Here is a 72,089-nt window from a genome sequence, read left to right as displayed (position 1 = left end):
TATGATGCCTTCACACTTGAACAATTATAAATCATGATGGTTCTTACTGAGTATATGTCATGTGAGCTTGCATGAGTTTGGGATATATACTCGAGGTAAGTTCACCCTTTTAATCATAAGAATCTTTCTTAATGATCATCGATGATTAAATTTCAACAAAGATGTTAATAATGAGTTTCTTTGATTCATATAGTTTCCTTTTTGTTCTTACTGGATGCAATACACTCTAAGTTTATTCTCAAACCCATTATGGTGTATTACTTGGTACTCTTCCAAGCTAATACTTCACCATTCAATAAAAGACACAAATTCCAACTGCTAACATAATTGTCTTTGTTAGTGTGAAACCTATCATGAATGCATCTTTTACAATGATTTACAAAGAACCATAAATAGAAAATCGAATGTTAAGTTGTACATCGTTATAAAAAAGAGTTTTTCATCATATAATATGTAGTGAATTTCATGCCCTATTACACTTTATTAATATGATTTTCAAATTCTGATTAATGATGTTTGTAATATTGTTTTAATTTAAACATTAAAACAATATATATATCATCATATTGATAAAACTAATAAAACAAAATATCAAATTTCACAAGACTTATAAATAGACTGTTATTATCTCAGATTTATCCCCAACTAAAGAAAATATGTAGTTACATAATATGTTTGCTTTGACATGATATGTCACATACATAATTGATGTTATGATGTGGGTATAATTGTAGATATTGCTTTAGTTAAGGTGGATCCTGATCAGTAAGTATTACGTTTGGTAGTTTCCTATGTGCCTCTACAAAAGACTTAAGCATCCATATATAAGATTCAATCTTTTCATCCGACAATAGTGTTGCATCGACAGTCATAGTTTTTTGTTGATTGTTTATTGTAGAAAATTGAACAAATATCATCTTGTATCTGTGTTAAATATATATGTTTTTAAAACTATTAACTGATGGATCACTTTATATAAATTAGTACAAGAAAATTAAAGTTTACTTGTTGGTCCAGTATGTTGCAACAATTGATATCCCATCATAGAACTTGGAGTAGTATTCTTTGGTTGTTTCATTTGCCTAAAATATACCACCCAACAATTTCCCCTTCAGTTTGTATTTACAATAGAAGTTAGGATATGTGTGATTTTTATGCAATATGTGATCAACAATACATTGTGCATCAATAGGACCTACTATACTTGTGTAATCTCTCTAGAAATTCTTATAATCCACACTTTTCGGACTGATATTACCATATCCTCTGACCATAGCTACCTTCGATTTGTGAGCTTTTGTTTATCTATTATTGAGTGTTGCAGCTTTCACGATGAATAGCTTATCAAAGATATGTCATCTTCGATGTTGTAGCATAAAGAAAATTTCATCATTCTTATTTAGTTTGTGGTTGTGCAATTCAACATATTTATAGATTGAGTAAGTGTTTGTTTCTATATCTCTGTGGATACCAGTCGTTGTCATACACCATGTTCTCGAATAATGATGTCTTGTTTTTTTTCATATACAAATGGTCTTTTGCTTTCTTGATTCTTATTTGTTTGCGGCTATCTATTGAAGCGAATATGTTTTTTTTCTCATACTCTTATCTTCATATAATGTGGTGGATTAAAATTTAATGTTGAACCCTTTTTTTTGCGTAGTTTCTTTACATATTGACATCATCATCAATAGATTTAAATGTAGATCCAACTTTTGGTTTTATTTATTCGGATACAATCGGCTGTTCTAAGTCTCCATCATACATATATCTCTCAGATGTGATTTTTCAGTAAAAAATACTTCCACAGTTACAAATTATCAAGGCAAAATTTTATATTATCATATTCATATTCAGGATGTTAAACATATTGTTGCTGCAATCTTTCAGAATCGCTTAGTTTGTTTTTTTTTATATTTTTAAAAAATAATAATTTAGTGTAAATTACACCAATCGTCGCTTGTGCATGTGCTAAAATGAACGTTTAGTTTCTATTTTCAAAAACTAAGTCAGACCGTCCCTCATTTGTTTAAAGTGTGCACCCTTCATCACTCGTTAGTTAAAATGTGGATGTTGCATTATTTATTGGACTTAAAATAATTATATTAACTTCCCTATATTATTGTTAATTTAATTATAATTTATTTTGTATTTAAAAAAAAGAAAATAGAAAAAAAATCTAACTCCATCACATACACCCTTATATTATTTCTCATTTTCATTATTCAGTTCACAAAAAATCACTAACACCACCACTACCTTTCCATCACCGCCAGAGCACTAACCACTACCATCATCAGAGAACCACTCGCTACCATCGTCGGAGCACCACTCACCACCATCTCCGGATCACCACTCACCTCCATTGCCTCTCCTTCTGTCTCTCTCATCCTCTTTCTTCTTCGATCAGATATATGTTCTTCTCAGATCTGATACTCCCCTATCTCAGATCTAAGATCTCTGTCGAGTATGGTTTCAAACTGTCGAGTAGGGTTTCGAGGAGAATTTCAAACGACGATGATTTGACGAAAATGACGAAGTTGAGGGTTCCAAACGAGTACAGTCGCAAGGTCATTTCGATCTGTTCTCTTTCTCCGGTTAAACCATCATCGATTACGGAATCTGGTGCTCATCTTCTTCACCTGTGTGCCGCCATTGAGCTTCATCGGCTAGGGTTTTAAGAACGACGAAGAAGCCATCGATATATGTTCATATCTGAGTATTGAAACATTGAAACATCTTCATGCCAGGTGATGATGGCAAGGCAGACGAACAATTTCTGGTGGTCTTCCCAGTTCTGAGAATAGATCTGGTAAAACCCTTATCACCGGAAAATGGATATGGGAAAGATCTTTCGCAATAATAGTGTCGTAGACATACATTTCCATCTCTATTTCTTTCTTCTATCTTTGTTTTTTTTTTTGTATTTGAAGATCGATCGGTTCTTTTCTGATGACAAAGATGGTGGTAGATTGTTTTTTCTGGCAGAAGTGGTGGTAATTTATTCCAGCGGTAGAGCTAGTGGTTAAGAGGTTATTGGTGGTATTGGTTAATGACAATGGTGAATGAACTATATATTTAATTAAATAATTTCTTTTAATATATAAATATTACTACTTAATAAATAAATCTAAAAATAAATAAATAAGGGCAAAATGGTATTTTAAGTCCGCAGGGACTAAGCATGCAAGAAAAAACAAATCAAGGAACGATCCAAACTAATTTTTGAAAATAAAGACTAAACATGTATTTTTAATATACATGATGGACGATTGGTGTAATTTACCGAATAATTTACATACTCAAGACATATATTTGTTTTTGATACATTTTGTTATCTCTTGGTTTTTTTCTAGGGAACAAGATATTATAAAAAAGGGGAGAGTGGAAAACAAAATACATCAACTAACTAAGAGAAGAAAGAAAAAATAAACTATAAACTAAATCTATGAAATAGAGATGTTATATTAATTAAAAACGAGTTATATTAATTTAGATTTATCTGTAGATAAAAACAAAATATTTTATTGAGTAAATGATAGATTATTTTGATTGATTTAAATTTTAAATAAATTTACCGATATGATATTATCTACGTTTTAAAGTCACGAGAAAAAGAAGAATTGGATGTAATCGGGAAATGACGCGTGGCAATGACAGGAAATTAATTAGGAGCACGGATTGGGGGCAGAGCATTGATATCACCGACATCGGTCGTACATAGTTTCATCAGCACCGACAAAAGACTTCTTAGATCTTGCCAATCATCGCGATCCACGAGTCATACTCTTATTTGAAAACACAAAAGGGTGTACATGGGACCCATTTCCAACGGCAACACTTCCAACGAGTTTTTAACAGGAGTTTGTACCAAAGGATGGTATTTTCTAAACGAATTTATCGATAGATAGTACTTTAAAATATAATTACCACAAAATGTAGTAGATTGTTTTTTTTTGTTTTTTTCGGTAGTTCCTATCTTTTGAACTTAGATATCCACGTCACCTTTATGACTCTAGTTTCTTCTCCCCATCGTAACCATTCCCGTCAAATCAATGAAAGGGTAAATTTTGAACACAATTTTCATGTATCCAATTTACAGAACTTAAAATATGGGTATGATGCCTATTAATAACGAAAGAAGTAAATTTCAGGTTTCCATAGCTAGGTTTCGAGTCCTCTTACAAACCTCATCTCGTAATTAACTTCTCCATGGACTTATGATTGCCACTCGGTAAATTTAACAAGCTTGAAGGTTCAGCTTGTTTGCTTAGGAATTTGGCCATTTGGGGTGAAGCCCTTGACATAATTAAATATCATATAAACTTGAGTACATATATTGATTTGGTTATATAAATAATGTAGTATTGTTTGAGGAACTGTTTTCAAGAATGGCCGGTCTTCATATATAGTGTGAATTTTGATGGAAATTTCTTAAATGGTACTTTCCTTCCATGTCCCTGTGCGATCCATGTTCTCGTTGATATACATTACTTACTTGAATTTAACATCAAACAAGTTGATTGGTTTACTATCAATTAACCTTCACCTGATGATTGATGTAAAGCATAGCATCGAACAAGCTTAGGGTTTCTTTGGGTTTTTTTCTTTAAAAAAAAACACATGACCATATTATGTTGTACACATAACTAAGACAGAGGAGATGAACACATCAAACAACAAAATCCATTCATGACCTCTAAGCATAGACGAAGAACACAGAAGAAGACAAGACAATTCAAACACCAAACTCTTCTATTATGACGACGACTATGGAAGACAGATTGCGAGGGAGGCAGTAGGTGGAGACTCGCCGACAGACGGCGAGAAGAGGGTATGACCAACGTCCTACGGGGGGAACGGCAAACATGGGGAAATTGTTATGAGCCACCGATGCAAAAAGCAACAGGGACGACTCTGAATGCTCCTGGTGCGCTTAGCTACTATTCTAATAACTGAAACTAGAGTTAACGCATGAAGGAACTTCGGCCCGGCCGATCACCACAACATGGAGCCCTTTGTTGGATAGTTAACTCTAATGGCAATCAAAACGGAGGGGATGAACGAGCAGGTGGTTCGATTGGCAGCTACCCTTGAAACTAGGGGTGACAAATCGGGTCATCGTGTCGTCTTTTTGTCTGACATGACACGACACGATAATGTTTTATGTAACACGAACACGACAGGACACGATGTCGTGTTTTTTAAAATAACACGAAAACGAACCAATTAAAAAACGACAAACACGACACGACACGACAAAGATAAATTAAAATAAAAATTAGTTTATTTAATTAATACTTAATCATATATAACACGACAAACACAAAAAACATAACAAATAAATGCTTAGTCGTGTCAATTTCGTGTCGAATTTTAAACACGAACACGACACGACAAGACATCGTGTTTTTTACACTTGACACAAACACGACACGAACACGAATTCGAATCTCAGTTTCGTCCCAATTTCGTTTCGTGTCGTGTATTTTTGTCGTGTCGTGTCATCAATTGCTACCCCTACTTGAAACTTGATGAGAGAGAAGAAGATATATCGGAGAAGGCATGAGGATGAAGGAAGGGAGGTAGAAGAAGGAAGGAAGGCGGCGGGCGGCGATAACAATGATGACGGGATGAAGGTGTGGGTGAGGGAAGACGAGAGGGTAATAGGACCATTTGTTTAATTAATTTAATTTTAAATATGAAATACAATTATTTAGTAAATAAATTACATACTATAAATACTTACAACTACAATTATTTGGTTAAAAACTCTTTTGTTTTGTTTTTAAAAACGTATAATAATTTAAAAAGATAATATATTTTTTTGACTTGTACACATTTGTTCAATAAATTTTTTTCGTCCATATTTATCCCTTTAACTTGTTTAAATTCTATATATTCAGTCTTATTACCGGCTACTTCATGTAAGTCGGGAAAATTGTCTTAATAGGGTAATATATTTTTTACTTTGTACACATTTAGTCTATATATTTTTTTGTTGCGAAATAAGTCATTGTTGTTTTTATACACAATCAATACTTATGACTAGTTTCTTTAGGTTTTGTTCACGACATTCTACGTAGGACAAACATTAATGAAGTGTTCGATATTGTTAATGTTTATGGCCAACGCGGCCTTGTCTACTTAGTTGCTAAGGTTTTGTGGTTTGGCTTAAGTCTTGTGTTCTGAACATCATAACTTCTTCATACGATCGCATATTTTAACAATTTTTATATCTACACGTTTGTATTTGAGTCTACTACAACTTTCGTTTAGATTACTAATGCTAAAAAGTAATATATTTTTACATACGGTTTTTATATCCACATGTTATTCATGATTTGTTTGATTGCTAATAGAAAAACGTTCATATATACATTCATAAAAACGCGTGGATATAAAGATCGTAAGTAAAATATATTACTTTTTAAGGGGAGTAATCTAAATGAAAGTTGTAGTAGACTCAAATACGAACACATAGATATAAAGTGTTGGATTAGGTGTCTAAGCCAATAACTAAATTAGTATAATCTTGAATTATTAGAAAAATCATTTTGGGTTGCCCTCAAACCTAGTAATTGACTAGAATGTTTTTTGGAGAGAGAGACTGATTTATTAATTTATGATTTATAAGTTAGAAATCAAAATAATTAATTTATTAATATATTATGAGAGTAATATACTAATTAGAAATAATATTGTTTAATTAAGAATTAATCAGAAATTAATTGAAATTAATTTTTGGATTAATTGGATTAATTAAAAGAAGAATGACTAAATATGACAATATTCAAAAGGTTAACATTGACCAATTCTAGAACTTCCTAAGAGGGGGACAGTTCTAGAGGTTTTTTAGGGCTTTAAGGAAGCTTAAAATGCCGTAGGGGGGAGTAAATATGGTTAGGGTTATCTAAAAGGAAACCTGCATTTATAAACCCCTAAGGGTTTGGAATTTCGGATTTCACTTCTCTAAGAGCCTTAGATTCGAAATTCTTCTTTCTCACTCTCTCTCCTCTAAAGCTTATATTTGCTAGGGTTTGGGTGTGAGCCATTAGAGATACGAGACCTTTGGTGCTTGCTTTCTGAAGACCAATCAAGAAGGAATACTTGTTTATTTGCTATAATAAACAAAAAGTATGAAATTTTTGTGAACCATTTTTTAATTTCGAAAATAGCAATATACTAATAGGGTTCTTGATATTCAATTGTTTGTTGCAAATCATAGTGAGAACATAGATCCATTAGTTTGCATGTGAACTTAAGGTTTAAGTTTTTCCGCTAAAATAAGATTTTTGTAACCTATAAAACCCATCAGTGGTATCAGAGTCATTGATTTCAATGATCTTGAGTTGAATAAGATGATAAACCCTTTTGGGTATTTTCGATATTTTGCAAGGGTTTTAGAAACCCTAACCTCCTTAGCTATTTTCGATTTTTTAGGGAACCCTTTTAGGTTTATCTAGTTTCCTTAATTGTTATTTTAAGACCCTTAAAATAGATTAATTAAAACTTGATAAACCAAACTCTATTTTCGAAAATTACAGGGCTTTGGATTAGGATTAAATTTATTTTATTTGATTGATAGTTTAATAGTAAATAATTATTTAATCCTTATATGATTTAAATTAATTTAATTAATAGTTAATTAAAGTGTAGGGTATTTTATGTTGCATCATGGGCTTAGTTTTGTATATCCGGATTGGGCCTGTCCATCCGTGATTATTAAGTAGGGTTAAGCTATAAATAGTGCATGCATGTATGCCTTAGATACAGTCGTGATTATAATTATTATTGCTTTGTAACCCTAAACACCTCTACAGTCGAAGTTCTTAATCGAGCTCTTCTGAGGTGTTAAAGTTTAATCATTCGACATCAGTTAAACCATTCTTGTGTTCTTCATTACGCCATTTATTGTTTTTCTGCGTAGAATCTATCGATCCTACTAGAACTTCATTCTAACAATTGGTATCAGAGCACGAGACTGTGTGATCAATACACATTCCTTCTGTGTTAAGAATTCTTTAGGGTTTCCGCTTTTATCGAATATAAAGAAGCCGTCTTCTTCCTGTCGACGGTAACTCTTGTGTTTGATAAAACCCTAATCTCAAGTTTACAGGTCTGATTCTAGCAGTTCTAAGGAAAGGCTCGCCATGTCTCACGAAGATTCTCAAACTAATCCCATCAACATCTCCAACAGCATTGGATCCACTACAAGGGTTCCCATTCTTTACACTCAAGACTATGAAGTGTGGGCGCATCACTTTGAAGATTACATAGTTGGATCTGAAGATAATAGTTATCTCATCTGGGAAGCTATCACGCTTGGGCCGTTTGTTCACTCTGGAACGAACAGGACAGTGAAGACTCAGAAAAGAATATAATCAGCTCTGGCAGACGTAGATAAGATGCCACAGGATGAAAAGGACAAGGTGCTATGTAATGTGAAAGCCATGAGAATGATCAGATTCGCACTGCAATCTGTCACTTTTCGGTTAGTTGGGTCGTGCACGACGGCTAAAGAAATATGGGATAGGTTGAAAGAACTCTACTCAACTGATGAGGATCTAGAACACTCAATTCAAACCTTGTTGCTCTCAGAATTTGGAGTTTTCGAACAGAAACTTGATGAGAAACTGATACAAACCTTCGATCGCTTCAATCATCTTCTTAGCAAGATGATCAAGCATGGTATTGAAAGAAAATTGATCGAGCAAAAGGTAACCTTCATGAATGGTTTAAGACCAGAATGGATGGCAGTAGTTTCAACAGTGAAAGCTCACGAACAATTTAAATCATACTCGCTAGCGAAACTGGTGGGTATACTTAAATCCCATGAGAGTGTGGTAACCAAGGAGGCGAAGTTAGTTTCGGGTGTGGGATCGTTGGCCCTTGTCTCAAAAGGCAAAAGTGTTGCAGAAGAAGAGGAGGAGTCAGATATGTCTGAGTGTGACCTTACAGGAGAAGAGTATGCAATGATGGTCACCAACCCAAAGAAGTTTGCACGAAAGAAGTTCCCTGTCAATAAGAACAGAAACTGGCAAGGAAGTTACAGTTCTGAGAAGGTGAAAGAAGAAACGAAGAATACCTCTCAAAAGGATGACGACAAGAAGGAAAGCAAGCTTACAGTAGACTCTGGGTTCGACTGCAATTACTGTCATGGCAAGAACCACTTTGCCAAAGATTGCATGTTGAGAAAAATGGCTGAGAAAAGGGATGGTGAAGATGATGAGGCGTATTACATGCGAAAGTTGGAAGAAATCAAGAAAAAGAAGGCAAATAACAGTTTAATGAATGCCTTGATTGTGCAGGAAAATATGGATGAAGATGAGTTCGGTGGCGTTGAAGTCTGGTCAACCGATTCTGAGGATGAAGAAGTGAGAAAACCCAAACATGGAAGAGCTTATGTGGCGAGAGATACTGGTTCGGCTGGAAAATGTTTGATGGTTACAGCTGGAAGACTAACCGAAGGTGAGTTTAAGGAGCCGAACCTGACTGAGGACAAGTGCTTTGCAGCCAAGCCCGTGAGTGAGAAGATCAACGACTGTGATCGGCTGATCAAAAAGGTACAATCCATCCTTGAATCACTTAAAGTTCCAGTAACAAATTATGAAGAAGAATTAAATGAATTAAAATTTAAATTTTCTAACTTAAGTGGTAGTATCATGCAAACTCGCTTGGCGAACTCTAACCTAACTGACCAACTCAGCAGGGTGTCTTCGAAGAGTGAGGAGAGAAGGATGTGGATTGAGCTGAAGGAGACGGAGTTAAATAGGGCTAGGGATGAGATTATTTATTTGCAACGAGACAATTTAAAGTTTTTGAAAAAACGGAATGTTTTTTGCTTAATTGCTAAACGCTTATATACAGATATTGCTCAGTTGCACTTAAATTGTGAAATAGGGAAAAAGATTCATAAGATGATCTTACCCTTCCTTGAATTTAAGGAGGATGAGGTCATCGCTGAATGTGAATCCATAATGTCCTCAGAAGAGACATCCATCGCTTATAAAATCGGACTAGACAAGATAGAGACCTTCATTGACTCTAAGGAACATAAGTGTATGCTCAAAAATCTTTTGGATGAAAATGATAGGTTGAAAATTAAGTCCGAGACCATTCAATCATTTGACTCGTCTAACGCCAAATTAATTTCAGAACATAAAATGAATATAGAAAACATGTCTGAATTTGATGAGGAAAGTGAGATGAGCGAAATTTCGGTAGAAGATGTGGTTGATTGCTCTGAATTTATGAAGAGCGAAACCGAGAATGAGAAACCCCTCATATCTGAAAACTCGGTTGAATACGCTCGCCTGTCAAAGGACAAGCCATATAAACACAAAGAGAAAGCAATGGTTTATCAGAAAGTTCAAACTGTGCCAAATCAGGTATATGCTGTTACAGGGGTCACTGAAAAACAAACATCAGAATTAAAAATCTTGGTCGACACAGACAATGCTGACGGGTGCGACGATTATTTCTGGTCAGCCACTATTGATAATGCAGATGAAACCATTGGCTTGTCGGAGCGAACCTCGTGGAGGGTAAGAGGAAGATACGTTGCTGAACCCATCAACAAACCCTTGAGTTTTGATAAACCAAGCACGAGTGGAACAAAAGAGATACCAGAAGAACCAAAGAAAGCACATTCGAGTTTTGATAAACCAATTGTTCCTTCCAAGACAACCGAAACTCAAAAGGAGAAGCCAAAATCAAGCTTCAATATTCATAAATCTCAAAAGCAGTTAGCTGAACAGAAACGCCAATGAAATCAGAGATACATGAAGAATCTGAATGAGCGAAAACGATTTTGGCAGTCTCAAAACCCTAATTACATTCCTTCCAAGAAAGAGTCAAACGTCAAGAAAAATGACGAGCCAAACAGAAAGGAAAGTTTTAGTCCAAACTCCTATTATTCCAAAGCTCAGAACCGAACATCTAGTTTCGGTTCCAACACCAAAGCTCAGAACCGAACCTCTAGTCTCGGTTCCCACGCCAGAACTCAGAACCGAACGTCAAGTTTCGGTCACAACGTCAAGGCTAACAACCGAAAGTCAAGTTTCGGTCCTTCCTACTACCAAAGAAAACGAATTCAATGAAGGACATCAAAGGAAAGGGAAAGCTTGATTCAGATTCTGATATCAATAACAAGAAAAAGTCAGCTAACCCTAGGATTCAAAAGAATATTCCAAAACCATCTAACAACACACCTTCTAATACACCACAATTTAAACAAGATAAAAACAAAATCAAGGTGTATACCATCAAAAGAAAAGACCAAACCACTCTAATAAAAAGAACTTATTTGGTTGATATTTCTGCTGCTATTCCTTTTTCCGTAAAAGACTCACCAAGGCCCAAGAGACTTTGGGTTCCTAAATCTGCTTGAATTTGCAGGTAATAAGTGACGAGCAGTTCGATGATGAATGGTACATAGACAGTGGCTGCTCGCGTCACATGACAGGAAGGAGGGAAGAGCTGACGGAGTTTCGGTCCCTTAAGGATGGTGGATGTGTGAAATATGGAAACAACTCTTATGGCACAATCAAAGGATATGGAATGATAACCAACGGAGACTTCTCGATTCGAAAAGTGGCTTATGTGGAAGGATTGCAGCACAACCTCATCAGTGTATCTCAATTGGTTGTGGGAACTGGTTTAAAGGTTTCATTCGATGATGAGGGATCTGAAATAATTGAGAAGCAATCCAAAAGAGTTCTGTTAAAGTCTGAACGCAAGGGAGATATGTATCCTTTAAATCTCAACCCAATTCGAGGAAAACCAACAATATGCCTCCTGTCAAAGGCGAACACTGATGAAAGCTGGTTATGGCATCGACGCCTATTGTACCTGAACTTCAAAGACATTAATAAGTTGGTGCTTGGTGATCATGTTCGAGGCCTTCCTCTTCTTAAGTTTGATAAGGAACACCTATGTGCAGCGTGCGAGATGGTCAAACAAAGCAGAAAGAGCCATCCTACACGTATCAATACAAAGATTGTTGAAGCTCTTGAACTTCTGCATATTGACTTATGTGGACCTTCGGCTATCGAAAGCTTCGGTGGTAGTAAGTTCATTCTTGTCATAGTAGATGATTTTTCACGCTTCACCTGGGTTTTCTTTCTTAAACAGAAATCAGACGCGACTCCCAAGTTGAAGACGTTTATCAAGCAAGTGGAAGTGCAGCTGCGAAAGCTGGTGAGGAATATTAGAAGCGACAATGGGCTTGAATTCAAGAATAAAGACTTTGAGGATTTTCTGGCTGAAAAGGGGATAACTCACAACTTCTCGGCCCCCTATAAACCACAACAGAATGGAATTGTTGAAAGACGAAACCGTTCTTTATGTGAGGCAGCCCGAACCATGCTAAGCTTCGCTTCTCTTCCGCTATACTTCTGCGCCGATGCAGTTGCAACTGCGTGCTATACTCAGAACCGATCCTTACTTAACAAACGATTCTCCATCACTCCGTATGAGATTCTGAACAATCGAAAGCCCAACGTTAAGTTTTTCCACGTGTTCGGTTCAAGGTGCTTCATTTTCAATTCCAAAGAGAACCGAAACAAGTTTGACGTCAAAGCCGATGAGGGAATTTTTCTTGGCTATTCACTCACTTCAAAGGCATACAGAGTTTTGAACAAACACTCCAAACGTATTGAAGAAACATACTATGTAACCTTTGATGACAACTACATGAAGAAAGTTCAAAGAAGCGAAAGTGCCTTGGGGGAAATATTTCCTGAATCAGGACAAGTCTCGGTTCCAATTTCCAACATGTTTGAAGAGTACATAAGGCTATTTGATGAACCAGAGAAGGCTGCACACTCAGAGGCGAAAGCAGCAGATAACAAAATCGACAATCTAAAGAAGATCATTGATGAAGCTACAAAAGAAATGGAAAAAGAAACTCCTAAACCGACCGGTGGTCAACCCTCAACTAACCCTCCAAACAACGGCTCAACGTTCAAGGGGGAGGGTTCATCTGCACCAAAGACAACCGATCTGTCTTTCGAAGGGGAGAATCCAACTCCAACCCCAACCCATAAAAGTCCAGTCGATGGGAGAATCCAACTCCATCCCCAACCAATGATAGTCCAATCGAGGGGGAGAATCCAACTCCAACAGAGGAGGAAAACTCTGAACCTGACAAAGGATACGCTTCGCCATTTGAGGGGGAGAATGAGAATACAAATGACGAAGGTGATCAATCAGAACTTGAAGAAGAGGTAAATGCAGAGTTGGATCCAGCCTATGACCCTAATTACGCTCCTCTAACGAAATGGACTAAGGATCATCCCAAAGCACAAATAATTGGTGAATCATCTGAGCAAGTTCTCATACATTCTCAATTGAAAGCGAAACAAACTGCATTATTCTCTAATGTTGAATTCTATATGTTTAATTCGTTTGTCTCCAAAGTCGAACCGAAGACAGTTAATGTTGCACTTGATCACGCTGATTGGGTACAAGCTATGCAAGATGAACTCCATGAGTTTGAACGTAATCGAGTTTGGAGGCTGATTCCCACTCCAAAGGATGCTTCAGTGGTCGGCTTAAAATGAGTCTTCAGGAATAATTTGGACAAAGAGGGCAACGTCATACGCAATAAGGCTCGATTGGTGGTGAAGGGATATTGCCAAGAAGAAGGGATAGACTATGAGGAGACCTTCGTTCCTGTAGCAAGGTGGGAATCAGTTAGGATCTTTTTGGCATATGCTGCTCATAAAAACTTCGAAGTTTTCCAAATGGATGTGAAATATGCCTTCTTGAATGGAGAACTAGAAGAAACGATGTATGTTGAGCAACCACCTGGGTTCGTGAACGAGAGATACCCTGATCATTGCTATGTGTTTGATAAAGCTGTGTATGGTCTGAAGCAAGCACCGAGGGCCTGGTATGAAACTTTAACTCGCTTTCTTAAAATGTCGAAATTCAAGCAAGGTTCGGTTGACCCAACCTTCTTCCGAAAGAAAGAAGGCGAACATCTAATGATAGTTTAGATTTATGTCGATGACATCATCTTCGGCTCCACGAATCCTAGCTTAAAGGCTGAATTCAGGAAGTTGATGGAGACTAAATTTGAAATGAGCACAATGGGTCCGATTAATTTTTTCCTTGGTTTGAATATAAGACAGGGTACATAAGGCATTTTTATAAACCAGGAGGCCTACACGAAGAACTTGCTGGCAAATTCGGTATGACGGGAGATTCGAAAGTGAAGGTTCCTATGGCGTTTGGCACAAAGTTAACACCGTCTCTGGAAAAACCTGTCGTTGACGTAACACTCTATCGTCAAATGATAGGGTCACTTATGTATCTAACAGCTAGTAGACCAGACATTATGTTTTCTGTTTGTTATTGTGCCAGGTTTCAAGCAAATCCAAGAGAACCTCACATGGTGGCAGTAAAAAATATTTTCCGTTATCTGAAGCGAACCTCTTCTCTCAGTCTTTGGTACCCTGCTAGATCCGGATTCTTTGTTCAAGCCTTTTCTGACGCCGATCTTGGAGGATGTGGTCTGGACCGAAAGAGCACAACTGGTGGATGCCAATTCCTTGACGGTAAACTTGTTAGCTGGCAATCCAAGAAGCAAACATGTGTGTCTCTTTCAACAGCCGAAGCTGAGTACATAGCTGCAGCATCCTGTACCTCACAAGTGATATGGATACAAAGCCAACTAAGAGACTACGGACTAAGTATGAAGAAAATACCTCTCTATTGTGACTCAGAAAGTGCGATAAGAATATGTCACAATCCAGTGCAACACTCTAAGACAAAGCATATTGCACTGAGATACCATTTCATCAAGGACCATGTAGAAGATGGGAACGTGGAAGTACATTTCGTTCGGTCCTCTGATCAACTGGCTGACATCTTCACTAAAGCCGTACCAGAAGCAAGCTTCAATAAAATTTTACAAGGTTTGGGAATGATGGAAGCAGAGTCGGTACCGAACCCTCAAACCTCTCTCTAAAAATTAGACAAGCGAAATAGAGCGAACGCTAGGTCTATTTCGGTTCCAGATTTTTCGGGAACCGAAATGAACCGAACGCTCGGTCTATTTCGGCTCCATAATTTTCGGGAACCGAAATGAACCGAACGCTCGGTCTATTTCGGCTCCGGAATTTTAGGGAACCGAAATGAACCGAACGCTCGGCTTATTTCGCTTCATTCTTTTAAGGTTTGGTTTCGGCTGTATATTTTGTAAACTTATTTTTAAGTCTATTTCTTACTCTATTTTCTCTTTCATTTTTATTTCAAGAGTGTTAAGTGTTAATTTCTTTTTGTTTATTTTCTTTTTTTTCCGTTTTTATTATTTTTCAGAAAATTCAAAAATCCAAAAATATTTTTTTTTCTTTTTCTATTTTTATTATTTTTCAGAAAATTTAAAAATCCAAAAATATTTTTCCAAAAGATTCTATCTTTTATTTTTTTTATTTTATTATTTTTTTTTCTTTTTCGTTTTGTTTGTTTTGTTTGTGTGGTTTGCTTGTTTGCTTATTATCTTTACTAGGTACCAAGTACATGATTGCTACATAAATTGGAGGTAGGGCAGGTATGATTATTTTGATATGAACTAGTTAAGTGTCCCTAGAAGCATGCTGTTGCATGTAGACCGAAGCCTCTAAGACTAGGAGCAAGGCCTTAATGATTCGATCTATACCTATCGTTTCTTCCCAATCAGGCTGATAAATCCACTCAAGTTAAGAGCTACCTTACTCTTCTCAAATGAGTTAAGAGTTTTCTGCTTTGTCACGTTTATACAGCAGAGGTACTTTCGGTTTCTTAACCACCTTCTTTACATTCTCCATCAACTTTCGTTTCAACACGGTAACCCTTTAGACTCTCAGATATTACCACTGAGGTTTATGGTTGCATAAAATCTGTGTTTATGATCTTAGATGCGTACACCACGTGCTAAGTGAGACCCAAAATCCACTACCAACAATGAATTGACGGTGAATATTAATATTCAAGATCTTACTTGTTACCTAATGAAATCTCATTTTATTTTTGAGTGGTCTTTTATGAAATTGTCTAACACCAAGGCATTTCTTCCCAGAAAGATCCAGTTTGTTTTTGTTTTTGAGATTTTTATAACATCTTTAGTCACAACAAATTATATCCAACCTACTTGTTTGTCACACCCCGCTAAAGCGGAAACGCAAGGTATGACAGCGACAAAGGTTTCATTGCAAAAGATAAAGATACATCACCATAGCAATATTTAAAAGTTTACAACCCATAGCTTAAACAAAACAAAGTACAAGTTTTCCAAAATGACATTGTTCAAAATATAACTTCATAAAATAACTTCCACACGATGCAGCATGCTCTATGATGATGAATCTCTATATCCACTTACTAATTATTTCCTGAAAAAGCATGTAAAACGAGTGTCAACTATGAAAATAGTTGGTGAGTTCACAGGTTTATAAAATCAAGATTTGGTATAAGACTTTTCATAAATACAAGTACATTGCTTTAATGAGAACAAAGTTCATTGCTATAATGAGAAACAAAGTTGATTGCTAAAATTGATAAACGAGTTTATTGCCATAATAGATAACAAGTTTATTGCTATAATGTGTAACGAGTTTGTATGTGTATGAGCAAACAATGAGTCTCAACCAAACCTATGACTGAAGCCCTATCAAGATCTATGCTTATCGTTCCATAGATGAATATGGTATCATGCACTCCAGCAATAGGGCGAGTGAGGAGTTGTCAATTCCTAATAGCGCTATCCATAATGACCATTGGCTCAAAGAGTTAATGGTTAGAGATAAGGGAAGGGCCTTAGTACGATAAGTTCTCATGTTCCGTGATGCATAGACATACATAGAGAGACATAGCAATAAAATAGCAATCATGTTTGATACAAATCAATTTAAATACAACATTCAAATAATAGTTTTTCGGGACATGCTTTTCCACCCCAAAACATAAAAACTGAAAATAGGGGAGTGCGTGAATACTCACAACGTTTCGAGTAGGTACAAGGGGTACTTCGGAATGCACCAACGTCTTACTACCGGGATCCTACGACATCAAACACACACTAGTGAGTTTCCATGTCGAAATCTAATGCTAATATACTAAATTCTACATATAGTGAAATGCCAATTTATGTTTTAGTATTTGATTTTATATTAATTGGTTACACTTTTTCTGAAATAATGAAATTCTACAAATCGTGCGATTAATTACAACATTGGAATATAAATTTTCCAAATTTTTAAGTCCTTATTACAACATAAATTCACGGAAATAGCATTCAAAGGATAAAAATTCTCAAACTTTTTATTTAACTGTTATTACACAATACTAAGCTGGGAAAATTATAAAAATGGATTTCCAAGCTGTTTAATTATATTTTATGATTTTTGAGCATTTATTCCAATAAAAATTGAAATAAATAGAAAACAGTTTCCAAAATTATCCAAACTTTTTATTTAACTGTTATTATACATAAATAGGCTGGGAAAAATATAAAAGATATTTTTCAGTGGGTATTTCTATTTTTCCTTGTTTTATTCCTTTAAATAATCTTTAATTGAAGAAATAATATTAAACAGTTAAAATAAATTACCAAAAATTTTTGTAACATCATTTACAGTATAAATAACCTGAGAAAAATATCAAAAGTGGTCTTCATATTATATAATCCGGTTTTGGGTATTTATGTGTATTTAAGTGTAATTAACTTTAGAAATTAAGAGAAAAATAGTTTACAGTGGAGAAAAATCCTTAAAGTGTTTATGTAACCTCCTACTGTAAAACATGATGTTCTGGTAAATATTCATGAATTTTGGATAATCAGAACTATTTTTCCTTTTTTTAAACCTTTATAATTACCAAAAATTGGGAAAAATAGCAAGGCATGATGAAAAATGTTGAAATTATTTTTCTGAGTCATCCATCACAGGTAAGGTATGCGAAAATTGTTAGATAAAATTTTCACACTCTCCAAAGTGGTTTTGTGATTTATTATATCCTAACAAAAAGAAAATTGGAAATCATACCAAACAGCAACAAAAATTGATGAAATTTAGTGAGGGGTCATTATCCATCATAAGGGTCATTCATGAATTTGTTCCGGATTTATTGACCTCTGGAAGTATTTTATGTGATTTATGCCCCTGGTTTCTAGCAATAATTTTAATAAATCAAAGAAATAATAAAAGCTTTTGGTATTTTACAGATTATCACATGCATGTGAGGGCTTTCAAAAGGAAAAATGTTCGAAATTTATTCAGAAGGGAAATAGGGGTATTGAACCCAAACAAGATAAGAAATGTTGCATGCAATGGTGCATGAGATGTAAATGTGGCTGAAGTTCATGAATTTGTGAAGCACATTCTGTGGGGTTTTAAGCCACGAAATTTCAGCCATCATTAACTGGATATGTTAAGTTTCTAAAGTATTTTTCCCCAGATTTATGGTTGGGTTTAAGGCCATTGATCATGCAAGGCAAAAATGGTGATCATTGAAAAAGAGCTGTTTGCGCAACCATTTTGTAAAAATTGCCAAAACTCGGATATTTAATATTTTACAGTAAGACCAGTTGGGTTTGAAAGTTAACTCATGGAGCTATCCAATGCAAAAAGAATATCGTGATTTGGTTAAGGAATGACCGAGATATGGTCGTTCAAAGCTGAATAAAGTAATCTGGCAGATTGCATGTTTGCTTTGAGTGCATCCTTAGGACATTTTGACAAGAACATCATGCATGCCTTTGATAAGGTCCGATTTCTAGCACATGCATGGAGTGAATGAGCATCCAAGATGTACTAGAAATGGTTTAAATGCTTTTGACCATGCAAGAACACAAAAGAAATGAAGAAGAAGATGTAATACTTGTTTTTGAAGTCACATGAACATATGTGCATCATTTTCACTCCTTGCATGGGTTTGATCCCGGATTTTCACCATTTCAAACACATGCATTGTGTTATGGTGAGAATCTACAAACCACAAGGGAAAAATAAAGATTTCTAGCCATGGAAAGGCATAGAATCCGAAAAGAAGAGAAAACTAAGAAGAAAAGGAAGTAGAATCATGAAACTATAGAAGAAGATGTTGTTGTTTACCTTGGTTTTGATCTTGAGGGAAGTAAGAACACTTCAAGGTCTTCTAAATCTCGAAATTTGGCAGAGGAATGGGAGGATTTTCGTGAGTTAGAGAGAGAGGAAGAGAGTTTGTGTGTTAGGAGGGTGGAGTGTGAGAGAGTGAAGAGAGAAGAGGTAGAGTGAAGGTTTAAGTCTAATGATTGAGTTTTGGGAAGAGAGAGTGCATGGGGAGGGGAGAATGGCTGGCTCTATCATGCATAGGCCTCCTCTCTCCTAATTTCAAATTTTATAAAATTCCCTCCAATAATTTTATAAAAACCCTAATTTTTATAAAAATATTTATTAAGCAATTCTTGATTTATTTGTAAAAATCTTGTTTTTAACTAATAAATTATGATTATTGCATGATAATTTATATTTCTATTTCATTGGTATAATCCATAATTTGATTAATAAAATTTGATATTTGGAAGTTTATAGCCAAATTTTATAAAGTTTTTAAGCTTTATGATTTATAAATTTGGATTTTTAGCTCTCTTAGGGTTTTTGGAATATTGTTTGATATTCATCATCATAATGAAGTATAATTAGAATATTTTAATTTATTTTTAGGGTTTTATACCCTTTTTCAATTATAACAAAGCTTGAAAGTTTCATTCAAATTATAGCATTGGCATTTCCTATTGTAGTTAAGCAGCTTACTAGAATCGTAAGTGTCAAGTATATTAGTCCTAGGTCTTAGATGGATCCTAGTTTATGTAGGATTTTGACCTAATTTTATACTACTAGGCCATGGCATGATGTGCATGAATGGTTATTATAAAGATGCATGAGTCCAAGAATGACCTGAATTGACAGTTGTCACATTGTTCAACAGACCACATCGGTCTCACAAGTACTTCATCCAACGTTCGGTCTTATGTTAAGAATCGATGTTTGGTTGAAGATAAGCCACCCTTTAGACTATTATTTAAAAGAAGCCTTTCGGTGTTTCTTTACAAGAACTCGATCGTATTTTCTCGGGGAACCATACAAGCACTTCAAGTCTCTCTTGACTTTGAAGGAAGAGATTCTTGCCCGAAATCATCTGCTTTATGTCTTATTAAAGACATCACTCACATCCTATACACATTTTGCTTTATTTCTTTATTTTTGGAGCACTCTTACACGAAAATACTTTGTGATTTTCCAAAATTCTGGTTAATATTCCTTATGGCTCGTTTGAAGTTTCTTTTAGGCGCGAATATGGTTCTAATAACATCTGGAGCGAAAATGAATTTGAAAAGACGATATGTGGATAAGATTTTGTGCGCATGAATTTGAACGGTTCCTAAACCCACGCTTGATGACGTCTATCTGGGGTAACCAACCTGTCACATCGCGCTTTTTCAGGCGACGTTTCAGTGATCGTATCATCATTACGAAGATACTTTCTCTCTCCTGGCAACGGTATATAAAGGGTTTCTCGAACAAATTGCACCTTCTTACCTTCTTCAAACTCTCTCAAATACACAAGGCGATAAGCAACTGTTCATCTTCTTCCTTACATCAACAATGGCACACTCATCATCTGTTCAAGATCAAACTGCTTCATCGTCATTGCTTGTGATCAAACCCAATCAGAACATGATCATTCAACTAAACCCCTTTCTGTATGACTCGTATATGCTCCAAGTTGTCGAATGTCTCAAATACTCTCCTCTGGTTATCGCACTCACGCAGGTGGAATCTGTTCCAATGTCCCTATTATCCCAAGTCTATTCTATTGCAACCTATGACAAGAACAAGGAGAGAATCTATTTTCAAATCTTCTCTCACAAGGCATCAATTTCAAAAGGGCGATTCTGTTCCCTGTTAAAGCTTGCTGTCGATGCCTCTGTTATCTCTCCCGATTTTGTCACCACCACTCAACTGTTTACGATGCTTTATAAGATGGGGTACACTGATGTTCTTACCACAGTGACGAAGGTTAAGAAATCGTGTTTGCCGCCACAATGGAATGTGTTACATACTCTTCTCAACAAGGGTTTAGCGGAGAGGGTTGCTGGGTCAGATGGTACCAGTAAGGGTTTTCTTACCATTCTCTATGGTCTCTACAATGGCATTAACCTCGATTATGGGTCGATTATTTGGTCGCAATTGGTGCAAAGTCTCAACACTTCGATGAGACATTATGAGATTTCTTGTGGTCGTTTCTGGACCATCGTCACCCGAAGGGCCATTGACACTTTGCAGATTCCAGTCATGAAAGATGCCTTGGTCTCTTCTGTGTCTACTTTTCATACGAAGAATATCATCTTCTCTGATGCCACCAAGTTCTCCCACAATGGTTCAATACCTGAAACGATGTACAGGTGTGTGTCAACCGAAAGTAAGGTGATGGCTGACTACCGAAAGCTTCCTCCCAAAGGACAAAGAGAACTGACTCCTGAACATCAAGCTGCTTTAGATGCTGTGGAGAAGCCAGCCAACCGAGGAAAAAGGGCCAATACCAAGAAAGTGGCAACCGAAGGTCCTTCGTCTAAGCCTGTCAAGTCTAAAAAGCGAAAGGCTGAAAAGGCGGATTCTTCGGCTCCAAAGAAAGTTAAGAAGATGGCTAGGAAATCAAAAAGTCCTTCTCCTTTAAGCTCCGACCATGATGAGGACCGATCGGCAGATGAGGAAGAAGAAGTTCAGCATCATGGTTCACCGAGAGGTAATAATATACCACCTCGTTCTCCAACTCCTACTGAACAACTTCATGACAAAATTCCAACACCTCATCCATCTCCACCGAAAACCACTGTTCCAGTTTCGGTTGCTGCTATTCCACCACCTCCTACATCTCAAACCACTACTTCTGTACCACCACCACCAGTTAGTACCGTACCAATTTCTACCACTCCTTTACCACCTCCTATCTTTTCCCAAGCAACTACCACCACTACAACCGAACCTTCAGTAAACGTCAACGTATCTAATACGGGGGCTAATACTGAAACCGAACCTCCTATTACATCCAAACCTCTGTCACCCTGACCCTCAACCGATTCTGGTGATACTCTCGGTGGTTCCAATCTTGAGTTTGACTCAAACTACTACAGTCCTTATCGGATTCCCACTGATGAAGAGGAAGATGCTCCCGTCACTAGACAACAAGTGCAGAGTCTTGATGAAAAGCTTGATCAATTGCTCGCCTCTCCAAAGACGTATAACGATGTAGTGCTCAAGGCTTTTTTGGACACCGCTTTTGAGCAGTATACAGGGGCCATTGACAAATCAACAAAGGCGGTTGAAGCTTCCACTTCTTCTTGCCAGAAGGCTACAATTGAAGTTGCAGAACTTATTCATAGTTCCCGGATTTTTCTCGAATCCCTCAAAGGTCATGCTGATTCAAATGCAGCTAAAGTGAACGCTTCAGTTGAACTTTATCAAAGTCACTGAAAGAGGAGCAAGCCAAATTTGAGAATGTTCGTTCTTCAATTCAAGCTGAGAACACTTCTCTTCTTAGCTCGGTGAATTCTCGGCTTGAAACACTCCATGCTGATTTAGCAAAGGAGAGTGCCTTAAGGGAGGATCTTGCACATCAAACCTCTACTATTGAAGTTCAGAAAGTTCAATTGGCTCAAGCTGAAAGGGAGATTTCATTATTGAAGACTGAGCGAGCTGTATTCCGGAGTTGTGCTGGTGATGTAAAGAATATGCTAAACAATGTTCTTAGTGCTCATGATCCGATTCTTACACTAACCATCCGGAATCATCTGACTTCCAAGCTTCTTCCTGCCCTTGCACTTTTACATGAAATGAAGGGTGTTTCGGAGAGATTCGTACCTCCAAAACAAGGGGGAAAAGGTGTTCAGACAACTTAACCGAAAGTCACTGTCAAAACAGAACCGAAGGGTAATGAAGCTTCGGGTTCTGGTAATCAAGATAAGAAGAAGGGACTTGCTGATGATAGTGATGAAGAAGAAACAATTGCCGAAGCCCTAAAAAGAAAGAAAAGGGATAAGGAATTGGATGAAACCCTTCGTGTTGCAAAGGAAGCAGAAGAGAGGGAGCGAAAGAACAAGGAAGAGCAAGATGCCTTAAATTGCAAAAAGGCCTTGTTTCCTCTCTGGACTAGAGAAACGTTCATCAAAGAAGCGATAGAGTTTCCAAGCGTGTACTGGCTGGAACCTGTAGCTTCGTTTGATTGTGAGAATTCGAGGGACTCAGAGTTTGATATGCCTATAACACGAAAGGCATTTACTTTTCACTGCTTTGATTCGACTGTTCAAGTTCCCTCACCTTACCCTCAGGTTGATCGTGAACTCATCGATTTTTATCTCAAGTTCGGTTAGCCTCAGTACCTGACATGGAGTGCACAAAAGATTATAATTGTGAAGGTGCTGAAACCTTCGCCTCCAGGGAAGTTTGTCAATGTTAACTTCAAAATAACCCGAGGTTCAGACAACTCGGTTTCTGTTATATCCCTGGCAGATCTTCCAAACTTGAATCCTCATGATTGGATCTTGTTGTTTAACATATTGCTCACTAATGCGAAAGAATATGAGCCGATCCTAGATCATCTGAAGAGGATGTTGGCTTCCTATATCCATGAAGTAGCTGCAATGGATCAGGAGATTGCTAAAGTCTTGAAGAAGAAACCCACTGTAAAGCCAACTGCAAAACCTGGAGATGTGAACAAGATGAAGATGGGCCAAATTGATTCTACACATCTCACAGTGATGTTCACAAGAGGCGAAGCCACAGATTTCTTTTCGCTCTTGTTGATAAGCATCTGTTCTCAACGGACTGCTTGGAGCACATAATTAATATCATCCATCGATGCAAGCAGAACACTGAGGCAGACAAGAAGAACTTCACGGACATGCTTCGGTGGTATATAACTTTTCGTCATACTCTACTGGCCATCATACCGAAGGTGTTCAAGACTGTCAAGAAGTCTTCTGTAGCTCAACCGAACTGAGCTTTCGGCTCCATTGACGCAAAGGGGGAGATTGTTGGGTATTTTATGTTGTGTCATGGGCTTAGTTTTGTATATCCGGATTGGGTCTGTCTATCCGTGATTATTAAGTAGGGTTAAGCTGTAAATAGTGCATGCATGTATGCCTTAGATACAGTCGTGATTATAATTATTATTGCTTTGTAACCCTAAACACCTCTACAATCGAAGTTCTTAATCGAGCTCTTCTGAGGTGTTAAAGTTTAATCATTAGACATCAGTTAAACCATTCTTGTGTTCTTCATTACGTCATTTATTGTTTTTCTGCGTAGAATCTATCGATCCTACTAGAACTTTGTTCTAACATAAAAGATAAAGATTAAATCAAAATTGGTTTATTTTTAAATTAAATTATTTTTTTATTAATTTCGAAAATTTAAATTTAAACCTAATACTTTGAAAAAGTTTTAAAATACATCTTATACTATATATATATATATATATATATATATATATATATATATATATATATATATAAATTAAAAGATTAATATATTATATATAATACAAGTCAGTCAAATCGCTAGTACGACTCATTCACGAAGCCATACTATAAGGGGAGTTTAAGGAAGCGGCCTATAAAATTATCGTAATTGGGTATCTACTCTTACCCACGGTTTTCTTGTATGGTGGAGGGTCGTTAGCTGAACGGATTTGATATTACATAATCTCATTATTATCTATATATTAAACTTGTGCACCAAGATGAATAGTGAACTGGGCATTTGTTTGGCAGAAATGGTCCCCTCATTATTTTCCGTTTTGTTTTTGTACCCGGGCATTTTATGGAAATATGTTCATTCTTTTATACACGTGTTGATCATCGTGTGGATTTATCGCTTCGGGATCCTTCCCACCGTCTCTTTATCAAATATCTTCACTCAACCTTATTTAGAAGTTTAATTCGCTCATCTCTTCGTCTGGGTTTAAAGCTTCATCTCGATTATTCTTCTCCTGTCGATCCTTTCTCAGTCTGGGACCGACATGGAGCGATTGTTGTCACAGTGGTCACCGACACCGACGTTGGCGGAAACCAGCTCATCACGCCGAAGAACGAGGAAGCCCCCCACCCACCATCATCCTCTCCCATCTCCACCGTCGCCCACGTATGGTAGGGTTCACCATCTGACCATCATCTCCGTAAGCATTTACTTGGATTATTCTCTCTGGAGAGGCATTCAGGGCATCGGCGCTCAAGTGATTGTTGTTCTTGCCACACAAGTAAGTTTAATCTATCGGGTTTCCCTTATTGATTCTCTAAGTTTGCATCAATTTTCGATTAGGGTTTCTTTACCACTCTTCCTAACGGTGTTTGTGTTGCCACCGACTCTAATCTAACCTCCCCGACGGCTATCGTTGGGGTGTGTGTCGATGCACGGTGACGGTTTAAGGTCAAAAAAGATGTTTTATTTTCTTTCGTTCACCATATGTTTGATGAAATGCCTCGGAGCTTTTGAGAACAACTGCAAGCGACTGGCCCTCTCACGCATATGATAAGTTGTCTTTTGTCGTTTACGATTTCCCCTTTGATGTTCCGAACAAACAAAGTTTATCCTTCACCGCCGCATCCCCCAATAACGAATCCCAGCAAGAACCAGTCAAGCATGACTTTTCTTCTCAAATTTGACTTTTTTTTTCTCTTACTCCTTCACCGGTCTAATATCAACCCTAACTATTCTTCTGTTTTTAGTTTTGGAATTAAACAGGAGGTACAAAAATCAGGATCATGTTAATTCACAACATATTCTACTCCATGCTATGCTCGGATCATAAACTTGATTCACATCGGTTCTAAGATATCTTAGATGATGCAATTTCATCTGGTAATGTTTATAGTTCTTTACTTATTTAATTTTTATGGTGCAAAAAGAGACACCTCATTTCAGTTTTTTATAACAAGAGTTGATGTTGATTTGTAGGAGACCTAAAGCTGACCAAAATCATGATGATGTTGATCCAGCAAAGAAAGAACATCTGAAATGGACCATGATAGGTAATTATCTACATCCAACACGATGATTCTTAAAATATTTATATAGAAACACTACTAGGAATATGATTATCCCTTTTAATGGATAAATTTGGAAATGATCATAAAGTAGCCCATCTGATATTTAGCTATATCTGTGTTATATGTAGTTAATCAACACTTGGACTTATGGAATAGTTTGTTTAAAATTTTGGATTATTACTTGGTGATTTGAAGTTTAAATGCTTTTAATCTATGAAATTAAGCTCCATAACTTCAATAAACTTTAAAGTTGGTTTTATCTGTTCATATTCGTTTAGAAACTGTTGTACTGGTGTCTTGATACTTCCTTCATTTGGTTCTAGGAATGCTGATAATTGTTTCTATCGATGTGTTATTAATGAGAATCTAATCTGAAAGTAATGAAAATCGATGCATGATTCATCTGTGTTCTTGAGCGAAACAATAAAATCTTTCATCACTTGCAGTCAACAAAGTTAACGAAATTAAAGCATCTCTTGGATGGAGAGTGGTGTATGCATGGGTTGGAGATGATCCATGTGGAGATGGTGATTTACCAGCTTCGTCTGGTGTCACATGCTCCACAGTATAATCATTTCAGGGGGGTATATGCAGTTGTAATTGTGGTACCCTTTCCTATTACAATAACCAATTTACTGGATCTTACAAGGTTGTACAAATCTCTATCTTAATAACTTACTACTCTTCTTTTTGTTTGTTTATTGTTCAATAATGCAAATTTACTTTGTTTGGATATGTATTTTTATCTTACTTAGTTTTTCTTTTCAGGGATCTTCACAACAATAAGTTGACTGGTCGAATCCCACCACAAATCGGGCGTTTAAAGTGAGATCCTAATTGATTTTTTATATCTTCAGAATGTTGAATTAATTTAACGTTGAATTATTTATAGATGATGTGATCATGAAGATAGTCCAGTTTTTTGTCAGTTTACAGGTACACAGATTGAAGGGCACACATTCCCGCTTTACATGCACCCAGTGCAATGGGAAATTTGTGGTTCGCTATGTATTTTCATTTTGCTCTTTTTATTGTTACCATGGAAAACTGTATTGCAAGAACATCTTCTATTATTTATTAAAAAAAAATTGATGTATGTATAGACTAGATGAGTAGCTACTTTGAATTGGAGGGAAAACTTTATTGCAAGCCCCATTTTGTCCAAAATTTTAAGGAGATTGGAGGCATATCCAAAGTACCATGTAAGCTTCTTTCCTTTTGAAAATCAAATCAAATGAAATGCATATACATACTATTTTTGTAGTTAGAAATTTTTGATTCTAACATTTTTGGACCACACTGCCCCTGCATACTGTTTCTATAGTTAAAAAAATTTATTTTAAGCTTTTTTGACCACACTGCCCCTGCATACCGTTTTTAAACTTAAAAAAAATGATTTTAACAGTTTTGGACCAAACTGCCCCTGCATACTATTTTTATAGTTAAAAAAATTGATTTTAACAGTTTTGGACCAAAATGCCCCTGCATAATGTTTTTATACCTAAAAAATTTTGAATTTAACAATTTTAGATGAAACTGCGCTTGCATACCGTTTTTATAGTTAAATCCTACCAAATTGAGTCTACAGAAGATCTAAATTGTAAATTTTATATGGATTATATAAAATTTAGAATTTTAACTTGGGCCCTTTTAACTATGGTCTGTATGTGATTTTGAAGATGGGTTGACTGATTCGATTATTAACTCATCTAGTTAATAATTATAATGATATAAAGTGAAAAGTATTCTAATCCATAAAATTATGTTTTATATGTAATTAGTGGAGCATGTGTGGTTAACTGACACACTAATAGTAACTATAGAGAATAATAATGGGCATCTCGAAAATTATCATTGTTAATGGAGCACGTGTGGTTAATCGGCACATTAATTGTAGATGATGAATGACATCGAGAGTGCCAAGCGTATTGTATATATAACGGCGGGTTCCTGGTATGTATTTAAATTATAATTATTCATTTTTATAGAGCAACTTGACGATTTGGAAGCCTCAAACTCGTCGAGTAGGGATCAGATGAGACACATGTTTTAAGTAACCTACTCGACGAGTTGAGAGCCCTCAACTCGACGAGTAGGCTGGCAGAGGTGAAACCCTAATTTCGGGGTTTTGCACCCTATTTAAGCATCTTAATCCCCTCATGCTAGCTTCATTTCCAGCCTCTAAGTCCCAAACCCTAGATCTCAAAACCCTAATGCATTGTGTGAGCTTGTGAGTCATTTTTGAGAGAAATCTTGCGTGTGTGAAACTTGTGGAAGAAGGAGAAGCTTGAGGACTCAAGAAAGAGGTTACAGATCCAACAACTACACTTCATTCTCAGCATTTTCTGTTAAGCAAGTCTCAAACTTGCTTGATGATTACTTAGATCTCTTTCCTATCACTTTTATTGGGTTTTTGGTCCAACTAGCATGATCCTTGGAAAATGGACGTCCCAAGTGAGTATACTTTCAGATTTAGAGCCTTGAAGGGCTTTCATGGTATAAAGGTGCAAAGTTTATGGCCATTGAAGCCGCATGCAAGCTTTAGGATATCATTTTGGCCTTTTAAGCTCCGAAAGGCCATGCATGGAGAGAAAGTTGGAGGCTTTACGTGTTCATGTAGCGTCTAGGGTCCAGATCTCAGTTTGTATGACTTAGCTTGAAGTATTAAGGGCTTTTGGGATCAAGATCTAGGTCTTATGGAGTTAGGGTTTTTAGCTAAATCACTTAAGGAAGGGTATTAACAGGTAAAGTTGGAAACTTTACCCTTAAAATGACATTTTCAGTATATATGTGAAGTATGGAGCTTAGATCTGAAGAATAGGGGCTTAATCCATTAAGAAAGGCTTAACAGACTGAAGAAATCGACGAGTTCATAGAGGAACTCGACGAGTTGGGACGATTTGTCCCGATCTTGTAAAGGGCTGAATTCGACGAGTCTGAGGAAGGATTCTACGTGTTGAATCATTTTATCACGATTCTGAGAAGCATTGAAACTCGACGAGTTAGAAGATGACTCGACGAGTTGAGTCAACTCATGGTTGACTTTGACTTTGACTTTGACTGAACGTTGACTTTGACCTTGACATTGACTTTGACCAAGGTTGACCCGTGAAGGGGTTTCGAGTATGGAATGGTATCTAAGAAGTTGTTATGTATAGGGTGTGAGTAGAGCCGGGTGCGGAGCAGAGACATTTCAGCTATTCACACGACATTGAGGTGAGTTTCCTCCTATAGGAACGAGTCTAAGACACCAATGCCGGTTCGTTTATGTATGTTAGTATTTTCCGGGATAAGGTCCGATGTCGGGCAGTACCCGATGTAGGTTTATATGTTTCCGGACTACGGTCCGATTTCGGGGAAAGCCCGAGGAATAATTGTATGCTTGATGTCTTTGTGATTCTTGCATGTGCTTGTTTTTGTATGTTTCTAGACTTCGGTCCGATGCCGGGGAATGTTCGAGGAACGTTTATATGTTTTCGGATTTTGGTCCGATGTCGGGCGAGGCCCGATGAATGTTTATATGTTTATGTTATGGGATTATTTATGTGTATTTTTTTATATGTATAAATGTATACCGAGCTTTTCTCGATGTCGGGCGGGGCCCAATGCCGGACTTCGGTCCGATGCCGGGCGGGGCCCGATGTAGCGGGAGTGGCCCATGTTATGTTATTATGTGATTATGTGATTATGTGTATGGTATGTGGTAGTTTAAGGAGACAAACTAAGCTTCATGCTTACAGTTTTCAGTTTTGGTTTCAGTTACTTCCGGTAGCAATGGGAAGAGCTCGGGATGACTACAGTGCACACACCATTTTGTTTAGCTTGGGATGTTTTACTCTAATATATTGACATGTGTATTGATTTGATACTCTGATTTGATATGATGACTTATGATTACTATGGTTTATTTAATAATTAAAAATGAAATTTTTGGTCATGATTTTTGGGATGTTTCAAGTTGGTATCAGAGCCTTGGTTTGAGGGATTCGGGCACACTCCTTGGTGTGTCTGAACTCAAATTGATGACTTGGTATAATTTTTTTTTAAAGAAAAATCATTTTTACAAAAAAAAAAAGATTTTGAAAAGTGAAAAAGGTGTGGCGCATGCAATCAGCCGAGCTCAAGTAAGTTCTCTCAAATTACCCATACAAGTTTTTTATGTTATGATATGATTATGAGAACTGCATGCTAGATTAGGGCTAAGGATCTAGGAATGATGCCTTGTATGCCTGTTATATGTGTATGAGAACTACATGTTAGATTAGGGTTGAGGATCTAGGAAGGACGCCTTGTATTCCTATTGTATGAGCTTATTGAACTGTATGCTAGTACTGATTAGTCAGTAATATGACAGCTTGATTAGAATATTCTTGGTTTGGTTTACTCAATGCTCGAATGTTGCTTGCTTTGTGCTTTTAGGAGTTCTAGTTATCTGTAACTAACTAGTAAACGAATACATTAAGTTACATACTACGAGGACTAAATAATTTCAGAAGGTTAGGTCTAGCTCTATTTCACAGCTCTTGTCTGAGTCCAACCGTTATAGGGTAGGACCACTCATTCGATGAATTATCTAGTCTTAGTGATATGTAATGGTATTCGCAAGCTAGTTAAGGAGAGATAACATGGACTTCTTACGCTGCTGATGGTGGAGAGTGTGTCGGAGATTACCCTAGGGCAAGCCTAGGATGAGATTAGCGCTAAAAGCAGTAGTAGTAGAAGGGACTTGGTGGAGTCAAGGCAATTCTTAAGGAAAGTATGGATAGATTTGGAAGGTAGTATGGCCCGTACTACTGAAAGCAGAGGATCCGTACTCGGGTCAAGGAGGGCTGAGATGAATCCAGGGAACTTGTAGTGTGTGCGATCCCTCGAGTTATGATGAGTATTCTGATGTTTGTTATGGTGTATTTCCAGTATGGTGACGCTATGCACTAGACCAGTTGGCAGTTCAGGTGCCGGTGAGGGATCAGGCCCGGCCTCTGGAGCCGGGCAGCTCGATGAGCAGATGAGAGAGTTCATTCATCTGAGGTCACGCGCAGTATTCTGGACCAGACTCCTATGATCGTCGGTACGGTCAAGGAGGGCATCTTGGATATTCTAGACAAGAGGTTGGGTGCATTCCGCACCGAGATGGCGGCCATGCTAGGGACATGCACGATGACATTCAGGGAGTTTCGATCTTGTGGAGTTCCAGGCTATCATGGGGCTCGGGACCCAAATCCTAGCAGCAGGTGGTTGGCTGATGTCACCAACGCCTTCCGTACGAGCCGATGTCCCAAGGGGGACAAGGTCCGACTTGCTTCCTGTATTCTGAAGGACAGAGCACATGACTGGTGGGAGGAGGTCGGACATGCCATTGGAGATGATGCAAATCTAGATGTTATGACTTGGAGTGACTTCTCGACTAGGTTCAGGGCCGAGTTTGCACCTGTGATTGAGGTGCAACAGCTTGCTAGGGAGTTCCAGGATCTCCAGCAGACTACTGAGACGGTGACCGAGATCACCGCCATGTTCAGGGAGAGGGCCCTTCTTGTTCCGCAGTACATGGCAGACGAGGAGATGAAAAAGGCCCGATATCATGAGATGTTGCGGAGTGATATCTGACAGTTTGTGAGTTGATCCAGCTGCAAGACGCTGGAGGATATGATTGCGAGGGCTCGGGAAAGGGAGCTGGATTTGGAGATGGAGAAGAAGAGGAAACCAAAGGGGGTTCAGTCAGGGAATGTGGGCACGAAGCCTAAGGTATCAGATCACCGATCGAGGACCCAGCAAAGCACCAACCGCTGTGGCAAGTTGCACGAGGGAACGTGCAGGGCGGGTAGTTCGGGCTGCTTCAAGTGCGGCTGAACTGGTCATGTGAGCAGTGATTGTACTGCTACCACCAACACCACTACAGTATCATATCTTATTTGTTTCCAGTGCAATCAGAGGGGACACAAGCGGTCCCAGCGCCCGAGTTTAGCAACAACAGGACAGGTGGTGGCACCCGCTCTTGCTACATTGAGGATTACCGACGGCCGCCAGGGCCGGGCGGAGGCGCTAGTGGCGAAGAACAGAGCCTTCCTGTTGACAGCAGAGGAGGCACGTGCAGCTCCCGATGTGGTGACATGTATGTATCTTCTCCTTATCTCTTTATTTATAAGTATTGTTGCTTATGTTTATGAGTTTCATTATAGGATCGTTCCTTGTGAACGGTATATCTGCTCTGGTATTATTCGATTCGGGGGCTACCGATCTTTTGTGTTGCTCTCGCTCAACAAGCGATTTGTGGGAGCTCCAGGGGAGCTGGACTGTCCACTTGATGTAGAGATAGCTGATGATAGGACCGTTCGGGTTGCAAGGGTTCATTGGGGATGTACACTGCAGTTATTTGATGAGCACTTTTCCGTGGATTTAGTCCCCATTCCCCTGCGACGGAATAAGCTTATAGTGGGTATGGACTGGCTGAGTCCCAATGGGGCAGTGATCGACTGCGAGCAACAACTTGTGTGGGTTCGGACCCCAAGTGGGGGAGGTTTAGTGATTTAGGGGGAGAGGCCGCAGGGTGGACCGACTTTATGTTCAGCGGCAACAGCTAGGCGCTACCTTCAGCCGGGTTGTGCAGGTTATGTCGCCTTTGTTATGGATACCTGGGATAAAGGTAAGGCGACAATACATGATGTACGGATCGTACGGGAGTACCCGGACGTGTTCCCAGAGGATTTGGCTGGGGTACCTCCGAAGAGGCAGGTAGAGTTTAGGATTGACCTAGTTCCTGGTGTGGCTCCGATAGCTAAGGCACCATATCGGTTGGCTCCTCCTGAGATGCAGGAGTTGTCTACACAGCTGCAAGAGCTGTTAGACAAGGGATTTATCAGGCCGAGCAGTTCGCCTTGGGGAGCCCAGATTCTATTTGTGAAGAAGAAGGACGGGTCACATCGGATGTGCATAGATTACTGGGAGCTGAATAAGGTAATGGTGAAGAACTGTTATCCCATCCCGAGGATTGATGATTTATTTGACCAGCTTCAGGGTGCATCTTGGTTCTCCATGATTGATCTGCGATCGGGTAATCACCAGATGCGAGTCAGGGATGGCGACGTGCCGAAGACAGCCTTTCGGACTCTCTATGGTCACTATGAGTTTGTGGTGATGCCGTTTGGGCTCACCAATGCTTCTGCCGCGTTCATGGATCTCATGAACCGCGTGTGCAGACCGATGTTGGACCGGTCTATGATAGTCTTCATCGATGATATCTTGATTTATTCCAAGACTAAGGAGCAACATGAGGAGCACCTGAGGGAGGTGCTGGAGACACCGAGGAGGGATAGACTTTTCGCAAATTTCTCGAATTGTGAGTTCTGGTTGCACGAGGTGCAGTTTCTGGGGGACCTTGTCAACCAGAGGGGTATTCTGGTCGATTCGTTCAAGATAGAGGCTGTGATGCAGTGGGAAGTTCCGAGGTCTCCATCTGAGATTCAGAGTTTTCTTGGTCTGGCGGGTTATTATCGGAGATTCATCCAGGATTTCTCCAAGATTGTTGTTCCCTTGACGCGACTGACCATGAAGTCAGTGACATTCCGTTGGGGACCTGAGCAACAGGCAGCTTTCGAGACTCTCAGACAGCGGTTGTGCAAGGCAACAATTCTGACTTTGCCAGAGGGCGTCTACGATTTTGTGGTTTACTGTGACACTTCGATCACAGGTATGGGTGCAGTACTAATGCAGCGGGGTCACGTGATAGCATACGCTTCGAGGCAGTTGAAGCCTCACGAGGCGAACTACCCGACACACGATTTGTAGTTGGTGGTTGGGGTTTCCGCCCTCAAGATTTGGCGACACTACCTCTATGGGGTTCGTTGTACCATTTACACGGACCACAAGAGCTTGAAGTACCTGATGGATCAGCCGAATCTGAACATGAGGCAGCGTCGTTGGTTAGATGTGGTGAAGGATTATGATTGTGAGATCATTTATCACCCAGGGAAGGCCAATGTGGTGTCCGATGCTCGTAGCCGCAACGCGGTGGCTACTCCGATCTGGGATATATATCTGAGGATGACAGTGATCACTCTGCTGCTGGAACGGATTCGGGAGGCGCAGGTCGAGGGTATGAAGGAAGAGCGCCGGAAGTGTGAGCGGATCGTAGGCCAGGTGGCCTCATTTTATTATGACATTCGTGGGTTGTTGACCTTGCATCGGAGGGTTTGGGTTCCTTACTATGGCAGGGTATGCCTGGTTCTGATGGATGAGGCTCACAAGTCGAGATTCTCCATCCATCCCGGGGCGACGAAGATGTATCATGATCTTCACCCTGATTATTGGTGGCCCTGCATGAAGCGGGACATAGCATGGTACGTGGAGCGGTGCTTGACTTGCAGGAAAGTGATGTTGGGGTTTAAGCATTATAATACTCCCATGGTGCACATGCAACCCTAAATGCTTTGGATCTATGTTTTCTCTAATTATACATGTAATTTGAATTTTACCAAAGCATACATCCTAACTAGCATACAATAGAGGATATACCATATAAAATCAAGTTAGATGAATACCTCTTGATGTAGTTTGTAATTCTTGGCCTTTCAAGAGCTTATCACCTCACGTGTGATGCCTCAAATGGTTCACAAATAGCATGAACAAAGGAGGACTTTGAGTGAGAGGTTAAGCACCAGCAAAATCAGCTAGGGTTCTCTTAGAACTCTTAGAATGCTTAGGTCACCGGTTTTGGCTAAGGGATAACACATATATAGTGTAGGATTCCAAGAGTCATGGGTAAACCCTAATCCATACACTTGGGTTATGATCCATATCTCATGTAGGCTAACTCTTCTTGTATGCTTACATAAAACTTAGCCCAACATGGATCAATAGCCCAAACACTATATATATATCACTGATTTACATAATCAGTCCCCGTTAATTTAATTAGTCTATTTTGATTACTAAATTAATTCCAAATTAATTCTTGATTAATACTAATTAAATAATATGATTTCATAATTAATATATTATACTTGTAATATATTAATAAATCATAAATAACCTCTTTCTCAAATATCCGTCCTATCAGATTGTTATGGTGAAGGCAACCCAAATGGACCATGCTAATCTTGGGTCAAGTACATAACAATTATAGTTATGGGCTTAGACACCTAATCGAACAGTCTCCCACTTGGATAAGTCTAATAGCTATAATTGCAAGTACGACTTCAGAACCTGACTAGCAATCGTAGCTCTCAAAACCCGCTATCGAACTCTGACCTAGTCAACGACGCGTCCATTAGATAAGGGATCATATATTCCTCCATTCTAGATATCGTATGAACTGAGACATGGATTATAATCATTCTCTCTGTTCATGTGTTGTTTCCTGATTTCCGATTTATGACGACCGACTAATTGAACAAATCAAATCAGTCCAGGCTTGGCCAAGCACTTAGGGTTGTCATCACTAAGTCATCGAGGGGCCCACATATATTGCTTTTATCCACATTGGGTAAAAGGAACGGATAAACTTCAACTCAAATGCTTGCTTGTACTTACTCATCAAATCACACACAACAATATGTTTTATAACACCAAGTTACTGGTGCGTTTACATATGTCTATGTGCAACCGACTTGTAAACTACAACTCACATGTCTTGGTTTCAAGAATATAAGATATTAACGTCTCACAATCACTCGTGATAAATCCATGAAGTGATTCAGATGAGCGTGGGTTTAATCCAATAATCAAATCTTATTACAGGAGTACTCATGAACACTGCAACTAACTTGTGGTATGTCTAAACGCCTTTAGACAATCTACAGACCCATTCATGACAATCTAGCTTCAATACCTACTTCCAAAGTATGATCGACTATGGATGGTTTGATTAAATAAAACACCTTTTATTTAATCACCATATTGATTACACATTATTCATTGTATAATGTTTCGATTTATCAACTTCACACTTGAATTAAAACAATAGTTATCCCATGCTCCAAGCGTGAACACTATGTTTACCTATGGTCCTTACCTTGTGAAATAGATCAATTGTAAACGTTTCCAATGACACTCATTTCACAATTCCAAATCCTTATCGTAAGTGTAAGAATACCAAGTCCTTGCCACTTACTGTAATCTGTTAGATTTTAAGCTTATATGCAGTGATCCCTTTGTAACGACTATGTACACAAGTCACAGAGACTTTTCCAATTACAAAACTTCCATTGGAAATTGTTGATGGGTTTTTGAGCATTCTAACACTCCTATGGTGTACATGCAACCCTAGAAACCTTGGATCTATGTTTGACTATGATACATGCAAATAATTATTTTTCCAAGGTTCTTATCCTATCTAGCATGGCATGGGGAACTTGAATCAAATAAAGCTAGTAGAATTACTTACCTTGTAGTTGTAGTTGATTGCTTGGAGTTTTAGAGCCTAGCACCAATAGTGTGGATGCCTCAAATGGAAATCACAAATCACCACAAACTTGGAACTTTGAGAGAATAGTAATCACCTTCTTGAAATCGGCCCTCTTACTTTACTCACCACAACTCCTATGATTTCAAGAACCAAAGCCTCCTTTATATAGTGTGGTGGATTAGGGTTACATTCATGTAAACCCTAATACCCATGTCTTTTCATTTCCATGAGATCCATGGGTTAAAGCTCCATGGAGTATCCATGGACTTTCCATGCAAGCCTAGCCCATTCCAAATAAGCATTAGCCCACACTATATAAATACAAGAGCCCATATTTAATTAGTCATACTTTTGATCTCTAAATTAATTCTAGATTAATTATAGATCAATACTAATTAAATAATATGATTTTATATTAATATATTAGGACTTATAATATATTAATAAATCATAACTTATACTATTCTCAAACGATTATCCATAAATTGTTCGGGTGAAGTGCAACCCAAATGGACCATGCCAGGTCGGGTCAAGTACATACCAAATATAGTTATGGACTTAGACACTATATCCAACAGTCTCCCACTTGGATAAGTCTAATAACTATAGTTGCAAGTATGAATTCAGGAACCGATCAGCAATCGTAGCTCTTTAAACTCTGTTGAACTATGAAGCACCATTTTAGATAAGTGATCATATAATCCTCTGTTCTAGATATCAGCCGGACAAATACATGGAACATGGTCTTGCTTATTGTCCAGCATTTGTTTCCCGATTTCCGATTTGTTTGACATAGAACTTAACTGAACACATCAATTTAGTTCTGACCGGGCCCGGTACATAGGTCAAAACAAAATCATCGAGGGGCCCCGATATCGCTTCTAATCCTAGAAGGAACAGATAAACTTCGACTCATATGTTTGCTCTACTACTTGTTGAATTACACACAAAAGCACAGTTTATAACATCGAGTTACCAATGCGTTTTCGTGCAATCAATGCATAACCAACTCATAGGCAACAAATCATATCTCTAGGTTTGAAGACTTATATGATATTACCGTCTCACGATCACTTGAAATAAATTCCATGAAGTGATACAAGTGAGCGTCGGTTGAATCCAATACTCAGAACTTATGAGCACTCATGAGTGCTGTAGCCCCGCTTTGTCTAACATCTTAGACCTCTACAAGCCAACCCATGACAGTCTTGATTCATATCTACTTCCAATATATGACCGACTGTGGAGAGTTTGAATAATATGATATAAACCATAACATAATTATTCTGGAAGTCAAAACATGGAAAAAGAAATAATAGTAAACGATTGACAAGAGATAGCAACACTTTACTCATAAATAACAACTTTTATTTATCATCAAATGTCAATTACATTTTACAAATTTCAAGATTATCTAACTACTAAAACTAATATCATCCTTTAGCCCTATGCTCCGAGCATGCTGGAGATGTTTAGCCCGAGTCAGTCCCTTCGTGAGGGGATCTGCTGGGTTCTCATCCGATGACACCCTCTTTGCCACGATGATTCCTTCTTCTATTCGATGTCTAATGAAGTGATATTTTCTATCAATGTGTCTGGATCTCCCATGATCTCTTGGTTCCTTGGCTAAGGCAACCGCACTATTGCTGTCACAGAAAATCTCCATTGGCTCCTTTATAGCTGGTACAACTCCAAGGTCTCCGATGAAGTTCTTTAGCCATATAGCCTCCTTTGCTGCCTCGCTTGCTGCTATACTCTGATTCACAAGTGGAATCAGCCATTGTCTCCTGCTTGGAACTTTTCCAAGTAATTGCCCCTCCGTTTAGAGTAAAGACCCAGCCCGACTGAGAGCGGAAATTATCCCTGTCAGTCTGAAAGCTAGCATCACTGTACCCTACAACTCTCAAGTCCTCACTGCCACCGAGGGTAAGGACCCAGTCCTTAGTCCTCCGTAGGTACTTGAGGATATTCTTTACCGCAGTCCAGTGTGCCTTGCCAGGGTTCCCCTGATACCTGCTAGCCATGCTCAAAGCAAAGGCTACATCAGGTTGAGTACACGTCATAACATAAATGATCGATCCTACAGCTGAAGCATAAGGTATTCGACTCATTTTTGCTATCTCAGCCTCAATACTAGGGCTTTGTGTCTTACTCAATCTGGCGTTACTCTGGATGGGTAACTCTCCTTTCTTGGAGTTATGCATGTTGAACCTTTTCAACACTTTGTCCACATAGGTGCTTTGACTAAGTCCAATTAGTCTTTTACTCCTGTTTCTCAAAATCCTTATCCCTAGGATATAGGCAGCTTCTCCAAGGTCCTTCATAGCGAAACACTTCCCAAGCCAGGACTTTACTTCCTGCAGGGTTGGGATGTCATTTCCTATGAGTAGTATGTCAGCCACATACTGTACCAAAAAGCTGCTATACTCCCACTAGCCTTGATATAGACACAAGATTCATCTTCACTCCTTGAAAAGCCAAATTCTTTGATTTTCTCATCAAAGCAAAGATTCCATCTGCGAGGTGACTGTTTTAATCCATAAATGGATTTCTCGAGCTTACACACTCTACTGGGGTACTCTGTACTGACAAAACCCTCTGGCTGAACCATGTAACCATCTTCAGCCAACTTTCCATTAAGGAAAGCGGTTTTGACATCCATTTTCCATATTTCATAATCATGAAATGCAGCAATGGCTAACAGAACCCTAATAGACTTAATCTTGGCCACTGGTGAAAAGATCTCATCATAATCAACTCCCGGAGTTTGAGAATAACCCTTTGCAACCAGTCGTGCCTTATAAGTGTGTACATTACCATCCATGTCGGTCTTCTTCTTGAAGATCCATTTGCACCCAACTATCTTACGATCAGGTACATTGTCAACCAAGTTCCAAACTTGATTGTCATACATGGACTGTATCTCGCTATCCATAGCCTCTTTCCATTTAGCACCCTCAGGGCCTGCCATGGCTTCCGTGTAGCTGTTAGGCTCATCAAGATTTACCACTGTGTTATCACTGATAAGTGTCTCACCTTCTGCAGTAATATGAAAACCATAATAATGCTCAGGTGCATTCCTAACTCTGGTGGAACGCCTCAGAGGTATAGATTCATCAGTCGGCTCAACAGGAGTTTTCTCCTCAGGTTGAGGGCTAGGGTTTGAGGTTCCTTCACCACTTGACTCTTGAATTTCCTCAAGGTCAATTTGCCTCCCACTGTCTCCTTGGCTCATGAATTCTTTCTCTCGAAAGAATCCTCTTCTTGGTACAAAGACCACATTATCACTGGGTCTGTAGAAGATGTAACCAAAGGATTTCTGTGGGTAGCCGATGAAAATACACCTGTCGCTTCGGGGTTTGAGCTTATCGTGAGTCTCACGTCTCACGAAAGCCTCGCAACCCCAAATCTTGATGTGGTCTAGACTGGGAACTTTTCCAGTCCACACCTCGTGAGGTGTTTTGGCAACCTTCTTTGTAGGGACTAGATTAAGGATATGGGCGTCAGTCTCTAAGGCATACCCCCAAAATGAGATTGGTAGCGAAGCTCGACTCATCATGGAACGAACCATGTCCAACAAGGTCCGATTGCGCCTCTCAGCTACACCATTCAACTGTGGTGTCCTAAGAGGTGTCAATTGTGAGACAATCCCACATTCCTTAAGATAGTCAAGGAACTCAGTACTAAGATACTCACCACCACGATCGGATCGAAGCATCTTAATGTTCCTGCCCAACTGATTCTCCACTTCTTGCTTAAACTCGTTGAATTTCTCAAAGGTTTCTGACTTATGCTTGATTAGGTAGACATATCCATATCTACTAAAATCATCAGTAAAAGTCACATAGAACCGATTAGCATCTCTTGTGGCGGTTCTGAAGGGTCCACACACATCCGTGTGTATGAGGTCCAACAAACCTTCACCCCTAGCACAAGTGCCAGTAAAAGGTGACTTTGTCATTTTACCAAGCAAACAAGATTCACAACTATCATCTGACTTTAGGTCAAATGACTCCAAGACTCCATCCTTTTGGAGTTGGCCTATGCGTTTCTTGCTTACATGTCCAAGACGACAATGCCATAAGGATGCTTTATCTAAGCTAGTGGAAGGGTTAATACACAATACATTATTTCCTAGATTATCTACAACAGATACAGTTTCATACACGCCATCACAAGGTAATGCTTTAAAATAAAGAACATTATTAAAGAAAGCATCAATACTACCATTATTATTATCAAAATAAAAGGTAAAACCTTGTTTATACAACGCATGAAAGGAAATAACATTTCTTGCCATTTGTGGCGAATAATAACATTTATTCAAATCTAATGTAAACCCACTATTTAGCACTAAGGAATAAACTCCTATCTTGGTGACAGGTGAAGCTTTCCTGTTTCCCATGATCAAGTTTATCTTTCCCTGCTCCACATTCTCACTTCTTTTTAGTCCCTGCAAATCACAACATATGTGATTACCACAACCTGTATCAAGGACCCAAGACTTAGAATGAGGTGAGTTATTAGACAATATAGTGTATATACCTGCATGGTTGGGTTTTACTTTCCCATCCTTCAAATCTTGCTGGTACTTTGGGTAGTTTCGCTTCGAGTGCGACTTTTCATGGCAATAGATGCATTCAGCCTCGTTAGGGTTAGCAGAAGGAGTGACAAAACCTTTCTTGGTTTTGCTTGAAGAGGAGCCTTCAAGGGTCTTACCCTTGGTACCCTTAGAAGGGTTCTTTCTTTTCTTCCCTTTGCCATGCCCGATTGCCAAGACATTGGCCGCAGTTGGAGTAGGAGTAGGAGTAGTAACAACCGACTTACCCTTTAGACCACTTTCGGCGGTCTTCAAGAGTCCTTGAAGTTTGCTGAGGGTGACTTCTTCCTTGTTCATGTGATATGTCATGCAGAATTGATCATAACTCGATGGCAAGGAGTGCAAAATGATGTCTATTGCTAACTCCTTAGGGAAGTTCACATTCAGCTTCAGTAAACGATCCACATACCTTTGCATTTTCTGTATGTGGCCCGTGATGGGTTCACCATCCTTCACTCGGGTTGTTATCATGGAGGAGATTATTTCATATCGCTCTTGACGAGCACTTTGATGGTAGCGGTCCATCAAGTCCTGGTGCATCTCAAAAGGATAATAGTCCTCATAGGACTTTTGGAGCTCGGCTGTCATGGTGGCCATCATGATGCATGCCACTTTTGTAGCATCTCTTTCATGTACCTCATATTCAGCAAGCTCTTCAGGAGTAGCAGTTGGCTCGGGTACCTTCAGCTCCTTGTCGAGAACATATTCTTTGTTCTCATACCGAGTGACCATCCTGATGTTTCTGATCCAATCTGTAAAGTTGGACCCATCAAAGATGACTCTCCCACAAAGATTCATGAGAGAGAAGGAGCTAGTAGGGTTTGAGCCATAAGCATTGTTATTGGAAGACATCTGAAAAGAATAGGGAATAGATTAGATTAGATATAGAGATAGTCCTTAACAAAACACCCAAATGTAATATTAAGGCTAGGACCCAACACAATATTTTATAACTTAGAAGAGGGATGCCGTAATCTAAGCTATAAGATATTTGAAGGTAGGTGAATGACGATTCACCAATTTCCACCATGAAAAACGAAATATTTAATTAGGTTTTAATTGGTTTAGAAACTCCTAGATTCTTTGAGATTCATTGAACTTTCTTCAATGACATGTTTCAATCTCGAGTGTGCCCTTCAAGTTTTGTGACTGGGATGCCGAGGATCACAAAACAAGGTGTGAAGTAACCATGCAAATTACTTGGTACCCTTAATGTATTACCCCTCAATCGATATGCCGGTTAACCACATACGCTCCATCGATACTATGATAAACATTAAGTTACCCTTTACCTACCTTGTTAAGTTCAAGTTAGTGTGCCGGTTAACCACACACGCTCCACTAACGACTTACACAAAGTGTAAAGTGTAATTTCATGGATTAGCACCTTATTCACATTTTCCTAAAATAACTAAGATTGGGAATTCAATAAAGTTTAGTTACTTTAGTATTATCATTATACTTTTAATGAGAATTTATAAGTCCTTGTCCTACCCGTTCGGCTAATGACCCTCCACCGATCAAGGAAGCGGTGGGTGAGAGTGGACACCCATTAAGTTGCCATTTTATAGGCAACAACCTTATACCCCCCTTATAGACCGGCTTCGTGAATGAGGCGTACTAGCGGTACGACGACTTGATCTTATACATATATAAATATTATTAAACTTATAATATTATAAAGTATAAGGGTTGAATTTTAACTTTTAAAATTCTAGGGGTTGGAACTAAAGTTTTTAATATGACTTTACATGTTCCAAAACTTGAGGGCAAGTTTTGTAAACTTTCAAGACTTTTCATTTCTCATAACTTATGAGTTAATGGTTATTAAAAATGAAGACTCTTCATTTTTTGTAACCTATGTGTTCTTTTAATGGTTATTTATAAATGTGACTTTTGGTTATCCATAACTTAAGAACTAGTTATGGACTCCATTAAAACAAATAAAGATCAAGAATTAATCTAATCAATTATTAGCACATAATTTCTATGATCTTCTAAACTCATATGTTTATGAATGTTCATATCAAAAAATTTCAAGAATCGTAAGTACATATACAAAACTTGAAATTTTGATACGAGCTTTTGAACAAAACTTCGATTTTCAAGTATATTTTTTTTTTGCATCAAGTATCAAATAAACAAACCAGGCTCTGATACCACTGATGGGTTTTTGAGCATTCTAACACTCCTATGGTGTACATGCAACCCTAGAAACCTTGGATCTATGTTTGACTATGATACATGCAAATAATTATTTTTCCAAGGTTCTTATCCTATCTAGCATGGCATGGGGAACTTGAATCAAATAAAGCTAGTAGAATTACTTACCTTGTAGTTGTAGTTGATTGCTTGGAGTTTTAGAGCCTAGCACCAATAGTGTGGATGCCTCAAATGGAAATCACAAATCACCACAAACTTGGAACTTTGAGAGAATAGTAATCACCTTCTTGAAATCGGCCCTCTTACTTTACTCACCACAACTCCTATGATTTCAAGAACCAAAGCCTCCTTTATATAGTGTGGTGGATTAGGGTTACATTCATGTAAACCCTAATACCCATGTCTTTTCATTTCCATGAGATCCATGGGTTAAAGCTCCATGGAGTATCCATGGACTTTCCATGCAAGCCTAGCCCATTCCAAATAAGCATTAGCCCACACTATATAAATACAAGAGCCCATATTTAATTAGTCATACTTTTGATCTCTAAATTAATTCTAGATTAATTATAGATCAATACTAATTAAATAATATGATTTTATATTAATATATTAGGATTATAATATATTAATAAATCATAACTTATACTATTCTCAAACGATTATCCATAAATTGTTCGGGTGAAGTGCAACCAATCCTTAGCGAACCTCAGATCGTCCTTGACAGTTGTTTAATAACTTTAGTCATATCCGGTTCTAGTCCTTTTTCCCTCTTAATGCCCTAGGCATTTGGAAAATTAGAATAGGAGATTATTATAGCACGTGCAATCAATCCTATATCCGAAGCATATGGGACACGATTCATAATGTCTTACATAAAGACCTGATACTTTACCAGTCTCTTGCTATAACATTTCCATATATATAATTTCGTTATGTCGAATCTTTTCAACATAACATTCATATATGTCCTTGACTAAATTTGATTAAAATCTCAATCTAAACTGTTAGAATTGGAATGAAGTACAAGTTCCTCTCCCTTAATTATAGCAAAACAAATTTTCAAACCTAACAACTTTGCGAATTGAAACCTTTGTTTTCTATAATTATCATTGCTAAATCGCAACACTTACCATAATAATTATGCTGCCACTAGCATAATAATTATTATCTTACTAGCACAACACTTATGCTCCCACTAGCTTTGACATGTATCCAGAAATCAGCTGGACTTCTAGAAATCAATACTTATTGACTTTCTTAACAAAGTTCAGATTTCTGACACGAGATGGTTTGATAAGCCTTTATCTAAGCTCATACACCCTTTATTAGAAAGCTCATATGTGTGTCTAAACTATTCAGAACTTACAACAATAAGTTCCGAATGTTCAAATTATTTCCTATTTCTCACAATTCAAAATATGAAAAGGGATGCCATAATCATAATTGAATTTAAGAATGCAAATATCAAAAATGCTATTTTCTTAAAATCTACTTAGTGAAAGCGTTTCCCCACAATCATTTTCATGAATTGGAGAGAAACCTTATGACACTTAGATTTTATGGTGTATGTGTTCCCATCCATGTGAATTTGTCATAACCATATGGACTGAACTTGTTCAATCTTAATTTCTTGCCACCTGGCAGCTCAAAGGCCTACCATTGCTTCCAAGTTGTTATGCAAACAATTGAGAACTCACAGAACTCACATGCGTAGTCAACTTAACTGGAATGGGCACAGAAACAAGAATATATCAACACGATAGGTTACAAACCGTAAGTCGTGCGCTAGTGATTAATAATGGGTTTACTCTTGATTAGTTCTTGAAACGTTTCAAGATCTTTAAGACACCCACTGACCTCTTGACATATAAGATTCTCTTTGTCAAGAAACATTACTTGACAAACAAATATTCAAGAGTTAGTGTGGTTTCTTATCAAGACAAACACTTCTGACAATCGGTCTTAGTTGATCTTTGTTTTATCCAAAACATCACAACTTACCAATTTCAAATGTACAAGAGTAGAAAACATTTTACTATACATTTGATAAGTGTTATAAACCTTTCTTAAGATTATGTCACTCAAGGCACAATCTTGGAGTATGACTCTAAGACTTGATTTTGGAACGAAGTATGATTCACCTTTTGATTTAACCATTTCAACAATTCACGATTCCTCTTCTTAGCCATACAAATGCACTAAGATGTCCTTAGAGGATCAATTTGTGATATGGTTTCATAATCACTAAGATAATCATAAAACATGATGCTCAAGTACTCTCCCTTCCTTTCATATTGGAGAAACTTTTATCTTTTTGCCTAATTTGATTATTCTTATTCGTTGTACTATACATTGAAACTTTTCCAATGACTCAGAATTATACTTAATCTTGTAATCATAACGATATTTACTAAACTTTTAGTAAATCATAATGAATAGTCTTATCGTTCTTTGTGGTGGACCTGACCAGTGCACAACCAGGTGTACCCGATCCCCTAGTCCTTCACTTGACTCACATATACATGTGAACAAGGAATTAGTCTTAATTTCCCAAAGACGAAGGTTCTCATCCATCATACAATACAGGTTGCACGATTCCAAGTATCTATTCAATTGAAACTTGGGTGATGATAATCTTTCCTTATTTGGTAAATTATGAAACTACCACAAACGAAAGAATCAAATCCATTTTCAATATTGCTAACAATGTATAAACACAAATTTTCACAAATGCCATTTCAAGGAAATATAAAACAAGATAAAATTCAGAATTTATCATTATTTATAAAATGCGGATAAATTTGTCCTTACAATGCAATTACAAATGAAAACTATGTTACTACATATTCCTAAGCAATTTATCATAACTCCTAGCATCAACTCAAAAATCTGATCATCGAACCATGCGATTGAAATCCATCTCTTCGCAATCAGACTCAACATGCTTTTCCTTTAAGCTTCCTTTGATCCTACAAAACATCAAAATGTAATCTTATCACATCATGTATTAAGAATCTACAAATAGGTACTTAATAAAGTTAGATAGCGGAATTACCTAAGCCAGAGTCAAAATTTTTGACTTTACCATTCTTGTGGTCCTTCAGGTAGATACGACAGCTTCGCAACCAATGCCCCTTCTCTTGGCAATAGAAGCAAACATATTCTTTTGGAATGGTACACGGGATAATCTCATACTTAGCCTTTCCCTTTCCCTTGGAAAGAGAAATGTTTTTTGGACTTCCAATGTTTCCATTGTCAATGTCCATGGAAGTTTGGGAAGTAGATCTTCCAATCAAATTTGCATTACCAGTGCGCCAAATCATTGCTAATTCAGCAACAATTAGCAAATAGGTAAGATCGATAAGGGACACGTCGTGGTCTGTCATATAGTAACCTTTAATGAACTCACCATATGACAGGAAGTGATTGAAGAACCAAGTAAACATCCAACTTCCTTGACACAACAACTCCTAACATTCCCAGCCTCTTAATGTGTGACTTCATCTCCAAGACATGTGCACACACAGACCTTCCATCTTGGTGTTTACTTGCCAATAGGGCTTGAGTGACATTGAACTTTTCAAGTCTTTGAATTTGTGGGTTAGGGAGAGTTATTGGAGGAGGTGGAGGAAATAAAGTATGATATTGAGGAATATCATCTTCATGTGGAAAGCTTTTTCCAAAAGATCCGGGAAGACCATAGTTGTCTGAACTAAACATCTACATGGAGAAATTCAAGTTAGTTGATTTAAGTCCTTAATATAACACCCAAAATGAAATATTAAGGCTAGGACCCAACACAATATTCTACAATTCGGAAGACGGAAGCCGTAATCCAGTTGTAAAATATTTGAAGGTAGGTTAATGACGATTTACCACTTTCCACCATGAAAAATGAAAATGAACTTTAGGTTTTAAATGAATTGAAATTCCTAGATCCTTTGAGATTCATTGAACTTTTCAATGGAATTTTTAATCTCTATTATGCCCTTCAAGTTTGTGACTGGGATGCCGAGGATCACAAACAAGGTGTGAATAACCATGCAAATTAGCTTGGTATACTTAATGTTACAAATCACCTGATCAATGTGCCGGTTAACCACACACGCTCCATTGATCCATGATTAACATCGACCTACCCATTGCCATCATTCATTAGTACCATATTAGTGTGCCGGTTAACCACACACGCTCCACTAACGACTAATAAGGTGCAATGTGCAATTTCATGGGTTAGCATCAAATTCACATTTTTCCTAAGTAACTAAGATTGAGAATTTATAAAAGTATTTAGTTACTTGGTATTTCATTATACTTTTAATGAGAATTAATGTCCTATCCTACCCGTTCGGCTAACGACCCTCCGCCAGTCAAGGAAGCGGTGGGTGAGAGTGGACACCCATTAAACCACCATTTTATAGGCATTAACCTTATACCCCCTTATAGACCGGCTTCGTGAATGAGGGCTACTAACGGTAAAACTGACCTCTTACTTATACATATATAATATATTAAACTTTTAATTTTATATAGTATAAGGGTGTATTTTAAACATTTAAAATACTAGTTGGTTTAATCTTTTAATAAATTATACTCTTAATTTAATTAAACTTAAACCATGTTGTTATGGATTTATTAATCTTCACCTTTAATTAAACACTTTAATTAATTTAATAAAGTCCATAAGGTGTAATTGAACTATGCAAAGCATCTAGGTTATTAAAAATTCAAAATTAAAAATATTTAATTAATTTTTAAGTTATGAACCCAAGAGTTGCAACTTTTGAAACCTTTTAATTACTAGAATTAATGTTTTCATAATTTGAGACTTTTCAAATACCAAAACTTGAGGGCAAGTTTTGTAACTCTTAAAAGCCTTTTCATTTCCATAACTTATGAAAACTTATGAGTTTTAATGTTCATGAATGAGACTCTTCATATAACCTGAGGACAAGTTACAAAACTCATTTCAAGAACAACTTAGATCAATTTTAACTAACAACATTATCATATAATTTCACTATTGATCTAATCTAACTCATAGCAAGGCAATTCATATCAAATAATACAAATAATTATCTTAAAATTTGACAATTGTCCTTTAATTGGATGGGGATCATCATCACCAAATCAGAAAATACGATTTTTATGATTACAAAAAACAGTATGTGCTAATGATCCTAATCTAATTCTGGCCAAAAACTCGAAATTCTACAACCAGAGGCCTCTACTCGACGAGTACATGAACTGGACTCGTCGAGTTGCCCTTTTAGTGAGTGAACTCATCGAGTCAGGGATTGGACTCGGCGAGTCCATCAGTCAGAGGCCAAAAAATCGATTTTTCAGCTTTGAAAAATAACCAAGCATCAAATATAACAGAAAACAATCCTAGGATCTGATACCAATGTTGGGTTTTAAGCACTATAACACTCCTATGGTGCACATGCAACCCTAGATGCTTTGGATCTATGTTTTCTCTAATTATACATGCAATTTAAATTTTTCCAAAGCATACATCCTAACCAGTATACAATAGAGGTTATACCATATAAAATCAATTTAAATGAATAACTCTTGATGTAGTTTGTAGTTCTTGGCCTTTCAAGAGCTTAACACCTCAAGTGTGATGCCTCAAATGGTTAACAAACACCATGAACAAAGGAGGACTTTGAGAGAGAGGTTAAGCACCAACAAAATCGGCCAGGGTTCTCTTAAAACTCTTAGAATGGTTAGGTCACCGATTTTGGCTAAGGGATAACACATATATAGTGTAGGATTCCAAGAGTCATGGGTAAACCCTAATCTATACACTTGGATTATGATCCATATCTCATGTGGGCTAACTCTTCATGGATACTTACATAAAACTTAGCCCAACATGGATCAATAGCCCAAACACTATATATATCACTGATTTACATAATCAGTCCCCGTTAATTTAATTAGTCTATTTTGATCACTAAATTAATTCCAAAATAATTCTTGATCAATACTAATTAAATAATATGATTTCACAATTAATATATTATAATTGTAATATATTAATAAATCATAAATAACCTCTTTCTCAAATATCCATCCTATCAGATTGTGTTGGTGAAGGCAACCCAGGTGGACCATGCTACTCGCGGGTCAACTACATACCAATTATAGTTATAGGCTTAGACACTTAATCCAATAAGTCAATGCCGAACACCAGCGACCTCATGGCATGATGAAGCCATTGGAGAATGCCGTGTGGAAATGGGAAGATATCACTATGGATTTCATCACAAAGTTTCTCAGGACCGCACGTGGGGTGGATTCGATATGGGTCATCGTGGATCGGTTGAAAAAGAGTGCTTATTTCATCCTGATCCATGAGAGTATATCGGTTGAGAAGCAATCCGAGATCTACGTACGCGAGGTGGTGGCACGTCATGGAGTGCCGGTTTCGGTTGTGTCAGACCGAGATGTTCGTTTCATTTCCAGATTTTAGAAGCGGTTTCATGACGAGATGGGTACTCGTCTTCACTTCAGTACCACTTTTCACCCTTAGACAGATGGACAGAGTGAGAGGACGATTCAGACTCTAGAGGATATGCTATGCGCATGCGTATTAGATTTTGGCAGCAGTTGGGATACGTATCTTCTGTTAGCATAGTTTTTGTATAACAACAGTTACCAATCTAGCATAGATCGACCTCCCTTTGAGATGCTCTACGGGAGGAAGTGCTAAACCCCAATCTATAGGGGCGAGGTAGATCAAAGAGTCATGGGTAGTACCGAGGTGGTACTCAAGACTACGGAGATGATCAAGCAGGTCCGAAGCAGGATTCAGACCACTCAGAGTCGGCAGAAAAGCTATTCCGACAAGTGTCGTTCAGACTTGGAGTTTCAGGTGGGCGACATGGTCCTCCTGAAGTTGTCACCTTGGAAAGGTGACATCCGGTTCAGGTAGCGGGGCAAGCTGGTCCCAAGTTACATCGGTCCGTTCAGGGTTTTGGCTCGGGTGGGCCGGGTTGCTTATCGTTTGGATCTTCCAGCAGAGCTGAGCCAGATCCACAATACTTTTCATGTCTCCCAGCTGCGAAAGTGCTTAGTAGACGATTCCGCAGTTGTACCTTTGGAGGATATTTAGGTGGACGACCGCCTGAATTACATTGAGAGACCCGTTGTGATTCTAGACCAGGAGACAAAAACCTTGAGGAAAAAGGTTGTATAGTTAGTGAAGGTGCAGTTGCAGCACCGTAAAGGCTTGGAGTGGACTTGGGAGCCAGAGGAGGAGATGAGGGAGCACTACCAAGAGTTATTCGAGGCAGCAGACTTTGAGGACGAAGTCTGAGACAAGTGGGGTAGAATTGTAACGGCGGGTTCCTGATATGTATTTAAATCATAAGTATTCATTTATATAGAGCAACTCGACGAGTTGGAAGCCCCAAACTCGTCGAGTAGAGATCAGATGAGGCGCGGGTTTTAAGTAACCTACTCGACGAGTTGAGAGTCCTCAACTCGACGAGTAGGCTGGCAGAGGTGAAACCCTAATTTCGGGGTTTTGCACCCTATTTAAGCATCTTAATCCCCTCATGCTAGCTTCATTTCCAGCCTCCAAGTCCCAAACCCTAGATCTCAAAACCCTAATGCATTGTGTGAGCTTGTAAGACATTTTTGAGAGAAATCTTGTGTGTGTGAAGCTTGTAGAAGAAGGAGAAGCTTGAGGACTCAAGAAGGAGGTTATAGATCCAACAACTACAGTTCATTCTCAACATTTTCTGGTAAGCAAGTCTCAAACTTGCTTGATGATTACTTAGATCTCTTTCTAATCACTTTTATTGGGTTTTTGGTCCAACTAGCATGATCTTTGGAAAATGGATGTCCCAATTGAGTATACTTTCATATTTAGAGCCTTGAAGGGATTTCATGGTATAAAGGTGCAAAGTTTATGGCCATTGAAGCCCCATGCAAGCTTTAGGATATCATTTTGGCCTTTTAAGCTCCAAAAGGCCATGCATGGAGAGAAAGTTGGAGGCTTTACGTGTTCATGTAGTGTCTATGGTCCAGATCTCAGTTTGTATGCCTTATCTTGAAGTATTAAGGGCTTTTGGGATGAAGAGGTCTTATTGAGTTAGGGTTTGAGCTAAATCCCTTAAGGAAGGGTATTAACGGGTAAAGTTGGAAACTTTACCCTTAAAAGGACATTTTCAGTATATATGTGAAGTATGGAGCTTAGATCTGGAGAATAGGGGCTTAATCTATTAAGAAAGGATTAACAGACTGAAGAACTCGACGAGTTCATAAAGGAACTCGACGAGTTGGGACGATTTGTCCCGATACTGTAAAGGGCAGAATTCGACGAGTTTGAGGAAGAACGCGACGAGTTGACTCGTTTTATCACGATTCTGAGAAGCATGGAAACTCAACGAGTTAGAAGATGACTCGACGAGTTGAGTCAACTTGTGGTTGACTTTGATTAGACGTTGACTTTGACCTTGACTTTGACTTTGACTAAGGTTGACACGTGAAATGGTTTCGAGTATGGAATGGTATCTAAGAAGTTGTTATGTATAGCGTGTGAGTAGAACCGGGTGCGGAGTACAGACGTTTCAGCTATTCACACGACATTGAGGTGAGTTTCCTCCTATAGGAATGGATCTAAGGCACCAATGCCGGCCGGTTTATGTATGTTAGTATTTTCCGGGCTAAGGCCCGATGACGGGCAGTGCCTGATGTAGGTTTATATGTTTCCGGACTACGGTCCGATTCCAGGGAAAGCCTGAGTAATGTTTGTATGCTTTATGTCTTTGTGATTCTTGCATGTGCTTGTTTTTGTATGGTTCCGGACTACGGTCCGATGCCGGGGAAAACCCGAGGAACGTGTATATGTTTCCAGATTTTGGTTCGATGCCGGGCGGGGACTGAGGAATGTTGATATGTCTATGTTATGTGATTATTTATGTGTATTTGTTGATATGTTTATATGTATACCGAGCTTTGCTCAATGCGGGACGGGGCCCGATGCCGGAATTCGGTTCGATGTCGGGCGGTGCCCGATGCCGGACTTCGGTCCGATGCCGAGCGGGGTCCGATGTAGCGGACGAGGCCCATGTTATGTTATTATGTGATTATGTGATTATGTGTATGGTATGTGGTTGTTTGGGGAGACTTACTAAGCTTCGTGTTTACAGTTTTCAGTTTTGGTTTCAGGTACTTCCGGTAGCAAGGGGAAGAGCTCGGGATGACTGCACTGCACACACCATTTTGTTTAGCCTGGGATGTTTTACTCTGATATATTGACATGTGTATTGATTTGATACTTTGATTTGATGCGATGACTTATGATAACTATGGTTTATTTAATAACAAAAAATGAAATTTTTGGTCATGATTTTTGTGATGTTTCAGTATGGTTATTAACATCTTGTTTGTGATCCTCGGCATCCTAGTCACAAATAGAAGAGCATAATCTGAGATTAAACATGTCATTGATAAGATTTATTGAATCTCAAATTATCTAGGAATTTCATAGTTCGAAATTGGTGAATTGCTTTTATATACCTTTCATAAATTCGCAATTAGATTACGACATCCCTCTTCTTAGTTGTGAATTGTTATATTAGACCCTAGCCTTAAATATTAATTATGGGTCAAAATATTAAGGATTATTATCATCTAACTAAAAACTTATTTTTATCTATAGATGTCTACTTTTGGTGATGCTTCTGCTTCTCAACACTCTTCCCACAACTTTTCATTCCTCTCGATTGTGTCCAAGGTGACATTGGATGGCACCAACTATAATGATTGGATGTGCAACATCAATATGGCTCTTCGATACGAGGGCAAAGAGTATGTCCTTGAGAAACAACTCATTGAGATCGACGAGTCCACTGCTACTCCTGAAGAAATAGCCTTTTACAAGAAACATGATGACGACGCGAAAAAGGTTGCTTGCATCATGGTTCCCACCATAATTCCTAAGCTCCAAAAGTTCTATGAGGACTACTGGAGATACTGTCACACCCCAAAACCAAGAACGGCGGAAACGTTCAAGGGTGGAGGACGTCATGTAAAGTATCATAACAGTGCAAAGTAGTAAACAAGCAACAACATCATCCATTGCATTAAAAGTAAAGTTTTAATACATGAATGTTCTTTCATAGTAATAAGACACGAAAATATGTAATCAAAATAAAAGACGAGTCTTGTCTGTGCTCCGTCTTCTCAAAACCCTGGTCATCGTACCTGTCTACTGGTGACCTGAGAATACAAGTTATTTTGAAAGTGTAGATCAGCATAAAGCTGGTGAATTCATAAGTATTATGGTGTCATTGATTCGAAAAGCTGTTATGAAAGACTTGTGAATGTTTAATGAAACATTTAGTATAAGTGTGAAAACCCTAGAAAATCCCATATTTCCTACTAGTATAAAAAGTAGTCTTCTACCAAGACCCGAATGCTTTGAAGGTTTGTATTTCTGTATCAATGAAGATTTTTCCCTGTACAACTATTATTATAAAAATATAGTCTACCTCATCGTTTATGTGAATGTGTCACAAAATAAAAGTAATAGGGAAAATTATATAATCATTGAAATCGTATCCTTTTGCCTTAGGATAATCACGACGTGGAAACTCGCCGAACAGTACAACCGAGAACATCCGTCGATGAACAGGTCCCGCTGTAGCTAGCAGCCAGGTGTAGGATGGTCAGTCCCGTATAGTATATATATAGTATCTCTCTTTATAGATATAGTATTTCTCTCTGGATAACATGTAATAGTATCTCTTCATATAGTAGTATAGACTCATGAATGAACTGACTCTTGTGTAATTCCCTGTAATAGGAATAGTAATTTGTATCCCCTAAACTATACCTATAATAGTTTACTGGAATGTAAATTGAATGTCCAAGTAGGTTTATACACCCTTGCTACTCAAGAGTGTTGGAACTGAAGAAAGAATGAAAGCTCTCATATCAATACATATATACATGAAACATAAGTGTATATATATGGTTTTTAACAGTAAATTGAAAGAGGTTTTGTAAAACATTTAAGAGTTTTGAACAATAAATAACAATGACTTGATGTCAGTTTATAAAATAATTCAAAAGTAATTTGTTGATAACAAAGTAAAAATAACTGAAAAGCATTGTATTTATCACATTTTGAAGTATGTGAAATCAGTTGTTTGAAAACACAGTTATAAATCACATGTGATTGATTCTATAACTTCCTGTTTTCTACTTGTATCGCCCCCATGAAAGCATTTAAAATCATTTAAAAGATTGATTAAAGGGGTATGAACTCACCTGTAGTGAGTGGTTTGGATGAACGGAATGTATAGGATGCTAGGTGTCAAGTGAAGACTTGTACACAGACAATGATCCTATTTAACATATAATAACACATATATGTATCCAATTAGTCATAAAACAACTAATTAACCAAATTTAAGACATCCTAAGACATGTAAAACACTTGATTTAAGTGCTATAAGTCCTAAGGATTGCATCTAAGGGTGGTAGGACCTTGTAATTGAGTTTAGGGTTCAAGGGTAAACTCCTTTGGAGTTTACGGTTTTGTGACCACTCTTATTGAGTTTACGGTCGTAAACCCATGAGTTTATGGCCGTAAACTCATGGTACTTTGACCATTTTGTGTTTTGAAGCCATAAAGATCATAAGAAGCATTCCTACTTCATGTTTAAGCCTTAGGAAGAGATTAGGGCACCATTTCACTCCTTTAGGGAGTTTACGGTCCTTGGACCACTTCTCCTTGGGTTTACGGCCATAAACCCAAATGGTTTATGGTCTTTTGATGTTTTCAAGTACTAAGCACATCAAGGAAGGGGTCTGGGCTAGTTTCCAAGGCTTGGTAAGGGACTAGGGCCACTTTGGCCCCTTTGTTAGGGTTTACGGTCCAAGAACATCTTGGATCGTAAACACCTTTGATCTTGTGTTTCGTGGGTGTTCTCTTGATGATTAGAAGTGTAACAAGTCTTATAATACACTAGGGTAAGAGTACTTACTAGGTAGAAGCTTGAAAAGGTGCTAAAAGTCCAAGAACACTAGTGTGTGTTCTTGGTGTTCTTGGTGAAACTTGAAGATCTACACTTTTGGAATGATTTCACGGTTGGAATCATGTAAGATCACTAGATTAGGTAAGATATCAACTTTTTAGGGCTAGAAACACTAACAAAGTTGAAGATCTTGAAGAAAAGTCGGATGATACTTGAGAGAGAAATGGGTTTTGGATCTTGAAAATGTGAAAAGTGGTAAATAATGACTAAGTGTCATATTTATACCCCCTTTTAGGGTTTACGGCCGTAAACACATTTGTTTAGGCCGTAAACTCCAAACTCTTGGAGTTTTCGGACATATTGTTGCACAATAAACCCTAGGGCATCCTCTCTCCTGTTATCTCCTGAAGTACTAGTCTTAAAACACTCAAACTTATTCCAAAAAGCTTGAAAATTAGCAGAAACAGTTCTGACTTCTATTGAAGTGAATGGTTGTACATAATAGAAATTTCGGGTTGTCACATCATCCCCCCGTTAGAAGTAATTTCGTCCCGAAATTAGAGTTTAAGCAAATAAGTAGTTACAAATAACTAAGTAAAAAGACGAGGATATTTCAGTTTCATCTGATCCTCTCGTTCCCAAGTGAATTCAGGTCCTCGCTTGGCGTTCCAACGAACCTTCACTATCGGGATACGACTTTGTTTCTTTTGCTTGACCTCCCGGTCCATGATATCTACTGGTTCCTCCACGAAGTTGAGGCTCTCCTTGATCTCGATCTCGTCGAGTGGGATTACAAGAGTCTCGTCGGACAGACACTTTTTCAAGTTCGAGACGTGGAAAGTAGAATGTACGTTACTGAGTTCGCGTGGTAAGTTAAGTTTGTAAGCTACAGGGCTGATTCTTGCGAGAATCTCGAAAGGCCCTATGTACCTTGGATTTAGCTTTCCACGCTTTCCGAAGCGTATCAAGCCCTTCCAGGGTGAGACCTTCAATAGAACACGATCGCCCACCTGGAATTCCAACGGTTTCCTTCGCTTATCAACGTAGCTTTTCTGTCGGTCTCTAGAGGCTTTCAATCGTTCACGAATCTGAACGATCTTCTCTGTCGTTTCCCGAATGATCTCCGGACCTGTGAGAGTGCTTTCAGGAACTCGTCCTTTAGCTAACTGGGTATCTCCTACCTCAGCCCAGCACAGAGGGGATCTGCACTTTCGGCCATAGAGGGCTTCGAATGGAGCAGCCTTTATGCTCGTGTGATAACTGTTGTTGTAGGAAAATTCGACAAGGGGTAAATGAGTATCCCATGCTTTCCCAAAGTCGATCACACAGGCTCGCAACATATCTTCCAAGGTTTGGATAGTTCTCTCACTTTGTCCGTCGGTCTGTGGATGGTAGGCTGTACTCATGTCCAGCCTAGTTCCTAGGGAACTTTGTAGCGACTGCCAAAACCTCGAAGTGAATCTACTATCTCTGTCCGAGATAATGGATATGGGAACACCGTGCAGTCGTACAATCTCCCGAATGTAGGTTCTTGTAAGTTTCTCCATTTTGTCTGTTTCTTTGATAGGCAGGAAGTGTGCAGACTTGGTCAATCTGTCGACGATGACCCATATGGTATCAAGTCCACCCATTGTCTTGGGCAACTTGGTTATGAAGTCCATAGTGATCCGCTCCCACTTCCATTCAGGTACCTCCGACTGTTGTAGAAGACCAGAGGGTTTCTGGTATTCGACCTTGACCTTGGCGTAAGTAAGGCATTTAATTACGAAGGTAGCAATCTCTGCTTTCATGTTAGGCCACCAGTATAGCTTTTTAAGATCCAGATATATCTTATCTGAACCTGGGTGGACGGAATAACGAGTGTTGTGTGCCTCGGTCATGACCAAGTCTCTGAAGCCACCGTGTTTCGGTGTCCAGATCCGATCCATGAGGTATAAGGCTCCTCCACCCTTGACGTCCAAATTCTTATCCATCCCTCTTAGGGTTTCACTCGCCACATTTTCAGGTTTCAAAGCGTCGAGCTGAGCCTCCTTAATTTGCGTGGACAAGTGTGAATGGATAGTCATAGTCAATGATTTGACTCTACGACCAGAGTATTCTTTCCGACTTAGGGTGTCAGCTACTACGTTGGCTTTACCCGGATGATAACGAATTTCACATTCGTAATCACTGAGTAGCTCAACCCACCGTCGTTGTCTCATGTTGAGCTCCTTCTAGTCGAATATATGTTGTAGGCTTTTGTGGTCTGTAAAGATAGTACTTTTTGTACCATACAGGTAGTGTGTCCAGATCTTCAGAGCAAACACAACTGCTCCTAGTTCAAGATCGTGGGTGGTGTAGTTAACCTCGTGTGTCTTCAGCTGTCTCGAGGCATAGGCGATGACCTTAGCTCGTTGCATCAGAACACAACCGAGCCCTTGATTTGAAGCATCGCAATAGACAACGAAGTCTTCTATCCCTTTGGGGAGGGACAGTATTGGTGCGGTGCACAAGGCTCGCTTGAGCGTTTGGAACACTCTCTCTTGCTTCTCTTCCCAGTCAAAGGCCACGCCCTTCTGGCTCAGTGTTGTAAGAGGTTTTGCAATGCGGGAGAAGTTCTAAATGAACCTGCGATAGTAGCCAACGAGACCTAGAAATTGACGAATTTCTGTAGGTGTCTTCGGTGCTGACCAGTTCTCAATGGCCTTGATTTTGGAAGGGTCCACGTGAATTCCCTCTTCACTAACTACGTGGCCCAAGAATTCGACTCTTCGAATCCAAAATTCGTACTTGGAGAACTTCGCATAGAGCTTCTCCGATCGTAATGTTTCAAAGACTTGACGAAGATGTTGACTATGTTCCTCCTTACTACGAGAGTAGATGAGTATGTCATCGATGAAGAGAATGACGAACTGATCCAAGTAAGGACGACACACCCTATTCATTAAATCCATGAATACTGCGGGCGCGTTAGTTAATCCGAATGGCATCAATACGAATTCATAGTGCCCATAACGAGTTCGGAAGGCTGTCTTGGGAACATCCTCATCTAACACTCGTAGTTGGTGGTACCCGGATCGTAGATCTATCTTCGAGAAGTAGTTGGATCCTTGAAGTTGATCAAATAAATCGTCAATGCGGGGTAAGGGATAACGATTTTTAATGGTAAGCTTGTTGAGTTCCCTGTAGTCGATGCACATACGAAACGATCCGTCTTTCTTCTTGACGAACAAGACCGATGCTCCCCATGGTGAGAAGCTTGGCCTAATGAATCCCTTCTAGAGAAGTTCGTTAAGCTGACTGGAAAGTTCCTGCATCTCCGCTGGTGCCAGACGATATGGAGATTTGGCTACTGGAGTAGCCCCTGGCACTAAGTCGATTCTGAACTCGACTTGGCGTTGTGGTGGTAATCGTGGAAGTTCTTCCGGAAAGATGTCGAGAAATCGCGTACTTCTGGGATGTTCTGAATATCTTTCACTTCTTGACTCGTATCGACGATGTGTGCGAGGAATGCATGATATTCCTTTCGCAAGCACTTCTGAGCTTGGATACACAAAATGATGCGAAGGTTAGTACTAGGTTTGTCGCTGTAGATAACTAGGGTTTCGCTGTTAGGAAGGTTAAGACGAACTGCTTTTTCAAAGCACAAGATGTCGGCGCGATGAAGACTCAACTAATCCATGCCGATAATGACGTCGAAACTTTTAATTGGGACTGGCATGAGGTCTATCTTGAAAGTATGGCCATCTAAAGTTAGACTACAACCTACGTATATGAAGTTAGTACTTTCCGTTTTCCCGTTTGCCATTTCTACAGTGAATGATTTATCTAGTGTACGTGGTTTTTGTTTAAGCAGGTGTGCAAATTTCTAGTTTACAAAACTTTTCTCCGCTCCACTGTCGAAAAGTATGCAAGCATATGAGTTATCGAGGAGAAACGTACCAGTAACTATTGTAGGATCAGCTACGGCTTCCTCGTGGCCTATGGCCAGAACTCTTCCTACTCTGCCAGCTATCCCTGCCTTAGGGCAGTTCCTCTTGTAGTGGCCTACTTCGCCACAACCGTAGCAAGCTTGGCCCACACCGGCGTTAGGAACTTGAGCGGTCGGCCTTGCTGGAGTCTTGCAGAAACAGGCAGTATGCCCCCTTCTGTTGCAGTTAGTGCACTGCATTTCCCGACAAGGTCCGTTGTGGTGGAAGGTGCATTTGTTGCACTTCGGAAGATTACCGACATAAGGCTTAGCTGGTAAGGGATTAGCAAGGACAATAGGAGTTACCGTGGCAGCATTGATTATAACTAGTTGTTGTCTCTTTGAGGATTCTTGCGAAGTCCCGCTTTTCCTCTTGTTCCACCCTTTTTTCTTGTTGTTGTTGTTGTTGTTGTTTCCCTTTTGTTGCTCGGGTGTAGAAATCGTTGGGTTCTGGTAGTTTCCGTGATCTATAAGAGATTGTGCCAGCTCTTTAGCGCTGTCAAAAGTAACAGGCCTTGATGCTAACACACTTGACTGGATCTGGGGCGACAGTCCCCAAATATATCTCTCTCTATTTTCTTGCTCTCTAGAGCAACCATATCAGGGTAAAGAATTGCCAGATCACAGAATCTATTAGTATACGTTGATATGTCAGAACCAACCATTACAAGACCCCAGAGTTCCTGCTCGAGTTTTTGAATTTCCCCTCGTGGACAGTACTCTCTCATCAACATGGCCTTCAAGTTCTCCCAGCTTATCGAATTTGCCACTATTAGGGTCAGTGACTTAACGTGGCCATTCCACCACGTTAAAGCCCTGTCAGAAAAGGTACAAGTAGCAAACTTGACCTTATTCTTCTCTGGGCAGGCGCAGATTTCAAAGACTGCTTCTGTCTTTTCGATCCACTGCCTTAATATCATAACACGTCCAGTTCCATTGAAATTTATGGGTTTGGCATTCGTAAAATCCTTGTAGGTGCATTCCCGGGGGTGCCCATGGCTCTCGCCATGGTTAGAAATAGGTGCACCAGTTCCTGATCCACTAGGGACAGGAGTATTGATGTGTGACATGGCAGCCGCTACGGCCGCCGTGACAGCTGCTTGGAACATAATAACGTCGAACTGAGGAGGTGGTGGAGGTGGTGGTATCGGTGTTTCGTTATTATTGTTACGCCTCAGATTTCTGCGAGGAGGCATCTTTTAGCTATAAGTTTAGAAAGATGAAGATATTGATAAGAATTTAATAGGAAAGTTGATGAAAATGACTCATGGACTAACTCTTCATAGCCCAACAGTACGATTGAATGTAGATCTAGAACTAACAGGTGATAGCATTCGGATAATAATACTCATGAGATTAGGTACCTGTCAATATTACTGGAATTACAGATGTAACAAGTTCGGGAAAAATGGCCTAGTAGGAGGCCTTACATCAACCAAGATGGGAAAATTTTGACAGGACTACGACCTAATCAAGACCTAACAGGTCTAAGATTTACAAAGATAGGAAATTAGACTAGAGTTTTACATAACTAGGTTATATCCAAAAGAGAAGTCGATGAGATTCTATCAGTGACGAGAACTACTAGAGTGAGTTCTTGATTCCAACAGAAGGCGTTCTATGTCCCTCACACGCCTGTCAGATCTTACTTGCTGAGCTCGAAGTTCCCTGACTTCAGCTTGGGTTCCAGCAAGTTCTCTCTGTAGAGGTGCATTGTGGACCAGAGTCCTTTCATGAGCAGACTCTAGTTGGGGAGTGCGGACTGTGTTAACGCCAGAGTTGGCGTCAATCTCCATGACTCGGTCGATAGCGGCTCGACCCTGTTCGGTGTTCTGGGAAATCCTACGAACCATGATGGGTAGGACCCTGTCAGCTGAACCTCCCTCAGTGAGGTTGTAGAAGCTTCTGTCTCCATTGTAGGGGATGGGTTGACTCTGTTCCTGACTCCATTTTTCTATTCAAGTTTGTGGCCCACAGAGGTGTGGGTCCTTGAAATGCTGGTCGAGGGTTTAGGTCATGAGCAGCTGGGGGTAGATTGTTGACTTCTGGTTTTGAGTCAGAACTATCAGAAAATCCTTCAGCTTTGTGATCATCCAAAGGAATTGGGTGATCATTCTCTGGCTCTTCTCCGAGCCATCCAGCATTACCGTGGTTAGGGTAGTACGGGTCGCCGTGGGGATGGAATCCAGCCATGATATCTACGCGAGAAAAGGGATATAAGAAGAAATTAATAGACGTACTAACTAAGATAATTATAAGATGATCTTTATCAGTTACTTCAATACTTGTTTAGTGCATACCAGTTATATGTACTCATGACAGGATAGACCTTCGAATAAGTGACCCTAACTCTAAGCCCACAACCATACAAGGAACAAGAAGTAAAGCAAAGATTCACAGATTCTAAGTCTATGACGTCCTAGTTGCATATAACCTTAGTGTATCCACTCAGCAACTATTGACCTACTGATAAAGACCTTTTAGTTCTCAGATAAGTAATTATAGTAACACCAAATACCCCTATGGTATTTCATTGTGGTAATGTTGGTAAGTTTTTAGACTTGTTGCCATATCACAACCATTCTTGGGCATATGCTAATAACTCCTCGGACCAGCATAGTTGATCAGGCTATGCCACTCCCAGGACTGACCATATATCCCCGAGCTTACTTGTGATATTCAACAATCGTAATACTTTTGTTTTTGTCGTTGTGACACTGATTTTAGTATGAATGCAGGCACGTATACTTAATTAAATATTTTATTATTTAAAAGTATAAACTCTTGGTCAGAGTATTTTAAACCCATTGTATTTATAGTTAGTATATCTTTTATGGGTTGATATACTCAATTCACTATAAACAAAGCTCTGATACCAATCTGTCACGCCCCAAAACCAAGAACGGCGGAAACGTTCAGGGGTGGAGGACGTCATGTAAAGTATCATAACAGTGCAAAGTAGTAAACAAGCAACAACATCATCCATTGCATTAAAAGTAAAGTTTTAATACATGAATGTTCTTTCATAGTAATAAGACACCAAAATATGTAATCAAAATAAAAGACGAGTCTTGTCTGTGCTCCGTCTTTTCAAAACCCTGGTCATCGTACCTGTCTACTGGTGACCTGAGAATACAAGTTATTTTGAAAGTGTAGATCACCATAAAGCTGGTGAATTCATAAGTATTATGGTGTCATTGATTCGAAAAGCTGTTATGAAAGACTTGTGAATGTTTAATGAAACATTTAGTATAAGTGTGAAAACCCTAGAAAATCCCATATTTCCTACTAGTATAAAAAGTAGTCTTCTACCAAGACCCGAATGCTTTGAAGGTTTGCATTTCTGTATCAATGAAGATTTTTCCCTGTACAACTATTATTATAAAAATATAGTCTACCTCATCGTTTATGTGAATGTATCACAAAATAAAAGTAATAGGGAAAATTATATAATCATTGAAATCGTATCCTTTTGCCTTAGGATAATCACGGCGTGGAAACTCGCCGAACAGTACAACCGAGAACATCCGTCGATGAACAGGTCCCGCTGTAGCTAGCAGCCAGGTGTAGGATGGTCAGCCCCGTATACTATATATATATATAATCTCTCTGTATAGATATAGTATTTCTCTCTGGATAACATGTACTAGTATCTCTTCATATAGTAGTATAGACTCATGAATGAACTGACTCTTGTGTAATTCCTTGTAATAGGAATAATAATTTGTATCCCCTAAACTATACCTATAATAGTTTACTGGAATGTAAATTGAATGTCCAAGTAGGTTTATACACCCTTGCTACTCAAGAGTGTTGGAACGGAAGAAAGAATGAAAGCTCTCATATCAATACATATATACATGAAACATAAGTGTATATATATGGTTTTTAACAGTAAATTGAAAGAGGTTTTGTAAAACATTTAAGAGTTTTGAAAAATAAATAACAATGACTTGATGTCAGTTTATAAAGTAATTCAAAAGTAATTTGTTGATAACAAAGTAAAAATAACTGAAAAGCATTGTATTTATCACATTTTGAAGTATGTGAAATCAGTTGTTTGAAAACACAGTTATAAATCACATGTGATTGATTCTATAACTTCCTGTTTTCTACTTGTATCCCCCACATGAAAGCATTTAAAATCATTTAAAAGATTGATTAAAGGGGTATGAACTCACCTGTAGTGAGTGGTTTGGATGAACGGAATGTATAGGATGCTAGGTGTCAAGTGAAGACTTGTACACAGACAATGATCCTAGTTAACATATAATAACACATATATGTATCCAATTAGTCATAAAACAACTAATTAACTAAATTTAAGACATCCTAAGACATGTAAAACACTTTATTTAAGTGCTATAAGTCCTAAGGATTGCATCTAAGGGTGGTAGGACCTTGTAATTGAGTTTAGGGTTCAAGGGTAAACTCCTTTGGAGTTTACGGTTTTGTGACCACTCTTATTGAGTTTACGGTCGTAAACCCATGAGTTTACGGCCGTAAACTCATGGTACTTTGACCATTTTGTGTTTTGAAGCCATAAAGATCATAAGAAGCATTCCTACTTCATGTTTAAGCCTTAGGAAGAGATTAGGGCACCATTTCACTCCTTTAGGGAGTTTACAGTCCTTGGACCACTTCTCTTGGTTTATGGTCTTTTGATGTTTTCAAGTACTAAGCACATCAAGGAAGGGGTCTAGGTTATTTTCCAAGGCTTGGTAAGGGACTAGGGCCACTTTGGCCCCTTTGTTAGGGTTTACAGTCCAAGTGTTGGATTAATGTCTAAGTCCATAACTATATTTGGTATGTACTTGACCCGGCCCGGCATGGTCCATTTGGGTTGCACTTCACCGACACAATTTATATGGATAGTCTTTTGAGAATAGTATATTTATGATTTATATTAATATATTATAAGTTCTAATATATTAATATATAATCATATTATTTAATTAGTATTGATCAAGAATTAATTTATAATTAATTAAGTGATCAAAAGGAACTAATTAAATATGGACTCTTAGATATATATATGTGTAGTGGGCCAAGTTCATTTAGGTTGGGCTAAGTCTTCATGGATAGTCCATGGAGCTTTAACCCATGGATCCTAGGAAATGAAAGGTCATGGGTATTAGGGTTTAACCCTAATCCTCCACACTATATAAAGGGTCTTATGGTTCATGAAATTATGCTAGTGGCTAGTGTGGATACACTAAAGAGGGCAATAACCGATTTCATAGTGTGAGCCAAGTATCCATATTCTCTAAAGGTTTTCCAAGGTGTTTTGGTGATTTGTGATTCCACTTGAGGCTTCCACACTATTGGGGCTAAGCTCTTAAAGCTTGAATACATCAAGCTACATCAAAAGGTATGTCATCTAACTAGAACTTTGTAGTATAGGTGCTTCATAATATACTAGTTAGGATGAAACCTTGGAATATTTAATATTTGCATGTATAATAGAGAAAACATAGATCCAAGGTTTATAGGGTTGCATGTACACCATAGGAGTGTTAGAATGCTCAAAACCCAACAGTGATATCAGAGACATGGGTTGTTTTCTATTATATTGATGCAAATGTTTTATTTTCAAGTTGAAAATAAAAGGAAAAAAAAACATGACGTTTGTCAAATTTTAAGATAATTACTAGTTTTTGTGAAAAACTAATTATTTGTAAAATTTGAATCATTTGCTATATGAGTTGAATTAGGTCAAATTTAGTAAAAGATAAAATGATATGATTATTTTATTAGTTTTAAAAGTTTGATCTAAAGAGTTTTTTGAAACCTCCATAAGTTATGAATATGAAAAGGTTTTTAAAAAAAATTGATTCAAAGTTTTTTTATGGAGTTACAAAAAGTTGGTCTTAATGTTTTAAAGAATTCCATAACTTGTTCTAAAGTTATGGAACATGAAAAGTTTCATCATAAAACAAGTATTTAACTCCATCAGTTATGGAATCCAAAAGTTTTCAAGAGTTACAAAACTTGCCCTCAAGTTTTGGAATTTGGAAAAAGTTTTTTATGATAAAAAAAAAGAATTGAATTCTAAAACTCTTGGGTTCATAACTTAAACAATTAATTAAATGGTTTTAATTTTGAATTTAATAATTGGAATTATGATGTTTTATTGAATAATTCAATTAACTCTTATGGACTTTATTAACAGATAATTAAAGTGTTTAATTAAAAGAGAACTAATAATTCCATAATGACATGGTTTAAATTTAATTAAATTAAGAGTATAGTTTAATTAATAGATTAAACCACCAAGTATTTTAAATGTCTAAAATACACCCTTATACTATTATAATATTAAAAGTTTAATATATTATATGTATAAGAGCAAGTCGTCTTACCATTAGTAGGCCTCATTCACAAAGTCGGTCTATAAGGGGGGTATAAGGTTACTGCCTATAAAATGGCAGTTTAATGGGTGTCCACTCTCACCCACCGCTTCCTTGACTGGTGGAGGGTCGTTAGCCGAACAGGTAGGACAAGGACTATAATTCTCCCTTCACTATAAGTATAATGATAAATATTAAGTAACTAAACACTTATAAATTCCCAATCTTAGTTACTTAGGAAAATGTGAATAAGGTGCTAATCCATGAAATTACACTTTGCACTTTGTTTAAGCTGTTAGTGGAGCGTGTGTGGTTAACCGGCACACTAACCTGGACTTAACAAGGTAGGCAAAGGGTAACTTAATGTTTATCATAGTATCGTTGGAGCGTGTGTGGTTAACCGGCACATCGATTGAGGGGTAAATATTAAGGGTACCAAGTATATTTGCATGGTTACTTCACACCTTGTTTTGTGATCCTCGGCATCCCAGTCACAAAACCTGAAGGGCACACTCGAGATTGAAACATGCCATTGAAAAGTTCAATGAATCTCAAAAGAATCTAGGAGTTTCAAAACCAATTAAAACCTAATAATACATTTCGTTTATCTTGGTGGAAATTGGTGAATCGTCATTCACCTACCTTCAACTATTTTATAGCTTGGATTACGGCATCCCTCTTCCAAGTTATAAAATAGTTTGTTGGGTCCTAGCCTTAATATATCATATTGGATGTTATATTAAGGACTTCAATAAATCAACTTTACGTGAATTTCTCCCATTGTTGATGTCTGGTTTAGACAACAATGATCTTCCCAAACCAAGCTTTCCTAATGAATATGACTTCCCGAGTTTGGATCATGGAAGTCATACTTCTCTTCCTCCACCTCCTCCAATTATTCTCCCTAACCCACAACTTCAAGGTCACTCAAGCCCTAATGGCAAGCAAGGTCTATGTGTGATCACATCTTAGAGATGAAGTCACATATTGACAAGCCAGGAGAGTTGGGTGTCAAAGTCTTGAGAAAGGTGGATGTTCAATCACTTTCTAAGTCACATAGTGAGTTCCTTTGGGATTACTATGAAACAGACTATGACATGAACCTTAATGATCATATCTATTTGCTTGGTGCTGCTGAATCAGAATGATTTGGAACGATAGTAAAGAAAATTTGATTAGAAGATCAACTTCCTAAAAACTTTATGGACAGTGACAATGGTGACACTGGAAATCCAGAAAAAGCATTCTCTTCCTAATGGAAAGGGATTGGCCATAGTCAACCCGGTTGACCAAATAGTAAAGAGAAAGGCCAAGTCTGAGATAGTCCCATTACCAAAGGGTCCATATGTTTATTTTGCCAAAGGAAGGGGCGTTGATTGTAAAGCTACCAAATTTACCTAAGGATGTTAAAGTCAATAAGTTTGACTCTACATCAGGTAGAGCCCATTATCTAACTCTGTTAAGTTCTATTCTAAGATCCTCATTACATGATGTGACTGGGTCACATGTTGATGTTTTAAGAATCAAAGAATAGAGAGAAATCTTAAAGGAAGTATATGCTGATTCTGATCGCGAAGGTGGATTTCGATCGCATCAGAATTTTAAGCAGTTGCTTAAGAAGTTATGATATATTGCTAAGGAATAGATAACAACAATTTTCCATGTGGATTGTAAGGATAAGTTTTTCCGTAAAGTTTTAAAATAAAAGAAAATTGTTTAATTTTATTTATTTGAAGTATCCTTACAATGACATTTGTGGAAAATTGTTGCTTATATGATTCCACTGACAGCAATATTGGAAAATGGATTTGATTCTTTCATTTGTGGTAGTGTCTAAATTTACCAAATCAGGAAAGTTCCTCATCGCCCAAGTTTTAATTGGACCGAAACTTTGAATCATGCAAGTTGAATAGTATGATGAATGAGAACTTTCAAGCATTGGAAAATCAAGACTAATTACTTGTTCACATGGATGTGTGAGTCAAGTGAAGGACTAAAGGGATCGAGTACACATTCTTGTGCACTGGTCATGTCCACCACAAAGCTCGTTAAGACTATTTGATTTACTAAAGTTTAGTAAATATGGTTATACTTACAAGTTTAAGTATAATTCTGAAACATTGGAAAAGTCTCAATGTATGGCAGAACGAATGGGAAGAATCAAATTAGGCAGAAAGATAAAAGTTTCTCAAATCTGAAAAGATGGGAGAGTACTTTAGTATCATGTTTGTGATCATCTTAATGATTTAGAAATCATATCACAATTAGTCCTCTAAAGGTCATCTTAGTGCATTCTTATGACTAAGAAGAGGAGTCATGAATTGTTGAAATGGTTAGATCAGGAAGATGAGTCATACTTCGTTCCAAAACAATTCTTATAGTCATACTCCAAGATTGTAACTTGAGTGACATATCGTAAAGAAAGGTTTAAAACACTTGTCAAATGTAAGAGTAAAAGTGTCCTACTCTTGTACATTTGAAATTGGTAAGTTGTGATGTTTTGGATAAAACAAAGACCAACTAAGGCCAATTGTGTGAAGTGTTTGTCTTGATAAAGAATCCGCACTATCTCTTGAATATTTGGCAAGATAGTCTTATATGTCAAGAGGATAGTGGGACTCTTAAAGATCCTAGAAAGAATTTCAAGAACTAATCAAGAATAAAACCTGAGGTTCTTCACTAGCACACGACTTGAGGTTTATAACCTATCGTGTTGACATATTCTGTGCCCATTCTAGTTAAAGTTGGCTTTGCATAGGAGTTCTGAAAGTTCTCAATTGGTTGCATAACAACTTGGAAGCAATGGCAGGCCCTGTACTTCCAGGTGGCAATAAGTTAAGATTGCATAAGTTCAGTCCATATGAGTTTGGATTTGTCATTATCCTTGTCTTGTGACTATGGTTTTGACGATTCACATGGATAAGAACACATACACCATAAAATCTAAGGGTCATAAGGTTTCTCTCCGATTCATGAAAATGATGGTGAGGAAACACTTCCACCAAGTAGATTTGAAGCAGATGGCAAAAGGTCTAAATAATTGAGATTATGATTACGGCATCCCTTTTCATAGTTCTGAAATTGTTTAGACACACATGCATGCTATCTAAGGAAAGGTGTATGATTTTGATAAAGTTTTATCAAAGCATCTCGTATCAGAAATCTGAACTTTTGTAAGAAAGTCAATAAAGTATTGATTTCTAGAAGTCCAGCTGATTTCTAAGTACATGTCAAAGCTAGTGGGAGCATAAGTGTTATGCTAATAATCATCATGTTAGTGGGAGCATGATAATTATTGTTAGTGTTGCAAGTTAGCAATGTTAATTATAGAAAACAAAAGTTTCAATTCGTGAGGCTGCAGGGATTGGAAAAGTTGTTTTGCTATAATTAAGGGAGAGGATATACTTCATTTTAGTTCTAAAGGCTTAGATTGAGACCTTAATCATCTTTAGTCAAGAATATATATATGAATTTCATGTTGGATTGGTTCAACTTAAGGAAATTCTATATAATGCATTCTCAAAATTCGATTATGATTACGGCATCCCTATTCATAGTCAAATTTTGAAAACATGGCAAATAAAAATAGTGTAGCAAAAGACTGGTCTAGAATCATGTCTTTATGTGAGACATCATGAATCGTGTACCATTTGCTTTGGGTACAGGATCGATTGCATGTGCTATAATATTTGTCATTTCTAAATTTTTCCAAATGCCTAGAGGCATTAATAAGAGAAAAGGTCTAGAATTGGATATGACTAAAATGATTAAGCAATTGTCGAGGACAATATGAGGTTTACCAAAGATTGGTTGCTCAGGGACAGTTGGAAGTATAGTGCTAATTTTGGAAGGACCATATTGACATATTCTGAAAAGAGGCATCTCTTATTCAGAAGTGATAGTCAAAATGAGAATATGGAGTTGTCTCCATAGGTGGAAGTTATCTGTGTAAGATTAGAAAACTTAATGCAAGAAGCATGTTCAAAGCAATGTAATTTGGATATGAGACTTAGTTTCCATGGAGTTGATCTCCATTGGAATACCTTATAATGACTGTTGACAAGTCTTTGTGACTTTGTACAGATTCATTACAGGAGGGTCAGTGCATATAAGTTTAAAATCTAAACAAATTTCGATAAATGATAGGAATTTGAAATTCTCACATTTTTCGATAAGGATTTGGGAGTGTGAAATTAGACTCATTGAAATTATGTTCAATTGGTTTATTTCACAAAGTAAGGATCATAGACAAACATAGAGTGCATACTTGGTGTATGGCAAAGCTATTGTTTAAGAAAAACATAGTGTACATGCTTGAAGCATGGGACAACTAGTGTTTTTAATTCAAGTATAAAGTTGATAAAACCGAAACAATGAATAATGAGTAATCAGTATGGTGATAAATAAAAGTGTTTATTTATATTCATAGGGTTTGATACCACATTTGATTCATTTATTCTTGTGTTTCACTTTGCATGTTTTGACTTCCAGAATAACTAAGTCGCTCTTCCTGAATGATTAAGTTATTCAAACCATCCACAGTTAGACATATGTTGGAAGTAGATATGAATCAAGACTGTCATGGGTTGGTTTGTAGAGGTCCAAGTTGGTGGACAAAAGTGGTGCTACAACACTCATGAGTGCTCATAAGTTCTGAGTATTGGATTCAACCCGCGCTCATTTGAATCACTTCATGGATGTTATCACGAGTGATCATGAGACTATAATATCTTATATTCTTCAAAACTAGAGATATGAGTTGTTACTATGAGTTGGTTATACATTGATTGCACGAAAACGCATTGGTAACTCGATGTTATAAAACGTGCCTTTGTGTATGATTCAACAAGTAGTAGAACAAGCCATATGAGTCGAAGTTTATCCATTCCTTTTACCTTCGGGATAAAAGCGATATATGTGGGCCCCTCAATGATTTAGTGATGACACATGTGAGTGCTTGGCCAAGCCAGGACTGATTTGATTTGTTCAGTCAGTCAGTCATCATAAATCTGAAATCGAGAAACAACAAATGGGCGGAGAGAATGATTGATAATCCATGTCTCAGTCCATATGATATCTAGAATGGAGGAATATATGATCCCTTATCTAATGGACATGTCATTGACAAAGGTCAGAGTTCATTGACAAGATCAGAGTTCGACAGCGGCTTTAAGAGCTACGATTGCCAGTTGGTTTTTGAAGTCATACTCAATAATAGTTTTAGACTTATCCAAGTGGGAGACTGTTGGATTAATGTCTAAGTCCATAACTATATTTGGTATGTACTTGACCCGACCCGACATGGTCCATTTGGGTTGCACTTCACCGACACAATTTGTATGGATAGTCTTTTGAGAATAGTATATTTATGATTTATATTAATATAATATAAGTTCTAATATATTAATATATAATCATATTATTTAATTAGTATTGATCAAGAATTAATTTATAATTAATTAAGTGATCAAAAGGAACTAATTAAATATGGACTCTTAGATATATATATGTGTAGTGGGCCAAGTTCATTTAGGTTGGGCTAAGTCTTCATGGATAGTCCATGGAGCTTTAACCCATGGATCCTAGGAAATGAAAGGTCATGGGTATTAGGGTTTAACCCTAATCCTCCACACTATATAAAGGGTCTTATGGTTCATGAAATTATGCTAGTGGCTAGTGTGGATACACTAAAGAGGGCAATAACCGATTTCATAGTGTGAGCCAAGTATCCATATTCTCTAAAGGTTTTCCAAGGTGTTTTGGTGATTTGTGATTCCACTTGAGGCTTCCACACTATTGGGGCTAAGCTCTTAAAGCTTGAAGACATCAAGCTACATCAAAAGGTATGTCATCTAACTAGAACTTTGTAGTATAGGTGCTTCATAATATACTAGTTAGGATGAAACCTTGGAATATTTAATATTTGCATGTATAATAGAGAAAAAATAGATCCAAGGTTTATAGGGTTGCATGTACACCATAGGAGTGTTAGAATGCTCAAAACCCAACACCAAGAACATTTTGGACCGTAAACACCTTTGATCTTGTGTTTTGTGGGTGTTCTCTTGATGATTAGAAGTGTAACAAGTCTTATAAGACACTAGGGTAAGAGTACTTACAAGGTAGAAGCTTGAAAAGGTGCTAAAAGTCCAAGAACACTAGTGTGTGTTCTTCGTGTTCTTGGTGAAACTTGAAGATCTACACTTTTGGAATGATTTCACGGATGGAATCATGTAAGATCACTAGATTAAGTAAGATATCAACTTTTTAGGGCTAGAAACACTTACAAAGTTGAAGATCTTGAAGAAAAGTCGGATGATACTTGAGAGAGAAATGGGTTTTGGATCTTGAAAATGTGAAAAGTGGTAAATAATGACTAAGTGTCATATTTATACCCCCTTTTAGGGTTTACGGCCGTAAACACCTTTGTTTAGCCCGTAAACTCCAAACTCTTGGAGTTTTCAGACATTATTGTTGCACAATAAACCCTAGGGCATCCTCTCTCCTGTTATCTCCTGAAGTACTAATCTTAAAACACTCAAACTTATTCCAAAA

General features: G+C 38.0%; 1 long non-coding RNA gene across 10 annotated transcripts; it reads left to right on the top strand.

Moving 5' to 3' along the window:
* Positions 1-24,940: 24,940 nt before the first annotated feature.
* LOC145108270 (uncharacterized) lies at positions 24,941-52,434 on the top strand. 10 transcript variants are annotated; one of them, XR_013708145.1, is made up of 7 exons: positions 24,941-25,883; positions 25,980-26,053; positions 26,518-26,720; positions 26,840-27,273; positions 27,969-28,024; positions 29,230-29,287; positions 29,831-29,845. It is a non-coding gene; the product is annotated as an uncharacterized LOC145108270 (long non-coding RNA). The 10 variants fall into 10 exon arrangements; XR_013708148.1 differs by lacking the exons at positions 29,230-29,287; positions 29,831-29,845 and adding an exon at positions 52,420-52,434; XR_013708146.1 differs by lacking the exon at positions 29,230-29,287.
* The last annotated feature ends 19,655 nt before the right edge of the window (positions 52,435-72,089 follow it).

The sequence above is a fragment of the Lactuca virosa genome, chromosome 4 (assembly GCF_052849685.1).
Source record: "Lactuca virosa cultivar CGN04683 chromosome 4, Lactuca_virosa_CGN04683_v6, whole genome shotgun sequence".
Taxonomy (NCBI): domain Eukaryota; kingdom Viridiplantae; phylum Streptophyta; class Magnoliopsida; order Asterales; family Asteraceae; genus Lactuca; species Lactuca virosa.
Note: the sequence above shows the minus strand (reverse complement) of the source record. Positions and strands in the feature narration are given on the sequence as shown.